Raw genomic sequence first — 72,089 nt, forward strand, 5'->3', positions numbered from 1 at the left:
CTAGACACCATCGTCGCTTCGTTGGCACACTTCACGGTTAAGCAGTATGAGCGCCCATTAAGAGATTGGTGGAATTTTTGTAAGACGCACAGAGTGTCCCCTTTTCTGCCGAAGGTGGAACATGTCCTACGGTTCCTGTCTCAAGAGCTCCAGCGCGTCGGAACCTATTCCTCGCTTAACACTATTTGCTCTGCGATATCTTTTATTTCTTCTTCGGGCATCGGCAGTAATATTTTAGTTAAGCGTTTTTGTAAAGGTGCTAGCGTAATTAAACCGCAAACACCTCGCTACGATTTCGTATGGGATCCGGAATCTGTATTAGATAAGCTAGTATCTTTTTTCCCTCACGACAATTTATCTTTATCTATTGTTTCTAAAAAACTTATATTACTCTTAGCTTTAGGTTCGGGACACCGTGCCCAGACACTTGCGTCGATAAAATTGTCTTAAATAGTTTTTTCCAGCAATAAAATTATTATTCGTATTATAGACCGTCTTAAAACGTCTGCTCCTAACCGCGCTCAACCGCTTCTTTCTTTTGCCTATTTTGCAATTCCAGCGCTTTGTATCCCTTCGTTGTTAATTCATTATATTGAACGGACCAAAGAATTGCGTGTAAGAAATTGCGATTCGCTATTTATTTCCGATGTTAAACAGTATAAATCGGTTGGCGTACAGTCGCTATGTCTTTAGATACGCTCAGGACTTAGCGATTGCGGAATTCGTTCGGATTTTTTCTCCGCGCATAGTACTCGCCACGCATCCACCTCTCTAGCGGCTCAGAGAGGCGTCGCCCTTGACGTTATCAAGCGAGCGGCGGGTTGAACATGCAAGTCCAGGATATTTGCCGAATTTTACAATCGGCCGATTATTAATCCAAACAAGTTTGCTAATGCGGTTCTTCAATCTTAAATTTTTGTTTTAAAATTTTGCTTTGCTTAGACATCTTTTTGTTTTTCTGTCTATTTTTAGTTTGGATGTCTCTAAGCCAATCTTTTCTTTTTTTTGGTTTTTCATCGTTAAGTTATATTGCTTTATATAGCGGCTGTGATAATTATTCTTTATTGTATTTCTATAGGCCGTCTTGTGATTTTTTGTTGTGTAGAATGTATTACTAATAATAACATTCTTTTTTGTACAAATTGCGCTTTGAACATTGTTGTAACCCGCCAGCGCACGCTGGTCATTGTCCACCGCGTGCGCTACATTTTTATACACTACTCAGCAGATTGCCAAACCGTTGGAATTTGTTGAGCCTATGAAGCAGTCTTGTCAGCTTTTCGTCATCGCGCGCTATCAGCAGAAGGCAGTAGGACACGCGGCCACTTCCTTCTGCTATTTCGCTGACAAGACCAAAAATAATAATATAAAATGCACGAGCTCCGAAGCTCGTGCAAGTCAGTACGAGAGTACGAGCTAGCGACTCGTAACTCAATCACCGATACACGAAGTCTTCAAGGAGAAATAAAGACAACACACAGTATTCAATTAAAAGGAAACGATAAGTAACTATATTTATTCCGCCACCATACATCTTGTACGTGTAATATTCGGAGTACGGACCCCGTGCACCGCTCCGGTGCAACAAATTGGTGGCAACGGTGGGATCCGCCCCCCAAAGAAGAGGTACCGTGCAGTCGCTCTTACACCGACCGGTGTTGCTGGTAGAAGACGGCTGAAACAAAAAATAATAACGGTGAGGACAACGTCAACGATAAAGACAGCCAAGCAGCTCACGTTGCAGTACCCGCCAAAGCACAAGCCTAAGCAGAAAGCAACATGCATTATTTGCTATTTATGTAAGTGAACGAAACTTTACTTACAAAAAAACTCGGTACGACTGACTTCCTGCTTTAGGGCAGACGCTATAGAAAAAACGCGACCTCGTATAACGCAAAATACAAATTTTTGAAATTTAAAATGTCGCGAAAACACGACTCTGCGAAACCTACTGCCACATGGCATGCGGACGTTTTTAATGACTCAAGCGATGAATGTGATGATGAACCGACAGAAGCAACGTACGAAAATATCGAGAGACCTGACAGACGAACGCGTCCCTCCGCACAAACAACTATTCACACAGCTAACGGAAAAAATTTCATGCTGACAATTACTGACCAAGGACACGATACTGAAAATCCTGTACCTTCGGGTAGTGCAAATCCTCCGCAGGAGAATAGAGAGGAAGAACAGCAGTCCGAACACGCTCATTCCTCGCCTATCGCGAAACCGAAACCTGAGACCTCGCAAAACGATACTACTCTTATGCTATTAGAAGCCATGCAAGAATTGAATAAAAGAATGGATCGCATAGAATCCGATTGTAACACGTCAAGAGACCGACTACAACTTACGCGAATAACCGATCAGATACCGCAAGAGGACAACGAGGAGGACGCCAGATTTACTCTCAATCATTTGGAAGAATATATATCTTTAAAAGAGGCGGTAAAAATAGTTCCGACCTTTTACGGAGATGCTAGAGACGTCCGCGATTTTACAAAATCATGCGAGTTCGCCGCACGAAGAGTCAAACCAGCTTTTGAAAAATTATTGTTGGCCGAAATTTTATATACGAAACTAAGGGGACGCGCCCTATCGCGTTTTGAAACCAAGAGAATAACGAATTTCAGGCAGTTCATAAAAGAAATTGAAGAAGCATACATGTAAAAGCAAGGTATTATACATTTACAAGTAGATTTCCTCAAATTAAAGCAACGAGCGGGCGAAAGCATTTAAGCTTTCGGAGCAAAAGCAGATCGTCTAACTACGGATTTATACGACGCGTTAAGCGATGATTCCGCATATTCGCACGAGCAAAAGTTAGGAATCTGGAACTCTTTGCAAAAGCAGTTGCTGCTCACATATCAGAACGGGCTACATCCTTATCTTCAAACAATTATACGCTCCCGAAATTATACGATTCTCTCTGAAGCAGTCGCAGGAGCTACCATTAAAGAGAGGCAACGCGGCACCCCCGCACGGGTTTATACAGAACACGAAAAATCGTACCCGTCATATAATTCGCGCAATAATACAAATTGTCAAAAATGCGGAAAAATAGGACACACGGAACTCGAATGTAAAAATAGCCGTTACGCAAACCGATTCTCCTTACCGCGAGCCGATGCAAACGAAAAAGTAAATGCGACCGCAAAATATTGCCCGCACTGCAAGATTAACGGGCACATACGTGAGGATTGCTGGCAGCACCACGGACGACCAACGGCCTCACGAAACCCGACTCGCGCCACGCGCAAAGCATCAAATAGCCGAAGGAAACGTGAAATTAACAACACGACCCAAGCATATACAAAAGATGCCGATAGCAGCGATGCAGATAATTACTCATCAAAATGGGTGTTGCACCGCAGGGGTGCTGTGGGGTCCGTTCTCCGGAAATTGTAGACGAGTTACCGAAGAATAAAATCGTATCTCGTAAAGTTGCTGTATTTCTTTATTTTTCCTTGTTTAGTTTTACAGCCTTCGACGCCACGCGTATATTCTAACTCGATTCTTAATTGCGACTGCCCGTCCGGGCCGCGGCTGCCTCTATATATCTCCTGCTGTTGCTATGTCAAAATTCATAGCAATCAGCAGAATCGCGGGTGGCAACCGCGACTGTCCTCGAACGTCGCGTCCCGGCTGGAAATGCCGGGTTACCTTGATCGGCGGTATTCTGTCGATCAAGCTAAACGGTCGCGCGCGTGCGACATTCTAGCGTTATTCCCGAGCTTCTGTTGCCAAGGGCTCGGGATATAACATTCCTCCCCCCTAGGGAAAAGAAAAAGGGTTGAGGGTTTTAATTTACTCAAGCCTTTTGCTTTTACAAAACCCCTCTCGCGCTACCCTCGCGAAGAGACAACGTCCCCCAGTAGATAGGGACAGAACATGTCCTATTTGTTTAACGTGTAGTACCTGCTCCGAGAGCCTGACCCACACGGCCCCCTTGGGCAAAGAGAACTGGGATACGCCCGAGTTAGCGCGTGCTCGCCCTGAGGTCTGCACTACCAGTGTTTCCTCCGGATCATAGGCTCGTTCGGCCCTCACTGGTGGAGAGAAGCGACTATCCAACGCTCTTCCGGCTAAGGAGGCCGGCGCCCGAGCCGTTAACCGCCGCTCACACGTCGGGGCTAAGATAAAAGCCCCTAGCCAGCATGCGGCTCTCAACCACTGCCCCCGCGATTGCACCACCTTCCGTGGGCCGACCCTACCGGGACGGAACTGAGTTCCATGGGCTCCCGGTCCCGCGGTACCGGCTTAGATCACCGGTGGGATCTTTCGTGACTTACGCCACTACCAGTACGGAGCCCCATGTGTCCAGGCACTGGTGAGCCTACCCCCCATCCCCAGGTTTATCGCTCATTCGTTCTAATCCTTCTTCTCTCGAACACTCTTTTCGCATACTCACTGATTCGTTCGTACCATTCTCTCCTGTCCAGAACGTGGCTCACATCCACGCGTCCATCATCATTCATTTCTATTCCCCATTCTCGCAGATCTCTTTCTCTCAGGTCTTCATATAACATGCACTCTATCATTACATGTTCCCAGTTCTCTTTCGCAGCTCCACAATCACACATCTCATTTTCTGCCAATTCTCGTGCACTTAGGAAAGCATTCATGCTGCCATGCCCTGTGAGTAGGAAGCCCAAACTCAGGCATGGCTCAAAGTATGCGGTCTTTTCCGCATATCGCACATCCTTTATAAACTCATATGTGATCCTCTTTTTCACACATGTATTCCACCTGTTTTGCCAGGCTTCATACATCCTTTCTCTCGCTATTACTATGCACTCTTTTATATCTTTTCCTCTCACTTCGTCATCATTCATAGGATCATCCTCATCCATTCTCAAGCCATGCTTGATTCTGTACCTGACTGAGAGAAATAAAAAAAAAATATAAGTTAGATTGATACGATAAAATTTATTTATGCAAAACTTGTACAGGTCGTGGATAAGACATTATTTCATACACATTTTCTCATTACGATTAATTGAAGAGTTAAACTGGCGCGATACCTAGAAAGTCGTCGGGTAAAATTCTTAATTAGATTAATTACCTCCCACCCCTCGAAAGTTAGAATGATTAATGACGCTTTCTTTAGTTTCGAATTATATGGAGTTATCTTGCTCGGTGACTAACGCGAGAGTTATCGGGGATAACGATTGGTATTCCTAGACAGAATCGCGGAGTTAAATTTGAAGTTTCGACGCTCGGCATGATGCGATTAACAATATGCGGATTACTAGGGATTGCATTGTCGTTCGTATAATTCTCGTCGTTAGCTCGGGCACACATTCTATCCGCCGCAACGAATGTGCTTTTTGCTCGGTGATACGGCAGCCGTTTAATTACACCGCCACCCCTTTCCCGTGTAACGAGGGATCAATCATTTTAATTTCCGCCCGCGCGTCACGAATATTTGTCCCGCGGGATTAACTCGGCGACGGTACTGTCTCAACCGTAACTTCGTTTACTTTTAAGAAACCGACTACACGTGCGATCAGTATCAGCCGTACATGCACTTAAGTTTTACGTTAGCAGCGCCGTGCAACTTAATCGTATGCTTCTCATGCGGAATATGCGCGGGGCAATTTACTTTTTCTCACTCGTCGCTTCAACTTACCGGTACCGCTGCTCGCCGCGGTGGAGGTATTCATGCCGGAGTTCTTCAGTATCTCGATAAGCTCGCAGCGAAATGCACTGATGTCCTGCTTGATTTCGTTCACGTCGTCTTCCGTGACACCCTCGCCTTCGGCCTTACGTTGCTCAACGGTAACGTATCGTCTTACCAAATTTCTCATGATACTTTGATACCTGAAGTCCTGCTCGGAAGCCTGCTTCACTTTTCGCTGTAACAAGAATCAGAGATCGAGACCCTTTAAAAGTTTACGTTGGAAAGTGCAGGCCAAAACGCGCTTTATATATCACGCTCCAGATTCGTCGGGCACATTGCGTCGCGTATTCGCGTACCAGATTCTTCAAGTGGTAACAAATATCGAAACGCCGGAATTTATGCCCAATGTCAAGCATTATCGTATTCATAAATTTATAAATGAGCATGATCGAGAATAATTGCCGAGAAATATTTTTGCATTCAAAAGCGAAGACCAGAAGAAGCCCCAGAGAAATTTGCAGGAAGCATCCATCACGATAGAATAAATATTTCAATATCCTCCGGCATTCTCGAATCCCCTGTGACATGTTAGCATTGACATTTTATTCTACAGTTCTCGCTTCGCGTTTGCGCGGCCAATAAAAATTTGAGAGGTACGAAAATTGAAGAGCGTACACAGAAAAAAAAATTTCTATGATCAAGTAATATTCACTTCTGTAAAGTAAATAAATTACTTCAATAGTCCTTAGTAAATTTTTTCTTATTATTAATATAATATTTTACTAAAAGCAAAGAAATATAATAAGTAAATAAGAATAAAATTATTTTTAGTAAGCGTAAATTACTTTGTAATAAAAAAATAAAATCTTAAAGTAAATTACTGTTAACAAAATTTGAAAAAATATTTACAGGTTTTTAGTAATCGCTTATTTTCTTGAAGTAATTTTATTCTAGTTATAGGTAAAATTTACTTACAATAAGAAAATATTTTACTGATGTTAAACATTTTTTTCTTGTATTAAGTTATTTGTATGTTATTGTAAAAGAATATTTTTTTACAATAACATACGAATAACTTAATACAAGATAAAAATGTTTAACATCAGTAAAATATTTTCTTATTGTAAGTAAATATTACCTATAACTAGAATAAAATTACTTCAAGAAAATAAGCGATTACTAAAAACCTGTAAATATTTTTTCAAATTTTGTTAACAGTAATTTACTTATATAAGGTGTTTATTTTCTCCTCAGAGGTACACCGGGACTTTCGCTTCCCCAATTTTCTGCTTACAGTTTCATAAAATACATCTTCAAACTTCATTCTTATCTCTAAACTATTTCTACTTTTATAATCTTCTTTCTTCTTACAGCCGTTTCCTGAAAGTAAAAACTTATATCTACGCCTTTTTCCTATTCTATTATCTACGCGTCGAGAGAGAGAGAGATCACACCTCCATTCATTCTTTACATTGTTTTGCCTTAATTCTACCTTAAATTCTATCTTTGGACCCCCGCTTCCGACGCTTTTTCTTTCATACTTTCAATCACTCCTATTTTTTTCCCTTGTTCTTTCCAAATTTTCCAACCAATCAATCCCCCTTCCTTCCCCTCCCAGAATTTCCTCCACCATTTCCTCCCAACTATTCTCGTTTCCCCAATCTATACATTCCTCCCATATATGTTCCCACGTTTCTTCCTTCTCCAAACATATTCTACATTTTCTTTTCTCCTCTTCCTCCCAATATTGATTTCCTCTCATTTCCTCCCCTAATCTAAATTTTGCCATTCTTTGCCATTTTTCTTCTTTCAACCCCAATTTCAAATATCCTGGTATCCCTTCCTCTTTCACTTTTTTATAATACTTATTAAATCTTGACTCTCTTATTTTTTTCCATCTTTCCTCTCTTTGCCATTCTTTATCCTTTTCCACCAAATATTCCCCCCTTATTTCCCCTCTTTCTCTTAGATCTTCCACCTCTTTTCCCGACCACCCAAATTTTTCAAAAAATTCCTGTCTTTCTTTTTTCCATTTTCCTTTGCTTCTTCCCTCCCTTGCTCTTCCCTTCATTTCTTCTCAGCACCATTTTGCTAGAACCCCTCCTTTCCCTTCTTCTAACCGTTTTTCATATTTCCATGCTCTCATCCTTGCTCTACCTTTCAATTTATCCCTCTGTAGTTCTTCTCTCACCATATATCCTGGTACATATCTTCTTACTCCCAGCACCCATCTCAAGTATTTTTCCTGTAATATCTCCACCTCTTCTCTTTCCTTTCATCCCCATATTTCCACGCCGTAATTAATAACCGACCATACCAGTTTATCAAATAGCCATATTCTTTTACTCCAGTCTTTTCCGAATTTTCTTTTACCTATACTCCACACCTGCCCCATTATTCTTGCCGCTCTTTTTACTCTGTCCTTTACATGCTCTTTCTGCTCTCCATTTCTCATAATTATGTATCCCAAATACTTGAAACTTTTTACTTCCTCTATTTCTTCCCCTTTCCATACCCATTTAGTTTTTTTCCATCTTCCTCCCCACTTTCTACACCTCATTATCTTTGTTTTCTTTACATTCACTTCCAATCCCTTTTCCGTTACATATTCTTCCATGCTTTTAATCATTCCTTTCATGCCTGCCTCATTTTCTGCCAGTAGCGCAATGTCATCCGCGTACGCCAGCGAGTAAACTTTCCTGTCTTTTATTCTTATACCCCCCCATCCTCCTTTTTCTACTTCTTCATCTATGTCTGCCAACAGGAGCGTGAACAGGCTAGGACTAAGCGGACAACCCTGTCTTACTCCTTTTGTCGTCCAGAAACTTTTCCCTTCTTTATCCTTCACCTTTACTTTATTCACCGTTTCCTCTAATATTTCTTTACACCTTCTTATCAATCCCTCCCTTACCCCTCTTTTCTTCATTGTTTCCACCAATTTTCTTCTGTCTACAGAGTCAAACGCCGCTCTCATATCTATAAACACAATTACCATTTTTCCTTCCTTTTCTTCTATCTTCTTATTTAGCAAATAATTTAACACATATATTTGATCCACTGTCCCCATGTCTCTTCTAAAACCGGCTTGACTCTGCGGTAATATTCCTTTTTCTTCAATTTCCTTTCTTAATCTTTCTGCTAACACAGATGCATACACTTTGTACGCAGTCTGTGTCAGCGTTATCCCTCTATACTCTTCTACTTTTTTACCTTTTCCTCTTTTTAACACCGGAACTATCACACCTTCTCTCCATTCCTCCGGCATCCCCTCCCCCCTCCATACCCTTTTGCACATTTCCCATAATTTCTCTTTTACTTCCCCCCCTCCCCATTTCCATATTTCATTTTCTAAACCATCACTTCCTGCTGCTTTTCCTTTTTTCAGCTTTCTTATTACATTTTCAAATTCTTCTCTATTTATATCTTCCTCATTGTCTTCTATTCTTTCTCCTCCTATTTCTTCTCTTACTCTCCATTCCACTCCTCCTAACATTTCCTTAAAATATCCATCTCATTCTTCAATTTTTATTTTTTCCTCCACTTCCTTCCTTTTCTTTCTTCCCTTGTTTACTACTTTCCATACTTCTCCCTCTGTTCTAATCTTTTCTATTTCTTTCTCCCATCTCACCTTTTCTTGCAATTTTTTCTCCTCACATATCTTTTTATATTCTCTTCTTTTCTTTTTGTAATTCTCCTCACTCCCTTCCCCCTTCCTCCATTTTAACATTTCTTCTTTTACTTCACCTTTTTTCCTTTTACAATCCTCATTCCACCATCTTTCTTTTGGTTTTTCCCCCTCCTCTTTTTTCATTTCCTTTTTAACTACTTTCTTTGTTTTCTCCAGTTCCTTACTAAAACTTCTCCAATTTTCCTCCGTATTGTTTTCTTTCTCTCTTTTTTCTTTATATTTTTCCCTGAACATTTTCCTCTCCTTCTCACTCCAAGCCAGTCTCGTGCTCTTTTTTATACCATATTTACATCTTCTCCTCTTTTCTCTTTCCCTTTTTATCGTCACTATTAAAGGTAAGTGGTCTGAGTCCACTTTTTCCCCCACCTTTATTTCTACTATTTCTCCTTTTGATTCCACATTACTGATCACATAATCTATCACTGTTTTTCCTCTTCCCCCTACATATGTCCATTCACCCTCTTCATCTCCTCTTGTACAACCGTTAACTATTCCCCATCCTGCTTCTTCCAAAGCTTTACAAAATTTTTTTCCTTTTCCTGTAATTTTTTTATCCTTTGTTTTCCTTTTTCTCTCTTCCTTGTCTTCTTCTTCTTTTTCCTCATCCCATAGCCCGCCCTCTTCTCCCGTCCTCACATTAAAGTTTCCTCCTATCAGATATCTCGCTCCTTCCTCTTTTTCATCCATCCAATTTCTCATGTTCTCTGTTATGTCTTCTAAATCCTCATTTACATATACCCCTGCTATTTTCCACCATACCTTTCCACTTTTTATCTTTATTCCTATCATTCCTTTCCTATCTTTAAATTCTAATTCTTCCTCTCCTTCCAATTCCTCCCTCCATCCCATCACCATTCCCCATTGCCCTCCCCTTTTATTTTTCTTTTCTGCCCCCTTATTTATCCATTTATAGCACTTTGGCAGTTTACTTCTTAACCCCTTCCATTTTTTTTCTTCCAACCAAGTTTCACACATATATATCACCTCCCATTTCTCCATGTTCTTCCAAAAATCTTCATCCTTGTTTTCTATTCCTGCCACATTCCAAAAAACTATTCTCACGTTTCTGTCTTTTATCTCCGCCTTTTCCTTTCCTCTCTCCTTTTTCTCCTTTTCTTTTTCTTTTTGTCTTTTATCTTTCCTTTTTCATTTTTTTCTTCATCCTTTTCTTTTTCTCCTTCCTCCTCTTTTCTCTCCACTTTTTCCAGCTCATTTCGTTCTCTTCTTCCGCCTCTTTTCAAAAACTTGCATTTAGTCTATCTGCTATCACCTTCTTCCTTTTATTTCCTTCTTTTTCAAACTCTTTTGCACCATCCCATTTTCTCAATTCTTCCTTCAGATCATCCTATATCCACATTTCTTTATTTACCCATATCTTCTTGTATCCTATTTTCACCTGTTTTCCTTCTCTTTTCAATCTATCCGCTTCTCTCTTTATGAGCCATTCCACTTTCCTTTCGTATTCTGTCAGATCGTCTCCTATCCATTCCGTCCTGTCCTTTAATTTTCCCTTGCATCTTAATATTTCCAATTTTTCTTTAAAATTTTCCATCTTTACCCACACCATACCATAACCTCCTTTATTTACTCCTCCTATCTTATTTACATCCTCTATCTTTGCTTTCATTCCTGTTGCTTCTATTATTTCTCCCACTTGTTCTTTCAGCGTCTTTTTTTCCTCACTCTTTATCTTTATACCTCTTATTATTAAATTGTTTTTTCTCCATTCTTTCTTTTCTCTTTCTTTTGCCATTTCCAACATTCTCGTTCTTTCTTCTAAACTCAAAACCTTTCCCTGTATCTCTTCTGGTATTTCCAGTTTACCTCCCTCATATTTTTTTTCCCTTTTTTTTTTTCCATCCCGTCTATTCTTTTCTCTAAATCTATCTTCTCTTTTTTCCATATTTTCTTCAAATCTTCTATTTCTTTTCTTATTTGTACCTTTATTTCCCTTACTTCCTCCATTTGCGCTTGAATCCTTGCGAATCCACTTCTCATTTTCTTTATCACCTCTTCAAAACCTTCCTTACTTATTCCCCCTTCACCTTTCTCTCCTGTTGCTTTCACCGGTGATCTGTACACTTTTACACTTTTCCTAAATCCTTCCAAACCCTCTATTTCGCCTTTTTCTTCCTGCCTTTCCTTCCATTTCTCCTCTTGCTTCCACGCTTTTAAAATTGGCAAGCTGTTGGCCCTTTCCCTTCTTAGCAGCTCTACCTTTGCAGGTCTTCCCATTTTCTTTTTTATTTTCTTTTCTCCTTTTTCCTCTTTTCTTTCCTCATTTCCACTCTCCACAATTTCTTTTTCCTGTTCACTCATTTTCCAATCTTCCTTATCTCTTTTCCCTTTGTCTTTGATACCTCTAACTCTCTCCTTTACCCCCTTGCCTTCCTCCTTTCCTTTGTCTCACCCACGGTTTTTTCCCGTCACCGCCAACCTAACCTCAAAGTGAACTCCTCTTTATACCTTCCCCGATTTTTCCCTTTATTCTTACCTTTACTCTTTACCCTCACTTGCCCTCCTTAAAAACCCTTCCCTCTTTTCCTCAAACCAACCCTTTACCTTTGAAAAACTATTTTACTCCCACAAAACCTTTTTCTACATGCACTCGCTCAGACACACAACCGTTCGCTCTGCAATCGGAAACGAAAGTCCAACAGTAATTTACTTTAAGATTTTATTTTTTTATATTAAGTTAGCAGTGATAGACTTTGAAATGTTACTTTTTTATATTAAGATAACAGTAACTCTCTTTAAGACTTAATTTTTTTATAGTAAATAAATAGTAGTTAACTTTAAGATTTTATTTTTTTATATTAAGATAACAGTAATTCACTTTAAGGTTTAATTGTTTTATATTAAATTAATAGTAATTACCTTTGAGATTTTACTTTTTTATATTAAGATAACAGCAATTAACTTTGAGACTTTATTTTTTTATTACAAAGTAATTTACGGTTACTTTAAATAATTTTACTACTTTTGTTAAATATAACATTATTTGGATTGCAGTAAAATATTTTTTTAATAAGAAAAAATTTACTAACAAGTATGTAGGATTTACTAAGGAGTTCATTTACTTGCCGGAAGTAATTAAAATTATTTTTAATATATTATAATTTTAATTTATTTAATCACTTTAAGCAATTATACAAAACATTGTTATTATTAATAATAAAATATACTTATATATTTTACATATACATATAAACTTTATATAAACTTATAATACTAATCAATAATTTTAATTAGAACTATTTTATATTAATAACTATAATTTAATAATTATACAAAACGTAATACCTTTTATCCGATATAATTTTCACAACACAAGTTTCAAAATGTGTAATATCTTTTTGACATATAAAAGATAAACTTAAAGTTTCTACAACTTCTATGGCACTTAAGTGTTCAGAAAAAATAATATTCTTTAATCCAATATATAAAAAAAATACTGCGTTTGTCTCTGCATTAATTAAAATATACTTAATTTTTCCATATAAAATAGAAGAAATATTAACGGTGCTGCTTATCACTAAAAAATCCCCAATGTTATAATATGTTCCATTGACTTCCACTGACTTTACACAATCGAAATTAGAAATATCATAAGGTACATCTTTCTTTAATTGTTCGTAATTTGATAAAAAAGGAACTTTACAAATTATATTTAAAAAAAAAACTCGATTTTCAAATCCTTTTTTACATACGAATCTATAGCAAAGACGTAACTGTTCTCTAAAAGCTAACGTAAATGAACTATTCTGACGAGAACTCGTAATTTTTGCATTAAATTTAGCAATTTTATGTTTTGCTTCAAAGCGGATACACGATAAATTTCGTAAAGGTCCATATTTTTTTATTATACGAGGATAGTGTAACAAATTATGATGTTTTACTTTAAGCGTTGTATGAAACAATTTTAAATAATTTTGAAGATATTCTGTAATTAAATTTTTTAAAGTATCTACTCTTTCCAAAGTCATAAACCGAAACATGATAATGCAAATAATTTTACGTACTGTTAAAAATAATTTCCATATTTTATTATTGTTCGGAATAAGATCTCCAATAAAAAAAGGAAAGTTATAAACCAAATATTTCATTTCAGATGCACTTAAAATGATTAATTCGTTCTTTATGGATTCTGGCTGTATGCGGAAATTAATGGTTTTGCTGGATATGCAGTCAAAATTTCTAATACGTTCATTTAATATACTTAAAGAGAACAGTTTTTCTTCATAAATAAAGTTTTTTAATATCTTAGCTATATTGTAACGACAAATACCTTCATATAAATCGTGCATAGGATCAACTGAACAATTATTAATTACGTGAAAGTTGGGAATGACATTAAAAATACAATTCTCTTGAACACCAAAATTTCGTTCAGTTACATGAATATTATAATTGTCTATTGTTCTGAGTAGTTCTATGTTTTCATTTACTTGAGTTTTAGATTCTGTTTTTGAAATAGTACACATTCTACAACAATGAGAACTGTTAAAGCTTTTTGAAAACCCTAAAATAGTATTTAATCCAAGATTGTCACCAGCTATGTAACACAAAGAAAAAAATATTAATTTTTTTTCTTTGTTTACTTCAACAACAATTCCATTATTACAGAGAAATAATATTTCATCAATAATAAGAGAAAATATTTTTTTGTTGCCTAGTTTTTTGTGATCTTCATATTTGTGAAATTGAAATAAAAAAATATTTTCTAATAGACTGGCATATTCTTCAGGTATGCAAGCTAAAGAACAATAGACTGCTCCTAATTTGTTAAAATTCTTATGTGTACCAAGTGGATTATTAATTTCCACGTCGTCAAAAAATAATACTAACGGAAGAATAATTTTATCGTTATATATATTTATGCTTGCATCCCAGATTTTACCAGTATAAATTGATATTAAATCAAAATTATTGATCATGTTTTGTACATTTAAAGTAATTGAATCATAGACTTTAGGAAGTTCTAGAAACTGTTTAAATACTTGTTTCATAGGTATAACAGACAATTTTCCGCGATAAATTTTTAACTTTTTTACATTTTTAATGTTTTCCAACTTAATATATGTATCCACAGTTGTTTGAAGTGGCATTATTAAATAATTATTCTTTTGAAAATATTCTAGTGTCATATATTCAGATTTAAAATTATCAAACACGTGCTCAACTATTTGAAACATGTTAGTAATTTCTGAGTTGGTACATTTTTTACGTAATGCTTCAAAACAAATAGTATTATAAAAACTTTTTATGTTATTAATGAATTTAATAATTAATTTTCGACTCATATTACTAGTAGCATATAATTTAGCAATAAGTAAAACAGCACCATGTTCAACTAAACTTTTAAATTTCTCTAGTGTAAATTTATCCTCAGGAATTGGTTGTAGGTACGAAGCACACATAGATAACATATTGTGGACATTTAAAGATTTATCCACAATATTTTCCAATACGTCGATTTGTTTTGTAGCATTACATGTAGAATTTTTTAACGGAAAACTTAAATCTAAATTTAAATGTTTTAACTTTATATGTCTTATTAACGCATGAACATTATGAAAACTTTTTTTGCAATTTTTGAAATTGCAAGTTACTTCACTATTTAAAAGAATTTTATGTTTAATTTTTAAATGATACATTAATTTTTGTATCGTATAATAGGAAGTAGAACAAAAAAAACAGGAAAACATTTTTAATATTTTAAAGAAAACGTTAATATTTAAAATGTAACTTTAAACAACTTTATCCTATATAATATATTTTTACTTAAAGATATAAATTTTGAATTTAAAGTGTCGCTTTTTCTTCTAATTTTTTAATTACATGTTCAATATTCGGAAACACAGTGTCCCATTTCGTAGTAAAATTATAGATACCTCGTTGAATAATAATCCATAAATGTTCACTAAAAATCGGGTAGTTCATATGAAAAACTTGGAAAACCTTGAAGCAAAGGTCAACAGCTTCTAATGTAAAGTTGACAGAATACAACACATCATCAATAGATATGAAATGGTTGCGAATGTCATCCAACGTTGTTCCAACAATTAATATATATGGCTGCACCGTAATATTAAGCTCTTCTGCTTTTTTTTTCAATGATTCCTGATTTATTGTTACATCTCCACAAGTCTAAAAAAAAACATATTAAAATTAAAAAAATATTTCAATTATTGTTAAAATCATTGTAAAAAATATTAAAATCATTATTAGTTAAAATTTACTCTAAAAATTATTAATAATTATTGTTAGTATACTAACATGTATGCGTTTAATAATACTTTCTTTCGCATCAGCAATAGATGGTTTATAAAATTGTTTATTATGTCTTATTATTTTTTTGGATGGAAATAAATGAGCAAGTAACATCAAACTTGCTGCAACTTTAGTATCTAAAATTTTAAGATTTTAACTATAAAATATAAAATACAATAAATAAAATATATATATATATATATATATATATAAAATTATTAACAAATAAATACCCTTACTACTGTTCGAGTTATATTGTTCAATTAAAATAGTAGCAGTATTATCTTTTTTATTAATTGCAGTATGTTCTAAAATATGTTCAATAAATTGTTTCCAAATTTCAATATTTAAAGATTGTTTTGTTAAATTCATTTTATTGAAATCAAATTCAATGAGCTCATGTCCTAATGGGTGTTTAAAAAGCTGCCATTTTTCAAATATATTGCTTAGAATTTTGTCTTTGCATTGTTGCAAATCAGAACGACGTATATCATATGTTATATTCCAATGTATTAAAACTGTTTCCCATGGAGCTTGGTGTTTTCCTAGCCATTCTAAACTATCCCGGACAGTATGGTCAAAATTATCACTTTCAGATTCTATTATACAAAATTAAAATAACATTAATTTTTTAATAATTATTTGAGATTTTCAATTATACATATATTTATAAATAAAAAAATGTACCAATAATGTTGTCGGTTTCATCTACATCTTGTAATCTATATTTTTTTATATTATAATCGCGGTTTCGCCATAAATTTACTAATTTCCCACGTGCTGGAATAGGTTTCTTATTAGGAGCACTTTTTTTCTTTACTGGTGAAACATAGTATGTCTTTAAATGTTCGTTAGGAAAAGCTTCTACGATTTTATTAGCAATTTCTCTAATCGTGTCGTTATTTCTTCTGTAAATTAAAAAAGTACATGTAGATAGTTATACATTTAATATAAAGTTGATTTTAACTAATTGTAAGTATAAAATAATTTACTTCATTTTATTATCTTGTAAATATGTAATTATAATATCACAAAGTTTGCTTCTGCAACTGCAACTCAGTTCTGATTTGCTCTCATATTGTTTGATAATTAACTCTCCAACTGCGGTATTTTTTAAAATATCTCTTATGGATGACATTGTTTGTAAATTCGGTACATTTGAAGAAAATGTGTTTACTCTAAGATTATCTTTTTTATCAAACGTTAAAATATTCGAATTGTCCGTTTCCTATTCCGTGTAAAATTTTATTAGATATTAATATAAATGAAATCATACGTAAATAAAATAAATATTTTAAGTAGAATTAAAATTGCTAAAAAAAACAGATTACTTTTTCTGACATTTCAGATTCATTATCTTTTGACCATCCTTCTGAAGAGTTAGAAGCATTTGAGCTACAATACTTATTTCTCCAGTAATTTAAAAAAATTACTCTGTGTCCTATTAACGGTATTAAATCCTTAATATTATCCTCGGTCATATATTTTAATAAATCAATAGTAACTTGGTGATCTATAAAATCAATATAAATAGAATTTAATATTTAAAATTACTAATAATTTATCCAATACACTTACTTTCGAAAATTACGATGTATTTTTCCAAACCCAGGTTTTTTAATAAATCTGCAATTTCTTGAGACATCTTTTTATCATAATCATAACGCGTCTAGCGCGCTATACGTACTTCACGCCGATCACGTATCTCGTATAGAAAGTTTGTTGATCCTAAAACAAAAGGAAAAAAAACATTTTTTTTATGTCCGTACATATCGAAGATAGCCTTGTACGTTATTTGGCGGCAGCAGCCACGCGGCTCTTGACAGAGATACGCATGCATATGCAAGCATTGTCTGTGAGCGTTTTACGCGTGACGAACAGAACGAACAAATAAGACTTGAACATGTATGTGTACCCACACCAAGAAGCGAGTAGCTGCTGCCGCCAAATAACGCACAAGGCTGTCTCCGACATACATGGGCATCGAAGAAATAATTGATATATCACCATTTTTTAACACTCACTGTTTCTAGTTCAAGAAGCACGGTCAAATACACCACAAAAATGTGACGAGCGTGTCGTCGCACCGTCGCGTCCACGAAAGTATCACGAACAACTGAATCGTACTAATCGCAGCGTGCCTAGCGCGCCACCACCATCTACATTTCGCGTCGATCACGTGTCACGTTGATCACGTGTCTTGTATAGAAAGCTCGTTAAGCCTACAACAAAATAAAAAAAATCCTTATTTCTTCGATGTCCGTACATGTTGAAGACAGCCTTGTGCGTTATTTGGCGGCAGCAGCCACTCGGATCTTGGCAAAAACACGCATGCACGTGCAAGAATTGTCCATGAGCATTCCGCGCGAAACGAATACAGCACATGGATAAGACTTGCACATGTGTGTGTACTCACATCAAGAGGCGAGTGGCTGTTGCCGCCAAATAACGCACAAAACTCTTCGATATGTATACAGAAAAAAAATTACATAAATCAAGTAAATTTTTTTACTTATTCACAAATGTTTTAGTTCAAATAATTTTTTTCTTTATTTTAAAATACTGTTATTATTTTAAGTAAATATTTTTTTATAATCTTATTTCTAAAATATTTACTTCAAATAAGAAAAGTCATTTCTAATTTGAAAAGATTATTTACTAAATTTGTGTAATTTATTTTTGTTATAGAGAAAGCATAGTTTCTTAAATTTAAATTTGTCTTTTTAGTAAATATTTTTTAAATATTGAAGTACACATATCTTACTTGTAGTAATTTTTTTTTTAATATAATAACAATTTAATTCCAAAACCAATTTCTAACTTGAAACAATAATTTACTGAATTTTAATCCATATTTACTAACATAAAGAATATTAAAATATACATCTTAAGAAATATATTTACTACAAACTACTAAAGACAAATTTTAAGTTAAGAAACTGTGCTTTGTCTACAGCAAAAATAAATTACACAAATCTAGTAATTACCTCTTTTGAATTGGAAGTTGTTTTTCTTACCTAAAGTAAATAGTTTTGAAATAAAATATTACAGTGTTTGTAAATAAATATTCTTTACAACACTGTAATATTTTATTTCATAACTATTTACTTTAGGTAAGAAAAGCAACTTCTAATTCAAAAGAGGTAATTACTAGATTTGTGTAATTTATTTTTGCTGTAGACAAAGCACAGTTTCTTAACTTAAAATTTGTCTTTAGTAGTTTGTAGTAAATATATTTCTTAAGATGTATATTTTAATATTCTTTATGTTAGTAAATATGGATTAAAATTCAGTAAATTATTGTTTCAAGTTAGAAATTGGTTTTGGAATTAAATTGTTATTATATTAAAAAAAAAATTACTACAAGTAAGATATGTGTACTTCAATATTTAAAAAATATTTACTAAAAAGACAAATTTAAATTTAAGAAACTATGCTTTCTCTATAACAAAAATAAATTACACAAATTTAGTAAATAATCTTTTCAAATTAGAAATGACTTTTCTTATTTGAAGTAAATATTTTAGAAATAAGATTATAAAAAAATATTTACTTAAAATAATAACAGTATTTTAAAATAAAGAAAAAAATTATTTGAACTAAAACATTTGTGAATAAGTAAAAAAATTTACTTGATTTATGTAATTTTTTTTTTCTGTGTACGACCCCGCCGGGGACTTTTTCTATAAAAGTACCGGCGGCCCGTGCCATTTTGGCTCCGCGAAAACGTACGCGGGCTGTCTTTCTTACCCTGATTGTTCGCATGTGCTCCTCCTTGGCCGCCCTGCTGTGTCCGCAGAGCTTCCGATACACCCATCGTGCGACGTACCAGGCGCTTTTCGGGGTCGGTATGATGTTGAACGGCGGCGGAGCGGTGCCGCCCTCCTCGAAATAGCTGATCTAGAGTTTGCTCCTCGCGAACTTCCACTCGATGTCGGCGCGTTCCTAATTACGAGCACCAAGAGTTACCTCGCTAATTAGTTTCGACTAATTATAGATGCGAAAAGTACGGCGAGGTACGATCCGCCGCCGTATTTTCCGTATGACGTCGCTCCGGTGTTTCAAGATATCTCGCGCGTACTTTTGTTAATTATCGCGGAGAATGAACGTCGCCTTTATCTCGCGATTAATCCATTTAATGCGACATTTAACGCAAGTAATGTTTATTTTATCGTTTTCTTCGCTTTAAGTTAAATTAGTCAACGATCTCGCGTACACGACGGTACGCGTAGTTTTTTTTTTCTTTTTTTTTTCGCTAAAGATACGGCACTTACCGAGATTAGTTGATAGGAATGATTCATCATAGCGATCAGGAGATTTAGAAGAACGACGATGTTAATAACCGAGTAAGTACCGAACATCAGCATGCCCCAGAATCTGGTGAACACCTTGATGCCGTCCAGTTCGAAACTGTCGAGGTCCACCAGGCCGAAAACCGCCCAGAAGAGCGTTTGTATAGTCTCGAACAAACTGCTCACAAAATTTACATTGTTACATTGTCGAAAATAAATAACGCGGAGTAACAAATTCTGAATAATTATCAAATGTAAAATTTTAACATTTAAAATAGAACATGTATCTTTAAAAACATCGTTTCTAAAACAATAGAAATTTTAATATTCTCTCCTTTTACTTCGACAGATTTTTGAATTAATTCGTCCTATGTATTTTTGTTTTATAAAATGACAATATTTATGTAACGAGACAGGAATTGCGTACTTTGCGAATCGCCGCCAAACGGTGCACGCATTCGGGTCAGCATTAGTGGTGCTAACATTGGCCGAAAACGGCATCGCCGATGGACATTGCTTTTTCTCCATGTCCGCGTAATACCAGAGAAGTTGGTTGAGTCCTGTAAGAAAAATTAATTTTTTTTCTTTTACATTAATTTTTATCCCCGCGCGGTACATTGTATTGCGCGACGTTTATTTCATTTACCGCACGAGAAGGCGAAGAGTACCAGCACGTAGAGGAAGAAGAATTTCATAATGTCCATGACCATCCTCGACAGGGAAACTTGCAGCGGGCCGAGATGAGGATTCACCGAGAATATGTAGACGAGCTTTAGCGAACTGTAACGCAATATTATTCCCCGCTTTTAATCCGGATGATACCTAAGTGTTAGTAATTTCCTATGTTAACTTTGCCGAGGTGGCTTTTACGTTTTGTACCGCTCGGCTGCATCGGCTCACGGTAATCAAAGATTCATTTGCACTTTAAGCGACGCCCTGGCCATTCACATTCAAAGCTGACGCCAATGGTAATCCCAGAGTACGGATTGTAGTGGATTTTCGGAAATTAAATGAGATCGCGATTGGAGACTTATTTCCGATTCCTAATATTACGGATGTCCTAGACCAAATAGTATTCGTACGGAGATTACGTACAAGAGCTCCGGGAACGACTACGGGCATCAAATTTCTTAGCGTGAGAACACGCCAAGGAAGAAAAATTAAAAGCGAAAATAAATTTCGACACACAAGCAAATCCTAAATCGTTTAAAGTCGAAGACTCCGTACTATTACACGACAAATCTGTACGGCGAGGGCGATCAAAGAAACTCGACGCGCAATGGGTAGGACCATATATAATAATAGAAAGACACGGCGAGGTAAACTATACAATAAAAAAGGGAAGAAAAACAACTCGCGTTCACGCAAATCGATTTAAATTATTCATTGAGCATTAATAAGGAAGAAAGATGGTAATGGTGAGTCGGTAAAACAGGCAGAGAGAGAGTATGCAAAAGAAGAATCATGCCAAAGAACAAAACAGAAAATTGACACCGAGAAGCATTGGTTGAAGGGACGACGGATCAGCAGCCTAAAGGAACGGAGTTCGAAGCTCAAAGCAGCAAGTAAGAATAAAAAGTTACTCACCAGACTGCAGGACATCTACAGAGCGGGAGTCGTCATCAGCGAGCCGCACACAAAGATCCCGGTTCTCCACCCGGGTGATGACTTCCCATAGGCCGTACTCCGACGCCGTCGAGGGTCCCAGATCCTAGGCCGCAGACACCCCCGAGCGATAAGCCACTGGAGAATATGGTGGCGGAGGCGATTCGGAGAGCGGCGAACGATAAGGAGGATCCAAGGACGGAGGATTCGTATCCGGCGTCATAGGCTCCACCGGCGAAAAAGCTCGTGAAAATGCCCTCGGTGATGACAGGGGGCTGGATGTAGAATTTGCCGGGGAGAAGGGAAGAAGATGCGAAAATTCGGGGATCTCTTCCACTAATACCTCCCCGGTAAAAAGCCCCCTGCAGACCATCGGGGGAAAGTTGCCGATAAACGGGAAGTACAGGGGGGGCGACAACCCCGCAGATTTTCCCCCGGCCGATGTTGAAGGGCCCGCTAAGTCTTCCGGCACCGTTGTCGCCGCGGAACTAGGCGACAACGTTGCCGCAGAACAAGGCCTGCAGTAGCGCGGGCTATAGATGCTTCGGCACCGCGGGCAAAAATGCAGACGCGCCATGCTGTGCCCCAAACACAAGGGGGCAAAGCGCGGCTTGTCGCATCGATAGCAACCAGAAGACACGTTTTCACTCACTAGAAACAAGAGGAAAAAATTAAAAACACCGACCACCATTTATCACATCACATAGTTGTAATTAAAAAAAAAAAAAAAAGAACACAATAAATAAAAAATTTTTTTTTATTTGATATTAACGGTACGCTCGTAAAGACTGCACGAAACAGACTAAAGAGCTCTGAAGTTAGAAGGCAGCAGTAAAGAAAAAAAGAACTTGAGCCGTGTAAAAAAAAAAAAAAAAGTTTAGATAAGTGAAATTTTAATCGGAATATGCACTCACCTCATCAAAAAAGACGTTCGCACTGTAGACGTTGGGCACCACAACACTGACAGACATTTCCACATAAAAATACGAAATCCAAAGTACTAACACACAAACTAAAAAGGCTACTCATTTTTCAGACTTGCGTTCACGGTAACGCAAGCCAGGAGCATAGGCGAAAACACGGATACACATACACCACCGTATTCGATCACCCGGTTTATACATACACCCGGATTATATTATGAGAGTCAGGGATTTCTACAAATGGCAACGTCTACATGGAAGTTCGTAATTATAACAGATGTCTCAACCATCGAAGAACGATACAGGAAGATACAACATTATACAGAAAAGGCAGAAAAACTCTGCGATTATTTCCATGAGGCACACGAAGAAAACATAGGTGGAAAGTGCAACAAGCTATTATATACGGCGCTCGCTGAAAACGATAAATTAACAGCCGCAATAAATCGGTTACAAGTCATATATGGGTCCTCAACACAGAAAAGAGGATTAATTGATTTTGTCGGGAAAGCAGGGAAAGCACTATTTGGTCTGATGGACGTAGACGATGAAAGCAAATCGCGGAACAACTAGAAATACTACACTCGCAACAGCAAACTCTGCAACATATCGCAAAAAATCAAATAAAAATTCTGAACACAACAATAGGTCACATCAGAGAGACAGAAAATAAGATGGACCAACATATTAAAAATCTAGCAAACGCGACAGCGGCAGTGAGCTGGAAACGTGACCAGATAACACGCCGACTGTACGCATTAGATTTTGTGTCCATAGTGAGAACGTTAATCACTGACACGTTAAATGATGTACATGACATCACGGATTTCCTGACACATTCGAAGTTAGACATGCTGAATCTACGGTTATTTCCGTTAGAAAAAATACTAGCGGAATTAAAAGAAGCCGCCGGAAAATTAAGAAGGGGAAATCACTTCCCATTTCGTATCAACGAACAAAGTTGGTACAATATTCACGAATACACTGAAATCAGCGCATATTATAAAGAGAATGCGATAATAACAATTATAAAATTCCCGATAGTGGGATATGAAATCTTTGAAATAATGCGAGTCACGGCAATACCCGTCTATAGTGGCGAAAACATATTTAATGTCGTAAATAACGATAATGAAATAATCGCCTTTGACTGTTACGTCAAGAATGGAAATATTTTTTAAGAAGGAGATTACCGCTTCTCGGTAGCTAAGGAAATGGCTCAAGAGCAGGAAAGAAGGAGGAAAAGATTTTGGAAAAAGACGCATCTACCGATCCTTGCGTGACGCGTGCGATACGTCACGCGTATATAGCGCTAGGAATAAGTTTAAGCAACAAAAGATTTGAGTTAGCGCGATTTTTGGTTCTTTTAAGGGAAGGAATTTTAATTCTTGTTCTCAGGGAAAGAACCGGAGGTGGTTTCGCAACAAATGGGTTCCAGAATTAATTTTTCAAGGAAAATAAAGAAAATGATAATTTTTTAAAGAAAATAGATAAAACAATTTAATTGATTAGACAAATTCTTACAAAAAATTAACAAATAGATTTCTTTAATTTTCATCGTAATTAAACAATTTTTGGTTACGACTATATATGTATATATACAGTGACTGGACTATTTGATCAAATGTTTGATTATTGATCAAAATCGCATCAAATTTTTTAAAATAAACAGTGAAGAAAGAAAACTGTTAATTTTTTATTAAAATTAGTTAGTTTTATACAAAATTAAACGGATGAAATTAAAAAATAATGGTTCCATTTGTACTGCATCCTAAAAGAATGAAAAATGGCATTTGATCAAATAGTTCACTTTAAATAGTTTACTTAAACTAAAGCCATTTTTTTCTTACATTTTAATATTTGGTGTAGCTTCCTTTTGCATTAATAACTGCTTTAATTCTACGAGGCATTGATTGTATCAAATTGATACAAGTGGACGCTGGAATTGAATTCCACGCAGCAACTACACAACGACGTTATCTTTCAACACGATAACGATCCGAAACACACTGCTCGGATCACCACCCAATGGCTCCAAAGTCAACGATTCCTAGTGTTGGGTTGGCCTCCACAGTCTCCAGATCTGAACCCGATTGAACATCTCTGGGGTGAGCTCAAGAAATCTTTGACTTTGGAGCCTCGTTGTACGACGTTGGACGAACTATGGAATCGCACAAAAGCTGCGTGGAATTCAATTCCAGCGTCCACTTGTATCAATTTGATACAATCAATGCCTCGTAGAATTAAAGCAGTTATTAATGCAAAAGGAAGCTACACCAAATATTAAAATGTAAGAAAAAAATGGCTTTAGTTTAAGGAAACTATTTAAAGTGAACTATTTGATCAAATGCCATTTTTCATTCTTTTAGGATGCAGTACAAATGGAACCATTATTTTTTAATTTCATCCGTTTAATTTTGTATAAAACTAACTAATTTTAATAAAAAATTAACAGTTTTCTTTCTTCACTGTTTATTTTAAAAAATTTGATGCGATTTTGATCAATAATCAAACATTTGATCAAATAGTTCAGTCACTGTATATATATATATATATATATATATATATATATATATATATATATATATGTATATATATATATATATATACATACAGAGAAATGAACAAACTAAAAATAAAAGGAAAAGAATTAAAAATATATGTATGAAATGATAGCCTAAAAAGAAAATAAAAAATGTAAGTTCTTAGAACTAAGTATGGAACTACGAAAAAAAGAGAAATCCTTATTCTATGCAAATGTTGTGAATTAAAGCCCCAACATTTGTCTAAATCGGGGGGTGTTACGTCTCCGATTTCGCGTCTCTTTTTTTCGACGTATATTAAAATTTTAGTTAAGGGGAAGGTAGACCGTGGTCCATTGTAACATAAAAAAAAGGAACTTCAGAACCTTTCAGAAGAAAATTCAACAGACGTCAACATATTCCGGGACAATTTGTTGCGTGAAAGCATAAAAAACATGCAACAAATTGCAAACGGGCGCCAACGAACGTCAGACAAAGAATTTGTCTAGACATAACACAAAAAATCAAAATTTAAGAGCTCATAAATATTTCAACTTTGATAACCTGTCTGTCACAGGAAAAGGAAAAATAACTTTTTTCTTAAAAATGTAATTGCGAACAGATCCTGAGCTTTAGAAAAACCAAGGGCGCGAGAGGCCCGAAATTACCGGAGTATGTGGCGCAGGCAAAGGCAATAAAGCCAGGTAACCATATGTCGTATGGAAAGTAAAAGTACCCTACCATCTCTCGATGGAAATGATAGAAAAATTCTGGAAGGCTCGGAAGGGGTAACTCGTTGAAGCGGGGGTGCCTCGTAGGCATATTACTTCCTTAAAACCAATGGATTTCGGGAACTCCTCACCAAAATTTAGAAACTAAGGGCGAAAACTTAAAAGTTTAAGAAATAGAGAAGGGATGAAGTGCGAATGCCCAATAATTTTGAGATAGGAAAAGTGGAGGAATAAGCTCTGCAAATGAGAGATTAGAATTTCAGAAAAATGAAAATTCGGGAAGAGTCCTCCCCTTTTCCGAGCTTATAAAATCTTGTGCTCAGGCTGAGCACGCTCTCTTGCATCTCAGCTACAAACCGAATTAGTTTGCTTAAAACCTAACGTGAGTGTTTTGAGTGTGCAAGTCGATCCAGAAGCTATCGAAGAAGCCGATTGAAGATCTCCTACAAAGTAAGTTCCAACGTTTTAATATGTATCCCTGCGAAAACACGATTCCACTAAATATATTTCTCAATTAATTGTTTCCAAAGTGTTATCTAAGAGAGAAAGAAATGTCCGAGTCGAGGTTCCGCGGTTTTGATTCTGTTCTGATTGTTCCCGTGATCCGTTAAATGTGTGAGAATACCTGCTTCCGAACATCGGTCGGGACATGCTGTCGAATAACTAGCGATTTTCTGTGGTTAACGCCGCGAAATATTGCTGGAACTTTGGCGACTGTCCACGGCTAAAGAATCGGCAAGCGATTCTCGCCAAAGACAGATTACGCGGAATCTCTCATGGGCGGGTCGAGGCCTTCGGAATTCGTCGGTGACGAATCTCCTTCACTCCATTGTTATTAAACTTCCCAAAATTCTGTTCAAATTAAATTAAAATCAATTAATAATTTTAGTAGAATCTCTAAATAAGAAAACCCTGAAGAAAAGTCGGGCGCGACGGAATAAGCAAATCAAAAACTTGAGGGAGCTGGTCCGCCGCTTCTTCATTCAATACCTGCTCGCGGCGGCACCGAGCGAAGAGGTATTCGTCTCTCCCGCGCGCCACGAAGAGAGACTTTGGTCTCCTCGTCCGGGCCCTCCGCCACCATCACCTATCCACGGCGATCCGGAGCCGTTACACGGATATTTCCCGGAAGAAGAGGAGAGCCCGAACAATTCCATTGCAAATCCTACCAGTGAAGTCAATTTTTCAAGCCAGTCCGCGGAGCCGGGATCGGAACAATTCCGCCCCACGACTCCTTCTTATACCCCGAATTCTTCCCTCATCTCCGAGCCACGGTTTCCCGGAGGTGAGCCAAGAGCCTGCTCCTCTCCTCTCTCACCACCTCCTTTTCCTTTCGAACCTGAGGAAGCCGACTCTCTGGGCGAAGATGAATCTATCTCTCTCCCAGGAGTAGACTTCCCCGATCAACCTCCATCTCCGGTCCCGAGTATAGAGATCCTCGAGGAGCGTCCAGAACCAAGAGACGTTATAGATCCTCTCCTGGAGCTCCTCCCCAGGGCCTGTACTCCGTGGACAGATCCTGTCCCGGAAAGGGCCTTCTCTATCGGCCCTGACCATTTTGAACCAGAGGAGATCAGGATTCAGGCAGCTCGGTCTGATCCTGATTCTCACTTTTTCATCTATTATCCCGGGGTGGAATTTCCTTTCCTGGCCCCGATGCGACTGATAGATTTGGTCTTCCCGAGATCCACAGCTAGGGTGGTGGAGATCGAGGAAGTCACATTGGACTAATTATTAAAACAGATACACACACACACACACACACACTCATGTATATAATGTAAATACTCAACTCCGTTATGTGTAATTTATATTTGTTCATTCGCCTTCAACCTTTTTCTTATTATTTAATTTTTTCCGTAAAAACTTTCGTATTATTCTTATATCTCAGACGAACTGATTGAATTTTTCTAAATTGTTTATTTGTCATTCTATGGATCATTTTATTTGTAATTAGAGTCATCTATTTAGTATTAAATTGTTAATTTTGCGTTATTCAAATCGTGACTTAATTATTTTATTATTACCCTAAATTATCCTGCCTAAGCGAACAATCACGCCTGGTTCTATCCCAGAGAATAAGGATTTATTTCCTTTCTCTAAAAAGAACCATTTACGCGCTCAATTGAAATCCGAAAATAATCTGCGCGTAAAATTGTGTAGATTCAAATTTCGAATCACACATAAATTCGGTGGTACGTCACTTTTCTACCCTACCGGCAAAGTCCATTCCAAAGAATTCCTTCCAACTAATTAATTAAACAAAATTAACTTTCCTGACGTAACATTACGTTATTAACAAAAAAATATTGTAAAAGCGAAAAATCCGCTCTTCCGCCACGGGTTCTAAAACCTACAATCTAATACTCCAACGATAAAATTGGGTTACAATAATTAATGTAAAAGAAAAAAGAAATGAGCTGTAAAAATCAACTCAATCTTTTTTTTCCTCTAGGGGGGAAGGATGTTGTAACCCAAGCCTGCACACAGACGATTGACACACCATGTGCAATAAAAATTATTATAAAGACTCAGCAGATTACCTAACCATTGGAATCTGTTAAGCCTACGATACAGTTCGTCAACAATAACAAAAAGACTCAGCAGATTACCTAACCATTGGAATCTGCTGAGCCTACGATACAGTTCGTCAACAATAACAATTACACTCAGCAGATTACCTTGTAACGACCCTGCTTTCGCGTATACCGAATCGTCGGCTCGATACGGGACGCGCCCGTGCGCTCGTCGGTATTCCGGAATTCGTATAGATAGGGTCCGTAAATGCAGCGAGACTGGAACATAACGCGTATTTACAATATGTACACGAAGCGTGAAACGGCCGCGCGAGCGGCGATCAAGGTTCGACAATAGCGAGCGAAGCACGCGGTGTCGGCGTGTCCGCGACGCGCGAAAGTCCTACGGCCACGTGCCGTTCGGCGGCACGTGCGAATGCGGTATGCTGACGCGGGAATAGATCGCAGGTGTTCGCGCGTTTTCGCCGAAATCCTTAGCTATTTTGCGGTATCGCTGGCGGTTCGCGGAGACAGGAGGTGAAGCACCGGCTTGGTGTCGCGTACCCGAGAGCACTCGAGCGAGACAGAGATCTCTCTACCCCGTGGTCGGCGACGGTGCGATAGGAAATGTTAATTCGTGTGTTCGATGATTCCACGCGCCCGGTGGTCGAGGTCCGAGATGACTCGGAGGAGGCAGAGTTCGCTCTACCCCTCGAGCTGACCGTGCCGGTGCGTTGGAAGTCGTGAACACAAGATTAGGAACGAACCCCAGGATCACCTGGTGGAGACAGAGAGCGCTCTACCCCCGGATCGGCTCTAGGTGGTCGGAGATGCTGCTCGCAAGCGAGCGGATCGAGGACGGTCCCGCTGAGCTCCGTCATCGCGGTTTTATACAAAAAAAACGAGGGCGCCGGGCTTGCGGGGCTCAGCGGGGTTACGGATGATCCTGCCGTGGCGCCGAGAATCTTGTTACGGCGCGATCGCGAAACGGCGGTCCTTGCCGTCGTTGGCGCGTTCGGTGGCGTTCGGCGGAATTCGGCTAAGCCCGTGCGGGGACTTAGCCGCGAGACGATAGCGTAGCGCGTGCTATCGCCTATTCGACGTATATATAATATAAGTTTGGGGCGCACCGCGCCCCGGGTCCCCGCCAGCGGAGTTTTGCCGACGCCCGGCCGTTGTTCTGGCCGGAACGGTGCATTTCCTGGGTGCACCGTTACAACCTAACCATTGGAATCTGCTGAGCCTACGATACAGTTCATCAACAATAACAGTAGGGAATAAACACGGGTTCTAATCCAGGAGCGTTGAGGGAGGCGAGGGGACGGGGAAAAAAATCCACGATGAGAGGAGCGCGGGGAGAGGTAGCCGTAGGTGGGAAGAGAGACCAGGGGGGTATCCGTCACCCATTCAACCCTCCCCCCCGGTCTCTTCCCACCTACGGCTACCTCTCCCCGCGCTCCTCTCATGGATTTCCCCCTCCCTCGCCTCCTCAACGCTCGTGTTCTTCCCCCATCTAACACCCCGCGCTAGCAGCCACCGTCAATATATATATTATAAATAAATAAATAAATAAAACTTACGTTTTAATTTGAATGAAATTTTTTGACAGCCGGCAATTCGCTGTCCACGAAAGCGAATCGTTTCCCGTGGGTGCACAAGTTTATTCGCTTATCAATTACGTATCCACACTCGTCACCCACGGGATTTTCAAGAACTGAACGAGGAGTTCTATCAAATGTCAATGTTTCTTCTTGTTCGCACTCATCGCGAATATGATTGTCAAAATATAAGCTCAATTGAGCTGTACAGTTTTTTCGGTGTGTGCCACACCACACACCGCCTGCACTAAACGGGGTGCGATCCCCCAACTCGCGACGCGCAAGAATATGTAGTAGCGACGAACACTTTTTTTTATCCATTAAGAAGGCTCTTAATTAGACGTGTTACACTTGAAAAAATCAGCATACGACTGGCAGGCGACAGCTACGAGCTCACTGCAGACAGTCAGAAAGTAAAAACGAAAGCATTTTTTTATCAACAGCAGTCCCGAAGGTGTGACATATACTCATGAGAATCTTTTTACAGCGTTTAGCACGTTTGAAACTTAAGATGCATTCTATCACGCAATGAGAGATTAAGAAATTATTTCATTTAAAAGATGTATCCCGAAAATGTGACATATACTTACGCAAATCTTTTTACATTTAATTCTGAGTTTTTTAAAGAAATATGTATGAGATCAATCAGTAGTTCATGGATATTGGGGAAAAAAAATGCAACAATAAAAAATTTTTTAATATAAACATTTAAATTATATATATTTATTATAAAATATAACATTATTTGTATATTTTGATGGCAATAAAAAAATGTTTTTAATATAATATAATACAATATAATATAATATAATATAATATAATATAATATAATATAATATAATATTACTTTCGCGCTCCGAATACTAGAGCTAGCAGCTCACAATCAATAATTTGATTCCCATCATAGCAATCGCTAGCATGTATCGCGCTTACAACCTCGTCACGAGTTTTAGCAGTGGAAGCGATGCTAGCAAATCGTACAAATTTCGAATCAATTATTTTAAGAAAAGATGTTAATTTATTAAATGCTAATGTAATACACTCATCAAGATCAATCATTTTAAGAAATGTTGATTCCATCATCATTAAGCATTTGCCAGCTGATTCAAACCGCAGGACATCCATGCCATTAAAGTTGCGTAGTCTGGCTGTCAACGCACCGAGGTACACGAAGTCTTGAAGATTTTTAAAATCATTGTGGAGCAAACTTAAAATGTTTGCGCGATACTCGCAGAGTGATTTCCAAACCTCGAGAGATAGCAACATTTCCAATCCTCGATTATCGCCAATAATAATTTCCACAAAACTAGGTGTTCCAACATTAACACCAATTTCTAAATATTTATAACTCGTGGCTGTCAATACATATCGCTTACATAGAATACGGATTGCATGATCTTTAGATGAGCTAGTGTAAAAACAAAAAAAATGACCATATAAAGTTTTTATTAAAAAAATTTTTTAGTTAGAAAAAAAATTAATACTCACTCATTATTCACACACGATGTGCTAGATGCATTAGCTGGCGTGTAATAATTCATATTACTCGCATATGATGTATTAGCTGGCACATTAAATTCCATATTTGTATCAGTTGGCACGTAAAAATCCATCACATTAAGAACGGTAATAACAGATCAGTTTGATGCGCGTGTTACATTTAATGTGATATAATTGTTCCGAGATTTTTTTTATATATATATCCCCACCACTAATAAGAAATGCATCAATTAAGTGGGGGGATTAAATCTTCAAATTGTGTAAGTTTTATTCCTAGGCAACACACACAGGACACATGTTGCATGGAATTATCATATACATTGGAAGTCCACAATTACCACATGATCTACCACATAATGCGTTTTGACTATCAATTTCATGTTTGCGAATGGCAATCATTGGCCCACCCACATCAGCTAAATTAATCATACATGGTGCACATACTGCAATAGCTTCACTAGGTGTGCAATAATAAAAAGACAACATACAATGTTTAGTACGTCCATTAAGCGCGAAAAGTTGTGGTGAATCTATTTTTCGAGAAATACAATCTTCAAGATCTTCACTTTGATAACTCATATAATCACTATCGTTGGGCAATCCAATATCGTCCTCATCAGATAAATCCATTAATTCTCCATTGTCATTTACAGCATTTAAATCAGCCATATTCTCTTAACACAAAATATAAATTTAGTGAACTGTCACCCGATGGTATATATATAGATCACATTTGTAGGTAATAGTGGGGATCACAAGCATTAGTCTTAAAATAAAAAATGATATCATAAAGATTGCATCAGAAATGTAAGATTTGCGGGCACCACACGTGCTACCGCACTGCATTGAAAATGCAAGATTTGCAGACGCCGCACGTGCCAGTTATCTCAGGCAATGGTGTGGATTACAAGCGTTTAGTCTTAAATGAAAAAAACAGTGATTTTATATAGGCGATAATGTTATGAAGATTGCATCAGAAGCGCAAATTTGTAGGCGCCGCTATTAAAATGTAATAAAAATAATATCATATAAAGATTGCAAGATTTGCGGACACCACACGTGCTACCGCACTGCATTAGAAATGCAAGATTTGCAGACGCCACACGTGCCAGTTATCTCAGGCAATGGTGTGGATTACAAGCGTTTAGTCTAAAATGAAAAAAACAGTGATTTTATATAGGCGATAATGTTATGAAGATTGCATCAGAAGCGCAAATTTGTAGGCGCCGCTATTAAAATGTAATAAAAATAATATCATATAAAGATTGCAAGATTTGCGGACACCACACGTGCTACCGCACTGCATTAGAAATGCAAGATTTGCAGACGCCACACGTGCCAGTTATCTCAGGCAATGGTGTGGATTACAAGCGTTTAGTCTAAAATGAAAAAAACAGTGATTTTATATAGGCGATAATGTTATGAAGATTGCATCAGAAGCGCAAATTTGTAGGCGCAGCTATACACATGTGCTGAAAAAAATACTAAGCAAAAATTTGTAGACGCCACATGTATGTCACTTATCACAATATGCACGTGCAAAACTGCTAACATTAAAAAAATATAAAATTATCAGGCGGCTTCCAGTGTTTCATCTGTTCTCCATCGTTATGAAGGTTAATACTTAAAATGCTGACATAATCGCTATGAATTCATTGAACTTACTTAAAAATGTAAACGTAGCAGTTTGTCATATACCACATATAAAACTGTGGAGCATACATCACATTTTATCATTTAACATATTGAAATCTCGAGAATAAAATGGATCGACGAGAGCAACAGTTGACAGCGCAAGCAGATCGATTGACTTTAGAAGAATTTAATGCATGGAATCAGCAATGTGAAGAATATATCGAATTATTGGAGGACCAGGGGCGAAATAAACGTGCAAGATTATCAATCGGTGCGAAGCAATCACTAGTTGCATGTATTGCACGTATCGAAAGTTTAAGAGATTTAACAAAACAACGTTTCATTCATGTGGGTGCTGGACATAATACAAAAAATAAAGGACTTCGATGGCGTGAAATTGACACAGCTTTTGAAAGCCGCATATTAACTGGTGTGGTAATTAATTCAAACTATATCGAGCCTCGCAAATTTCTGGAAGATGCGCAAGACATTGTATTAAAACATGTGCAAAATGTTATGCATAAACATAACAATATAAAAATTAATGTTGTATTTAATGGTGAATTTGTAGCTAACAATAAAACTGCAAATAAAAGTGTGTGCACAAAAAACTGTGAACTCTTTCGTTCAAGTGATCTACAAGAGTGGTACGAGTCACGCATTATCGAGCCTATTCTCACATCCTTGGATGAATTTCAAGAACGTGACAGCGGGTGGGCACTGTCGCGTATACATAATTTGATGATAAATGTAAATAAACACAATCCATTACATGCTGGGTGCCATGTGATATTACCACAGGAAATTAAAATGAAAAGAGCTGTGATAAATATACAATCTGCTGACAATGCATGTTTCGCATGGTCAGTGGTAGCCGCTCTATACCCAGCCGAGAAACATGTGGATCGAATATCATATCCACATTATGCAACAGTGTTAAATCTTGAAGGTATTGAGTTTCCAATAACTATGAAACATGTTAAAAAATTTGAAAATCTTAATAATATTTCCATCAACATATATACGATTGAGAAGAAAAAAATTCTACCAATACAACTCACAGATAAAGTACGAGAGAGACACATTCATTTGTTGTACACACAGCGAGATAATGATGTTGGACATTTTTCATTGATAAAAAATTTATCACGTCTTATAAGTTCACAGCTTAGTAAAACAAAGAGTAAGAAATATTTTTGTGATCGGTAAGTATAAAATGTAAGTAAAAAATGTTTTTTTCTTTTATACAATAAAAAATTTTTAATGCATTTATATTCTTTATTCCAGATGCTTACATTACTTTAGTTCAAGTGAAAGATTAATGGTACACAGCGTAGATTGTGGAAAAATTAATGAGTGCGCAATTATATTACCATGTGATGAAAAAAATGGTTAAGTTTTGACAACTATACTAGAAAGGAACGAGTTCCATTTGTGGTATATGCCGATTTGGAATGTACCCTAGAAAAAACGAATGCTGACTCTACCACATCTACATGCGCACACCAACATCATAAGGTTTTTAGCATAGGGTATTATGTATGCTGTTCATACAACAAGTCGCTATCAATGTATCGGTTTCATCGCGGTAATAACTGTGTCGCATGGTTCGCCGAGGAACTTAAAAATTTAGCGCATAATGTAAAAACAATTTTATCAGCTAATGTACCCATGGCTGATTTTACACGAGACGAGTTGGAAAATTTTAACAAAGCTACACATTGTCACATATGTGAAAAACCATTTGTATCAGATGACATACGAGTCCGCGATCACTGTCACTTAACCGGTCGATATAGAGGACCAGCACATTCAAATTGTAATATAAATTATATGGATTCGAATTGTATTCCCATAGTTTTTCATAATTTATCGGGTTACGATGCACATTTTATTATCAAAGAAATTGCAACTGCCTATGAAGGAACTATAGAACTGCTTCCCATAACGAAAGAGAAATATATATCATTTACAAAAAATGTTAAAAGCACCACCGATAATAGAAATAATTGTATAAAATTAAGGTTTATTGATTCATTTAAATTTCTAAATACAAGTCTTGAGAAGTTAGCATCATTTCTAAGTAAAGATAAATTGCGAGTGTCGCGATATGAATTTTCTAATCTAACTAATGAAAATTTTGATTTATTAACACGTAAAGGAGTCTTTCCATATGAATATGTTGACAGTATTGAAAAATTGGAAGATGTATGTTTGCCTCCACGTGAATCATTTTACAGCTCATTGACTGATGATACAGTATCCGAAAATGATTATGCACACGCTATAGATATCTGGCAACGATTCTCAATTCAAACGCTCGGAGAATACAGTGATCTGTATTTAAAAACTGATGTCTTGTTATTAGCTGACATATTTGAAAACTTTAGAGACAGCTGTATAGTGAGTTACAAACTTGATCCCGCATATTATTACACCTTACCAGGTTTTACGTGGGACGCGATGTTAAAACACACGGGTGTAAAATTTGAACTTCTTACTGACATTGATATGGTTATGTTTATTGAACGTGGTATACGCGGCGGTTTAAGTCAATGCTCAAGCAGATATGCATGTGCCAATAATAAATATATGCAGTCATATGATTCATCAAAATCATCAACATATTTAATGTATTTTGATGTTAATAATTTGTATGGATGGGCGATGTGTCAACCGCTACCATATGCCGATTTTCAATGGGTTGACAATGTTTCTAATTTCGATGTGATGAGTGTGCCACTAGACTCACCCAATGGTTATATTTTCGAGGTTGATTTAGAGTATTCACAACGTTTACATGATGCGCATGCCGACCTGCCATTCTGTCCAACGCGCGATAAGCCACCCGGTAAGCGGCAGGACAAGCTTCTCGCAACCTTATATGATAAGAAGCGTTACATCATTCATTATCGCAATTTACAGCAATGTATTAATCATGGACTGCATCTTACAAAAATACATCGCATATTACAATTTAAACAATCCCCATGGCTACGTGTTTATATAGAACTTAATACTAAATTTAGAACGCTTGCAAAAAATGATTTTGAAAAAAACTTGTATAAATTAATGAATAATGCAGTATTTGGAAAAACTATGGAGAACGTGCGTAATCATGTTGATGTAAGGCTCGTAACACATTGGGAGGGCAGATTTGGTGCTGAGGCATTGATCTCGAAACCGAATTTTCATAGTCGTAGCATTTTCGCCGAAAATCTGGTAGCGATTGAAATGCGTAAACTTGAAGTGAAATTTAATAAACCGATCTATGTTGGAATGTGCATTCTGGACATATCTAAAACATGTTTATATGAATTTCATCATGAGTACATGCAACCTCTTTATCAAAATAAATGTAAAATTATGTATACTGACACAGACAGTCTTATATATCATATAGAGTGCGAAGACGTTTATGAGATTATGAAACGTGATATTAATAGATTTGATACAAGTGATTACGCTTGTGACAATGTGTATGGTATTCCACAAGTCAATAAAAAAGTACCAGGTTTGATGAAAGATGAAAACAATGGAGCGATCATGACTGAATTTATTGGACTTCGAGCAAAAATGTATGCATTACGAGTAGATGGTAAAAAGATACAAAAAGATTAAAGGTGTTAAGAGTAATGTTGTCGCCAAGAAGATAACGTTTGATGATTACACACGATGCTTGAAGGAGGAAATAGAAATGACGCGTCAGCAAACATGTATAAGATCTAAGCTGCACGAAGTGTATACTATACGTGAGGAAAAAACTGCTTTAAGTCCATATGATGATAAACGATATATTATACAGGATTCTATTGAAACATTACCATGGGGGCATTATAAAATACCGTTGTAAAAAATTTTTATATATATTATACATTATACATTATACATTATACATTATATATTGTAAATAAAAAAATTTTTTTAATTATATAAAATTCTTATAAAACGTTATTCTTGCATATCCATGAGTTATGTGAATTATTAAATCCCAGCCACTTTACATAAACATTATTTCCTTGTTTTCGTAACACTTTTTCAACAAGATATACATCAGGATTATTTACGTGAAGCAATTCCTGTTCATAGAATCCTCCAGCGATAGGTTTTCCACAAGAATCCTCCAACAAGTATGTCACAGGATTAGTTTTTTGCACTTTGACGATTGTAAATACTTCCGTAGTCCAATTTGGTGTATAGCCTTTTTCAAATATTGTTTTGAATTTGCTAACACGTACTGAATCACCAGTTTTAAACCGTGCTGGAGCAGCAATCTTTATGCGGCTGTAGACCGTTGCCAAGAGTTTGCCTGCGTTTGCAGGGGTAACATCGACAGGTCGCATACCAATAGTTCGATGTTTTCGCATATTATAATCCAAAACGAGCTGCTGCAGTGAATCAAGCCATTTATAATTTCCATTGAGTGTAAACATTTTCCACATAGCGTTTTTAAGCGTTCGATTAAATCGTTCGACAACTGACGCTTTCATTACAGTGTATGTAGAATAATGGTTAATATTATGTTTTTTTAAGAGTTTTTGTACGTTTGCGTTGTAAAATTCTTTTCCTTTATCAGTTTGAAGATTATTCGGACATCTTTTATTATTGCGAAAGATCTTTGCAATCGCTGTTGCAACTTCGATACCGCTTTTTGTCTTTAATGGTACAGCCCATGCATGCTTGCTCAGCACATCGATAACGGTGAATATGTAGTGGTAACCTTGGTTGACACGTGTGTATGGGCGCATCTCGACTACATCAGCTTGCCACAAGTCATCATACCCGCGCACTATGACACGCCTTCGAGAAAAATTTCTTCTCGCCGGTGTATGCAATTCGTTTACCAATTGTAGTTTTTCTGAGCTTATTTTCTTTGACATTTTTAAAGCTATGAGATTTACCGCACTATTAAAAATTTTTTTTCATAAATATGAACAATAGCAACACCGAAAACGATAACAAAACGGTATTAACAATAGAAACAGCAACGGCAACGGCAACGGCAGCGGCAACGGCAACGGCAACGGGAACAGCAAACGGCAACGGCAGCTGTTTAATTCTGTTCACCGCGAATAAATTTATTGCGAAGCGTGTTTACCACAACCTGTAGACTACTCTGTAGTATTTCCATTTTCTTATTCAGTTCATTTAGTTGATCTTTTAAATTCTGCACATTCTGTTGAACATTATTATTAAGTTCCACAATTTCATTCTTTAAAATCTGTAAATTTTGTTGAACATATTGTTTGTTGACAGCATCATCATCGTCCAAAGGTTCAGCTACATGCTTAATTTTGCGTGATCGCGCGTCGTAATCGGTGGATGTTACACAAAGAGCGTTATCGCGCACGTAATTTCTAACTAACGCATTATATCGATAATGTTGATTAGTATTACTTCCTCCACCATCTTTAAGCAATGTTCCAAACTTGTTAATCGGCATTTCGATATCAAATGATTAAATTGTGTATGCATACTTCAATTTATAATAAGCCCCACTTCGCGAAGTTCCTCAATAATTGATAAAATCTCATTGTCGTGAGCGTTATGACCTGCATAGCGTGAGGCTTCGAGCAATCGAAGACGATCTACGAGCTCGTTTGGATCATCCCAATGAACATAATCGATTTTATTATTGTTTAATGTTACAGCGTATGGTATACCTTGTCCAATTTTTTTACTCAGCACAGGAGCGATTATATTCTTATATTTGTGACCTTTGTTACTCTTTACTTGATTTTGAGAATTGTAGTCACGTTTATGTGCATTCGTTGCCATGAGTATACTTTTATAATTTTCTTTATCGGTATCAGTATAACTGCTCTCATCGGGAAATCTCATAAAAATCAATTCGTAAAGTCCCACTGTTCCAGGATACTTTTTACCATCTATCAATATATTATCATTTTTATCTAAATCAACACGCTTGTTGCCAATCATCGTTCCATTGTCGTTGAAATAAACTCCGTAAACGCTATCGATGTTAATAGATTTTTTCCGCTCAAAACAGCGCCTAGATACTTTTGTCCCAACGGTCCATAATGAGTTTGAAGAGTCTTCCAACCTTCTGATGTTTGCAACTTTTGTCGAATAGATGTTACCAGCGGTTCGTCTGCGGTATCGAAAACGTCTTCAATGGAATGTGAGTGTGAACGTTCCCTTGATAAAAAATTTCGTTGTTGCACGAACTTAGGCGTCTCGTTTAATGTGGACGGTATGGTGTGTGATCGTTTTAACGCTGATTTAATTGGAGTCGATGTTGTTATCGGTGACGTTGCATTTGATCGTTTCCGTTTTGGTGTCAATCTACTTTCATCTTTTCTTCCCAATAAAGATATCAACGATGTATTTATTAATCGATTCCGTTTTGGTGTCGATCTACTTTCTTCTTTTTCTTCAGGTAATGATATTGGAGATGCTGTAATTAATCGTTTTTGTTTTGGCGTTAACACATCTTTTTTCCGGAAAATACGATTCGTTCTTTGATATGGCTGATTCAACTTCGTTGTTTCCAACGGTGTTTTCTACAATCTGTTTAAGAGGCTCAACGATGGGTTTAAAATGTCGCTCCAACGCGATATCTTCTTCCATTTTTCCCGTCTTCATAGCATGATACTTTTTGCGAATCGAATCGCTCGTTTGAGCAATTTTCTTCGCAATTATCTCTCGATTTTTAAGTTCACTGTTGTTATTCATATTGAGCTTGACAGTTATCAATCGGTGTATCGACAACAACTGATCACATTATGATACCACGAAGTCGTTAAATCCCTTTCTATAGCGACCGTTTGAAATAGCACTGTCCTTATCAATCACCACAAATCCATACTTTTGTTGCCAACATATTCGACACAATTTATCAAAATCTTCGAATGACATATCAGTGTTAACATGATCATTATATATATGTTTCATATTTGTAACATCCTGTTTAAATAGAATTAAAAAATTCGTATTGTCACGTATAAGATGCTTCGGTATTTTCGCATACGTTTGACAAAGATAAAAACTGTCAACGTTCGCGTGTCGCCCCATTGCAAAGTATTCTCTTACCGCATCCTGCTTATCACATGCTATGTCATCAAAAATAAATATAGAATTCGGAAGTGCTTCGCTCGGTGGAACAACATCAATATTATTTGAAAATGTGAAATAATTAATTTCTTCTATTGGTGCCAATATCTTTTTCAAATACTGATATTTTGGTTGTTGCAACGATTTCGAGTATACATAAACGTTTTCAAATCGTATACCATGCGGACTTTCCAACAGACTTATTAATACATTAGTTTTGCCGCAATTTGATGGACCACAAATGATAGCGCGAATAGAACTCGGTAACATGTTTCCATGTCTATGTAACACACACTCGGATAATAACTTGTCATCGAAATTCACCACCTTGATTGGTGGCGCTTGCTGTATGAACCGCATTCTACCTTCTAAATGAGATCAATATCATCCATGCTGATATATTTATAGTTGTGTGCATAAAAATTAAACGCTCAGTATTCAATATGTTTTTGTTGCTGTCGGACGATTGTAATATTTGTGATTTAACCGCTAAACAACTACAACATATTCCAAAAATATTCTTATTGCAACGATTATCGCAACATATTGACTATTTGTGGAATAAGCTTCCTGAACACTTAAAGGCTGATTTAGATGTTCAGCAATACCGTCGATGTTTAAAACATTATAATTTATTGAGTTATGAAACACATGTTGACGGTGCGCCATCCTGCGCCATTAATAAAAAACTATTGAATGTCTGAGAAAATTGGGCGAGGCTTGTTAAACAGAGCGATTAACGCACTTTCGTTTGAATTGCACATACCCGGGTACCAGTTTTGTGGCCCAGAGACTCGATTAAACGAACGATTTGCCAGAGGAGATCGTGGAATTAATCCGTTAGATGCGGCTTGTCGTGATCACGATATAGCTTACTTACGTAGCAACAATCTCGCAGAGCGCCACGTGGCTGACAATATTCTCGCCAATAAAGCGCTGCAACGTATTAACGCAGAAGATTCAAGTTTTGGTGAAAAGCCGCAGCCACAACCGTATGGGCAGCTATGAAAGCAAAAACGAAACTTGGTATGGGCTTATGTGCAGCGAGGAAGAATACGCTGAAGAAGAAAACGGTGAAGAAACGAACACTTCCGATAGCAAAACGTGGTGGCGTTATACCGCTTCTGCCCTTACTGGGTGCTATCGGTTCGCTCGCTGGTGGAGCCGCAGGAATCGCAAAAGCTGTAAATGATAAAAAAGCCTCACAACGCCAACTTGAAGAAATGAAACGTCACAATTACGCCATGGAAGGTCGCGGTGTTTATCTCGCTCCATACAAACGTGGTGGTGGAGTTCGAAAAATAATGGAAATAAGAAAGGAAAAAAACGCCGATGAGACGTTGAAACTTCCCAAAGGTGCTACTACCGATATACAGTTGCGACAATTAGCGAAACACATGCGCATTCCATATTTTAGAGGCGTTTTTATGCGTGACACTTTACCGATTGGGGGAATACATCAAAACGAGAGCGGTATTGTGAATTTAGATAAAGTTGAAGGATTAGGTACCCACTGGGTGGCATATGCGAAAAGAGGAAATCGCGCTATGTATTTTGATAGTTTCGGTAATCTTCGACCGCCACAAGAACTTGCTCGATATCTGGGGAATGATGCAACACGAATTGAATATAATCGCTTACCATATCAACGATATAATCAAAACAACTGTGGGCAATTGTGTCTACAGTTTCTACAGACGATTGATACACAATTTAAGAACAAACATTATGCGCTGTAAACTCAGTATCAAACATGTCGCTGACGCTCACGTTATCGGGCAAAAGTAGTATCCTCGCGGTGAGCTACTTTCCCGCTATAGATTTAAGCGATGGAGAATATGAACTCGGGCTGGCTGATTTTGAAACGTATTTTACAATTCCTAATGTAAACTCATCAAATAATACATTCTATTTCGATAATGCTGATGATGATGATGATGATGATGATGATGATGATGATGATGATGACCATTCCCGACGGCTCGTATGAACTGTGCGATATTGCCGAATATCTAAAACGTACGCTCGACGAGCTTCATATCAATGATGTTACAAAGAACATGATTTCATATGGCGATGATGAAAAAGATTATCCTTTAACGATTAGAGCTAATAACAATACGATGAAAAGCAAGATTAAGTGTATTTATCAAATAAATTTCACCAAACCATGCAACATTGAATCGTTGTTAGGATTTTCATCAGATCGCATACTCGAGCCGTTACGTTGGCATGAATCGGATGCACCGATACAAATTATCAATGTAAATGTTATTCGCATTGAATGCAGTGTAACGGGGGGTGCATACAGTAATGGAAAACGTGTACATACAATACATGAATTTTCACCTAAGGTTCCACCTGGATATAAGATATCTGAAACTCCAACACAGATCATTTACCTTCCAGTCGTCGTACGAAGCGTTACTGATTTGACGATTCGCATTGTAGATCAGAACGGACGATTGCTTGATTTTCGTGGCGAAGAAATTACCGTGAGACTGCATGTGCGGAGACGACTTTAGTGTGAGATGCTCGTTTTGAATAAAACGTCGAACGTGAGACAAACTAAATACACAGCTTCCACCAAAGGGGTTCAATTATTGAAGAAAAAACTTACTACATCAAACGTAAAATTTTTTAAATCACTGGGTTTCATTGTGTGTAACATCTAAAAATGGCTGATATATTGATTATTGATGATAAGCCGATCTTTGATAATAGTATTGTTAAAATTGAAACTCATACGTACAACCCATATGCTAACACAACGTTTGGATATAGTGATGAAATACGGATACCAATACAACAACAGGATTTGTATACGTTGCCATGTGACAGTTTTCTCCATATTGAGGGAAAATAAAAATAAAAAAACTGACGATAAGTTAACAGCTGCGCTAGGAAATAATTGTGTAGCGTTTATGTTCGATGAAATCCGTTATGAACTTAATGGTGTAGAAATTGATAGCAACAGAAACGTTGAAATAACTAGCACTCTTAAAAATTATATATCGCTAACATCTGATAATGCTGTGATGCTGCAAAATGCTGGATGGAGTGAAACATCAACTACGTCAGAAGGATTCTTTAATTTTTGTGTACCCCTCAGTATATTGTTAGGTTTCTGTGAAGATTATAAACGAGTGGTTGTCAACGCTCGCCATGAATTAATTTTAATACGCGCTCGCAATGATAATAATTCCATTATAGGAGATTCGAAATTAGAGCCAGAAATTGAATTGCATAAAATACAGTGGCGAATGTCTCATGTCATATTAAATGAGGTCAATAAATTATCCATGCTGCGAACTTTGGATAGTGGGCGATATTTAAGCATGACTTTTCGCTCATGGGATTTGTATGAATATCCTCTTTTGCAAAGTACTACAAAACATTCTTGGGCCGTCAAGGCTGCAACGCAACTTGAAAAACCTCGATACGTTATCTTTGCTCTGCAAACCGATCGCAAAAACGTTATGTCTAAAAAATCAACCATTTTTGATGATTGTAAATTAACGAATGTGAAACTTTTTCTCAACTCTGAATATTATCCATATGATGATCTGAATTTAGATTTTGACAAAAAAAGATACGCCATTCTTTATGATATGTATATACGTTTTCGTAAAGCTTATTATGGCAACAGTTCTTATGAGGCTTTTTGCAATGTAGCAGCATTTCTATCATATGGACCATTTGTTGTTATCGATTGCTCTCGACAGAACGAGTCAATCAAAAGCGCCACTGTAGACGTGCGATTAGAATTTGATTGCAAGGAAAATGTTCCTGCAAATACAACCGCATATTGTCTTATTTTACACGATCGCATAGTTGAATATAGTCCACTGTCTAACGTTGTGCGCAAGGTCTTATAAAAATTGCTATATCAGCAGTTTTTATCATATATAAAGAAACAATTTTATCTACACATCATTATTGTTTCAAACACGCGTTCATCATGATTGTGCCAACGTTTGTTGATCTTCAAGGTTTTAATATTGGGCGACGATTTATTGTAAAAGAAGTTGCAGTGCTAAGAAAGGGTACTGTTCTAACTCATTACATCTTTAAAAATCCAGTGCCATGGAATTTTTTGACACAATCTGAAAAATCATGCATTTCTTGGACAATAAAATATCATCACGCATTGTCATGGGAAGAAGGAACTGTGCCATACAACATGGCAAAACAATTAATTACAACAGCTGTAACAGGTGTAGACGGTGATGAAGTGTCACGTCTTATATACGTCAAAGGATATGAGAAATGTGCATGGTTGGCTGATATGCTCGACGATGATGTTAGAGAAGATTACACCATTGAAACCTTAGACGCTGATTATGAAGATATTGAATCTTTAAATATTTTAGATACTATTAATACCATGCGATGCGGAAATTATCTTACGCATTGCGCTTTACAGAATGTATTTAAAATATTCAACTGGTGGTCGCAGCGCCAAAAGGAATTATAAAGATAAAAATTATGTTAACGAGGATGGCGATGAAGTGTAGCATCTTATATCAAAGGATACGAGAAACGTACATGGCTGATATGCTCGACGGCGATGTTAGAGAAGACCACATCATTGAAACCTTAGACGCAGATAATGAAGATGCCGAATCTTACAAAATATTTTAGATCCTATTAATAATCATCTTATGCATTGCGCTTTACAAAATGTATTTAAAAATATTTAACTGGAGCATCAAAAGTTGTAAAAAAATTTTTAATAAAAAATTTATGTTAGCGGATGGTGATGAAGTGTAGCACCTTAAAATATTTAATTAGTGGTTGTGTCAGGAAGAGTTATAAAAATTAAAATAAAAATTATTTTTTATGTAAAATTATGTTTTTATTTTTAACAAATATATAAAATATATAAAATATAATTATTAAAATATATATTTTAATCTAAATCTAAATCTTAATCTAAATCTTAATCTTAATCTTAATCTTAATCTTAATTAAAATCAGGTTTTTTTTTGGCGGCTGAAAAAATATATATAATTATAAATTAAAAAATACAATTATAATATATTAAAAATACAATATATATTAAAGAATATATATTAAAGAATATATATTTATTTTTACCTAACTCCAACTTTCCGGCGCAAAGGCGATGTCCTCCTCCATATCAAATAAGCGGCGCAGCCCGAAGACATCGCCACCTTCATGAGGGCCCATCCATATATATATATATTATATTGTCTATCACGATAGCGTTCATTTTTAATTGAGTATTTTTTTTTATATTTATAAATCCTTTTATATGTATTTCTTCTGGATCAATCCATTCCTAAAAATTAAAAAAATTAAATTATTTTTATTTCTATATTCTTTTATTATTCAAATATATTTTTGTGTAAAGATGACTTATGGGCTGTATGCGTGGAATTTTTATTTTTACAACATGTCTTATTTGCACCTCGTCAAATGGCTCGCTGTCTATGTATATGCGCTGAAAAAAAGTATTATAATACATTTTTTTTTCATTAAAATAATTTGTATTTTTTACGTGATAATACTTACCCCAATGGCTGGATATACCACATTAATATGATTCTCTATACAATCATTGTAAAATGAGTCACTCATTTTTTCTTTTTTAACAAAAAAAAATCTTTACAGTTAAATGCTTCTCAAAACTACGATGTTGCACAACTAGATAGATTTTCATCTCACGGCCTCTCTTTATATATACATTTTTGCATATTGATGCATTTTTTAACACGTGTCGATTTGACAGCATTTTTTTCTTAAAGTGATTCGCAGGGGTATATGTCACACACCTTAGGATAGTAGATGATAAAAAAAATTTCAAAAGAAAGATTCGCATGAGTATATGTTTTAAATGTTTATAATATATTTCAAATGTTTATATTAAATATATTGTTTATAAGAAAAAAAAATATTTGCAAATTTATATTTTTAATATAAAATAATTTCACATTATGTGCAAGAATGCATCTTGAGTTTCAAACGTGTAGCTATAAGAAAAAATTTGCATAAGTATATGTCGCATTTTTTTTCGAGATACATCTTTTCAAATGAAATAATTTCTTAATCTCTTATTGCATGATAAAAATGCATCTTAAGTTTCAAACGTGCTAAACGCTGTAAAAAGATTCGCATGAGTATATGTCACACCTTCGGGACTGCTGTTGATAAAAAAATGCTTTCGTTTTACTTTCTGACTATCTGCAGTGAGTTCACAGCTGTAGCCTGTCAGTCGTATGCTGATTTTTTCAAGTGTAACGTCTAATTTCTCTCAAATGGAAAAGTGTTCGTCGCTACTGCATATTCTTGCGCGTCGTGAGTGGGGGATCGTACCCCATTCAGTACAGGCGGTGTGTGGTGTGGTACACACCAAAAAAACAGTATAGCTCAATTTAGCATATATATGGACAATCGTTTACGTGGTGAAATCGAACGTGGTGAAACATTAACAGTTGTTAGAACATCTCGTTCTATTCCCAAAAATCCCGTGGGTAACGATTGTGAATACATTATAGACAAGCGAATGAACTTGTGCACCCACGGGAAACGATTCGTCTTCATAAACAGCGAATTGCCGCCGGTGAAAAAAATGCGGCAAAATTAAAAAACGTAAGTTTTTATTTTATTTGTAATATATATATATATATTAACGGTGGTTGCTAGCGCGGGGTGTTGTAAGGGGGAATAAACACGGGTTCTAACTCAGGAGCGTTGAGGGAGGCGAGGGGACGGGGAAAAAACCGCGATGAGAGGAGCGCGGGGAGAGGTAGCCGTAGGTGGGAAGAACGAGACGGGGTATGAATGGGTGACGGATCCCCCACCCCCGGTCTCTCTTCTCACCTACGGCTACCTCTCCCCGCGCTCCCTCATCGGTTTCCTCGTAACACTAATAACAATTACACTCAGCAGATTACCTAACCATTAGAATCTGCTGAGCCTACGATACAATTTCGACAGCAGTTACATAAGATATCAACAAAGGCAGTGAGGCACACGGTCACCTCTTTCTGCTGACAAGACGATAAGTAATTGTTGGAGATATAAGTAAACGCGACACAGGCGTATGAAATTATAACTAGTGAACGTGCCATCCTTCAAGTGTGCCGTCTATATATGTGGATGTATACATAATCTATGGAATAAAAAGCCGGTTACCGAAGTCGCGAATATAGCGGTTCGCAGAACGTACTAAGCCTAGCAAAGTGAAAGCAACCGCGTCGTTATTCAATAACCTACCCAAAAGCGCATTTTTATCAGTAATATTATATAAAAAGCCCGAGCCCCGAACCTCGGACAAGTCAGTTCGGTACGAGCTAGCAACTCGTACCGTTACAAGTATTCTACTGTGTAAAACGAAGGGAAGAGAATAAAGAATAGAACGTTATTGTTATAAATGGTTTATTTATTGCTCTACTCATCTACCGCTAAGCAACGGTCCCGGAGGACGGATTCCTTGCACCGCTCGGGTACAACAAAATGAAAGAAGAAGTTTAACGATTGAATCAGAGTCTTTATTGAGAACTCCCGTACACCTCTGCGGATTTAATCTACAGTCCGGGAGGACGGACCCCTTGCACCGACCACGGTGCAACAAATGGATACGTGTGAAGCCCGAGGATTCGAGACCGCGTACACATTCGCGTACCGTGGCGAGACCAAGAGAAAGGAAATAAAAGTAAATTTATACTAGGATAGAAACAAAATACGTCGATAAACAGTTCTAAGAATAATATTAAGAGTACGTGACTTTAGTTTAATTAGATAAGAATGTTCTAGAAGAAAGATAAGGCCTTGGTAAAGTCCCTACGTAGTCCCAATAAGATCAGAACAATTGAACGAGTTAATTGCTCCTGAGTCGCGTCCGAATGCAGACATGATCTGCTTGCTTTAAGTCGTATTGAATAAATTGATTTTGTAATTATATTTGTGTGGTGTAATATGTAATAAATAATAAAGATTCAGTGATTCTATGTGTAATAAAGGAATACTTTAATCAACGCACCTTTATTTTAACACATATTTATACAAAAAAAAATGTGGACGTTATTTTTATAATTATGTATTTGTAGACTAGGTAATAAATTTTATATCTTTCACATTTTGTTAAAAAAAAAATTAACGCATTATTATTTCACTTACTCAAAAACCCGCTCGGCATATATCTAACAAGTTAAATTTACAAAAAAAAAAACCCACGACGTAACAATATTTTGATAGGCCTCCTAATACCCCTGCTTAGGCCAAAACCGACTCAATATTACTTCTAATCTTTAAACAAAAGATTCTACTTGTTTTGGTTAAATTTTGAGAGGAGGGGGCAAAAACAATCTTCATTAACTCTCTTTCTTTTTTGTAAATGTACCCTTGCATAAATGTTAAAGGTTTTTAATTATACAATCTTACAGATCATGCAATTTATATTCCAAATATTAAAAAAACCATTAAAAATTTCTGGGCTTGGACTATTTTATTTTGGTTTTAAATTTCTCTTTGAGGTTTGTACTTACTTTCTGATACATATTAAATAAAAAAAAAAATTTAATTTTATTTTAATTTGTACATATCAAAAGTGACACTTTTTATTAAATAAATATACTTTACAATTGGAAAATAAAAAGTGAAACTTTTCTATTACATAGAAATATAATACTATTGAAATATAGAAATATAAAACTAAAATTATAAATTTTTCAGTGTGTAAACTATATTGCAATGATTGTAGTATTTGTGATACAATCACCTCCAAAAAAAAGCATTTTTATAGGTTATGAGGCATAATTACACTTGTAAATATTGTTTTTCTTAACTAATTAAACATTTATTAACTTTAGTTTTTGGTCAGATTTTAAATTAATACTGATTATGCATGTATATCTTATATGTAATTCAATAATAATTTTTAATGTATGGTATTGGGAGTACAAATTAGTTCGGACCGTTTTTTTGTGGTAAAAATGCATTTATTTCAAAACTTTCAGAATAGATCAGATTAATCAAAGTATTGTCCATCATTGTATACTACTTTTTCCTATCTCTCAGGTAATTTTCGAATCCATCGTAATAAAATTTCTCTTTTTTTGAGGCGATCCAAGTTAAAAGCTAATGTTAAATTTCTTCGAAAGAAGTGAATCGGTGGCGAGCCAAATCATGTTGCATCCTTCGGAACAACCAGTAATCAGAAGGAGCGATGTCTGGAGAATACAGCGGGTGCGTTAAAATATCCCACTTGAGCGTTTCTAAATATCTTTTTACACTTTTTGCGACATGAGGCCAATCGTTGTCATGCAAAAAAATAATCTTGTCATGTTGTTGCTCGTATTCCGGCCGTTTTTCTCGCAGTGCACGGCTCAAACGAATTAATTGTAGTCTATACCGATCGCCCGTAATGGAATTCCACAATCATTCAATGCGCTTTCGCTGCACTTTTTTTCCAATTAAAGCAGAAAACTAAAATTTCCCGCAAATGCTGCTTAGTTAGTACAAAATTCGCCATGTTTAATAGAGTAAGAAACAAGGTTTTTGACGGAAACTCTAAGCGAACTGTATTGAACATTGTTGACAGATGTCTAATCTCTCTGAAGTTTACCGAAATTAGCTGTTACTATATTCATTCGTAACAGCCAGGGTCGTCTAGTAAAACGAACCGAATTAATTTGTACTCTCAATATAATATTTTAATTTTAATTAATATTTATCCGTCGATTACAGACTCGTAATACATTAAAGTAAATATTCGATATAATATTTAGTATAATATTGTTACGCCTGCTTCAAAATTCGGCGCGTACGGAATCGTCGTTCGGCGCAAAGTGCGTTGCGCCTGCAAAAGAAGATTTTACACGTTGTTTCTCTCGATCCCTGTTGTCATGGGGAATTATAATATTGATTTGACATGTTCAGTTAGTTTTCTTCAATACTTCTGACTGGAACTAACGTGCCGAGGTTATTGTTACAAATAAAGTTTTTTGGTTTTTTTATAACAACTGAGTTGGTTTCTTTGGCAGCATGAAAGAGTGTCGAAAATGTGTTAGAGTGTGTGAAGCAGCACGAGGGTGACGGGACGTTCGCTTTTAAACCGATCCGGCGTAACATTTTGGGGGCTCGTCCGGGATGTCATCGCAACGTAGAAAGCGGACGCGTCAGGGAAATTCTTTGGAGGAAAGGACTCAGTGGGAAGTTGTTCTGCAGGAGATTCGATAGCTGCGGGTAAAGCAGGTCCAAAGGAAGAAAGGCCTGAGGAAGGAGATAAGCTTTCGAGATGATGCATTGCATCGGATGCAACAACAGATATCGCAGCTAAGTGCTTAAAATTGTTTTGGTTCTCGTGGGACGGCGAATGGAAACGCGGTTTTAAGCATTGCGACGAGCGTTCAAGGCGAGGTTCGTGTACAGCCTGGGCCGGTTTTGTATAATTTTGAGGATGTCTAGGAAGACAGAGCCGTACTGAGAGAGAAGGTTTCGTTCGCGGGGCTAGGATATAAATTCAAGCCCGATACTTATGATTGAGTTGCTCGACTTAAGGAGTTTCTGGCTCAGTTTGAGCTAATTTCGCGCGCGAACGGTTGGGGAGATTCTGTGAAATCTCTTGTGCTCGCGTCATGCCTCTGCAGAAAAGCACGAGCCGTGTTGGAGTCTCTTCTAGATCTTTCAAATTTTAATTTTGAGGATCTGAAGAGTAAGCTTGAGTGGCGTTTTGAGGAAAGTCGTTTCTCTCAAAATTCTTACGCGGTTTTCACTAATCAGAAACAAAAGTATGGAAAGAATTTTGCTTCGCTAGACGCTGATTTAAAAAAGATAACTCGTCGTATTTATTTCGAGGGCTCTGAGGAAATTCGTGATAAGTTCGTTTGTTCGCAGTACGTCGCGACAATCATAGATGTTAGGGTTAAAAGAGTTCTGCAGATAGAAGCGGTAGATTGTTTAAAAGACGCAGTAGAGAGAGCTAGGTGTCGAGGCCTCTCGTTAGTTTCCGACGGTAGGATATATTTCTCCGGATGGTGTTGGAATGAATAAAGAGTGGCACTCGAAAGTATATTAAAGTATAATATTGTAACGGTAGCGACTTTCCCGCGTCGCGTAGTCCTTGCCGGATTAAGGCTCGCCGGAGCCAGGGTTCGCGCGGATTCGATTGACCGCGATAGGTCGGGCTTAGATGCGGCCTAGGCCGACGGAAGCGCCCGTCAGGGAAGCCGAGGTTGCTCGGGATAACCCGAGGAGCAGCGGTCGGAAGCGCCCAACAGCGGCGATGCCGGCGACTAGCTGTCGCGCGGCGGACCCGGTGCCGGACGGGAGCGCCCGTCCGGAGGATCGTGTGAGCACGAAATACCCTGGATGTCTGCGGCCGTCGAGAACGCCCGACTGCGGCGGTGTCGTCGGCTGACAGCCGTACGATAGATCTAAAGCCTAGACGGGAGCGCCCGTCTAGGGGATCTCGGTAGCCCGGAGTATCCGGGGGCGCCGGCGGTATCTGGTCGCCTTGGTGGTGGAGCCTCGGAAGCGTCCGAGGTTTCCAGGAACCTGAATTTATACTCTGCCTTGGGAGCACCCAAGGCAGCGGAAACTCTCACCGGGAGCGCCCAGGTTCGACTCGGGAGTGCCTGAGTCGGAGAGTATGCGAGAGGCTTCGGGAGCGCCCGAAGCCTTAGGGTCTGGAGGCTGTGCTCTGGTCAAGGATCGGAACTGGAGAGGTGCCTGCTCTGCCGCGAGCTCGGCTTATATAACCGCATAGATGAGAGTGGGAAAACTCCCACTCTCAACTCGGCGGAGCGCGCCGTCGTCGGACCGATGGTTGTCCGACGAACCTCGTGTAGCGCGTCCGGCGTTGTCCGGGCCGGTGTTCGTCCGGATCTCCTCAGAGACGGCGTCGGCCGTCGAGGGCGGATGTTTGCCCTTTAGTGGCGAGGTTGTAAGCCTCGCCACAATATAAGATTATTTTTCTTTTCAAATACAAGAAATCAATGCGAGTCCCGGAACGGACAATTCGCTGGTTGAAACTTACAACTTCGGAAATTGACGATGGTCGGCGCTCGTCATGAGATTTTTTGTGACTCTCTTTTGCGAGATTAAAAGTTTCCTTTTTATACGGGTCGAGAAAAAGAAAATTGCTACTAACCTTGCCGCTTAGATAAACCGTATCGTTCATTAAAACACCGTTCGAATTTTTATTTAACATTTAATATTTTTATTATCTCATTGTTCTCGCAATGTAACGTCTTCATTGTTTATACCCGCGTTCTACAGGGTGTCCCATCGTAAAGTATCGTGATTGCAAGAGTAGGTAGGGCTTGTCAAGACAAATTGAAAAGTCTTATACCATTTTGTAAAATTCTCAATCGTTATTGAGAAAAAAATTAATTTGTCTAGCGCAAGAGCAACAAGGAAGCTACGCGTGAATGAGCGCGACAAGCGACGGCACCATTTTTAGCTACTCGTCTGAATCAGAATTAGAGCAGAATGCGAAAATCAGAATATGAGACAATACCCCCTCCCTTTTATTTTTTTGACTATATAAGCCTCAAGCTTTTAGGCCGAAAGCACTACCGAATTTAGAAGCACAGTATTAACATCGTCATTCTGCCTGATTTCCTCGCAAACGAACAAGTGGAAGGAAGAAATTTCATAGAAGAACTCCATGCAACATCTGTGGATCAGAGATTCAACGCCTTCACCAACGTACTTAAACAGAACATACGAAACTATCGTCTAGCCTACCCTGCTCACCCCTGAGGAAGCAGTAACAAAGGCCACCAGAATCCAAGCCGCAACCAGCAGAAGTGTGTTAGAACATAAATCTCGATTATTCTTTTTAAAAAAAGAACGAAGACATCACAACATTTAATAAAACCCCCTGAAAATTATAGTGTCATATCCCATAATATTAACGTGTCAACAACCTACCGAGAATTTGCGACCTGTTCCATCTGGACCATCAACACATCTTAATTTAACTAATTCGACCCTTTCGCGCTTATTAACGAATACAATTACTTATACTACACCGGATATCACTCAAACAGCGCCGCGCTGTGAATCTATTCCTACGGTTGCTCAATCTAATGACAGAAGTTTAATTTATCCCCCATTCGATATTGATTCGCACCTATTCCCTTCTAATTCTCAACTTTCTTCAAAATCTGAAAATTATCACCCTGTTACACCGCAAGGGTGCCGTGGGGTTCGTTCTTCGGAGGAAATTGTAGTCTTTTGGGAATAAAGTCGTCTTCTTCGTTATATTGATTAATTTCTTTTATTTCCTTCTTCTTTTTACAGACTTACACTTGCACTAAATATTCGATATTAAATATTCCACGCGAGATACTTGTTAGCGACTAACTGTCCGGGCCGCGGCTGCCCCTATATATCTCCTACTGTTGCTATGCCAAAATTCATAGCAATCAGCGGAATCGCGGGTGGCAACCGCGACTGTCCTCGGACTTCGCGTCCCGGCTGGAAATGCTGGGTTACCTTGATCGGCGGTATTCTGCCGATCAAGCTAAACGGTCGCGCGCGTGCGACATTCCGGCGTTATTCCCGAGCCTCTGTTGCTAAGGGCTCGGGATATAACATCCCTCCCCTCTAGGGAGAAGAAAAAGGGTTGAGTGTTTAATTTTTTGTTCAAGCCTTTTTCTTTTACAAGTTCCCTTTCTCTCGGGGAAAAAAAAGAAAGACGTTGAGTTTGTGATACGTCTTTCTTTTTTTTTGTGGTTAGTTATGGTTTATTTTTATTAAAATATTTTTTTCTTATTATAGTAATAGTTATAATAATGACCGTAAGTACGGTTAATGTTGTACTTAATCCTACGGAATGTTATTATTGTTTTTGTTCTGGACGCAACATTATTATTATCTAGTTCGGAACGCAGTTTGTTTAAATCTAAGCTTAGTTGTAGTAGTTCATTTTTATTTCGTACAATCGGTTCCCTTTGTATATTTTTTAATTGTGACGTAATTTTAGCAATGTTGGTTCTATCTTTAATTGGTATCATAGTAATATTATACGTTGGTATATAAATATTGATGTCGCTTTCTCCTAGGAGGGTTTTCGATTGTATCGTGAGGTCGTTCGTACTTAATTGGCACGCGTCTCTTAGTATTATTTTACCTGATCTGATTATATTTATTTTTTTACTTGGCTTACGTTTACATCGTAGTTCAATGGTCTGTGACGCGGTCGAGTATAGCCACGCTTGGGGCTCGTTTAGTGCCGTCCATATGCTAACATTGGATATGATATGGCGGGTTTCGCATTTCTCGGGTTGATGTCCCGGCTCGGCGAGTGCTAAGACTTCGCAAGGTGCGTTATCTGATATGTGGTACGTCGCGAAATTGTTTTCGCATATAAGTTTTTTATTTCCGCAGATACAATTATTAATTTTATCGCGGGTTAAGGTTATGTATTTGTTGTTTTCTTTGTCTAACGCGATATATTCGTGCGCGGTTTCAATTGTTTTGAAAATGTTAGCATGGTCATACACGGGGAACGGTATGACCGCTTTTAATTCGTATGTTGTATCGGTGACGACTGGAAATTTAATAATTATCATAAGAGCATTGTGATCGCGGTAATGCGCTGTAATCGATATATATTTTTCGATTTGATTCCAGTTCTTAGGATTGGCATAGAACGGGAATTGTGACCCTTCGGGTAATTGAATCGTTGCATGTAGTAGCTCTGTTATGATCTTGTCAATCGGTAATAGCCGTGTGTTAATGATACCTTTTTTAGTCCAGGAGATAAAGTCGATGGTGTCTTGTATGTCAGTCAGTAGGTCAGTCACGAGTATTCTTAGTATGTTAAGATGTTCCGTCATCTCCATTTGCCGCGTTACTCTATCTATCTGCTGACTTAGGAGGATGGTCGCGTTCGTTAAGACGCGGTCGTGTTGCTTGAGTTTAATCTCTAATTCTTGTATATGGCTTAGTGTACCGTTTAATATTTTAAGTTGATTTTTCGCTACGTGTTGAGTCGTTTGCTGGCTTGCAATTAGCAGTTGTAACTGCTCTTGAATAATTTTTTCGTCATTGGCGTCCATTATGCCGAATAAAGTTTTCCCTACTGTGCCTACTAAGTCTATGAGACCTCTTTTAACGTGTTGAATTTCATAGGTCGCGGTTAACCTGTCTAATGCGGTTATTAGTTTATTATTTTGCATTGTAACCAACATTGCTAAATTATGACATTTATCTTTTAATAATTCGCCGTTATATGCTTCATGTAGTTTATTACAGGCATTTTCCGCGTCGTCGACTTGGTTTTGTAATTTCTTAAATCTAATTTCAAAATCGGCGATGTTTATTATTAATACTAATTTCCATGTAGTGTCGGATAGATGGAGAAGTCCGTGGTCTTCATAATATAATCCGGGTTCGTGGGTGAACTGTGTAATTGTGTAAGGTGCGGTTTCGATTGCGCCCTTCGCGGTGGTGAACGTTAATCTGAAATGTTCACTGGTTAAGTATGTGTGTGTAAAGGTGTTAGCATATCGTGCTGGATAGGTGTGTGAGTTTCGCGGGTCGTCTTCATCGTGGGAATGAAGATGCAGCGTCGGCTAAAGGTACGTACTTTTTATCTTTGGTATAGAATTCTATGCGCGGATAACAATTACTTTCTTGGAGCTTTGGTTTATCAAAATTCGCTCTCGGCTTTAGCGTCAAAGTTTTTTCGCTCGTCTCATTAGTAAGCCTTTGACACTTGCCAGAGCTACGTCGAGGTTATAATTTTGAGGAAAGAAAAAAAGGAAAAAGAAAACGAAAAAGTAATTGTTAATTTGTACGCGAAATATGAATATGTTATGTGTGTGTTCGTGTGATTTATTTATTTTTTGTGTTTTTCAGTGGAGTCTCAGTCCTTTTACTATGTGTGTGAAGAGTGCTACCTGGCCTTTCGGCCAAGGGTTTGTTCGGAGTGCGTGGGGTTGCGGGTCCGTCACAGGGTCCGTTACCTGTGGCACAAATTGGAGCCGCGTCTAGCCATAAGGACGACGCGGGACTTGGAACAGCGTCAGGTGGCTATCGTCCCTGGGGCTTATATTGGTAAGTAGAAGTATATATACATTTTTTTTTTTTTGCTTATTGTCTAATTTGTTGTTTTTTTTTTTTTTTTGCTTATGCTATTTGCATGTACTTTTATTATTTTTTATTTGCTTTGCTATTTGCATGTACTTTTATTATTTTTCTACCTTTTCTTATGCTAAAGTTAACATCGCTGTGCTTTTGTACTACTATGTACGGTCCTATCCACAGCGCATCTAATTTCTTGGACCGGCCGCGTCGAACCGTTTCGTCGTAAAGAAGAACGGAATCTCCGACTCTGAACTCGCGTTTTCGGGAATCTTTGTCGTAATTTTCTTTCGCCTTTTCTTTTTCGGTTTTCGCGTGATCGTGTGCGAGAGAGTTGGAGGCCCGTAATCGTTCGCGTAATTCATTCGCATAGTCGTCATATGAATACGTTTCTTTCGGCGCGGTCTTCAGTGCTGTCGGTAATGTAGCACGATGTCCGTAGATAAGTTCGAAGGGGGTTAATCCGGTTGCCGTATGCGGGGTTGTGTTATATGTAAACATTGCATATGGCAACCATTCATCCCAATCGGATTGATCTTCGTCGATGTAATGTCGTAGGTACTCGGCCAGTGTTCGATGCGATCGTTCGAGTGCGCCGTTAGTTTGCGGATGATATGCAGTTGTTTGTATTTTTTCCATCCGTAGTAGTTTACAAATGTTTTTGAAAATGTTGCTCGTAAAATTCGTTCCTTGATCGGAAAGAACGTATTCCGGTATCCCGTGTTCGAAAATTATTTGAGTCACGAACGCTTTCGCTACGGTCGCGGCTTCTTGGTTCGGCATAGGAATCGCTTTACTAAATTTCGTGAGATTGTCTTGAAACGTTAGAATGTATTTATTATTTTTGTTCTTTATCGGTAGCGGTCCTACTATGTCTAGGGCGCATTTTTCGAACGGTCTAGTCGGCGTGTCTGTGATTATTAGCGGCATTTTTGTCTTCCTTGATAACTTATTTTTCTGGCACTGTTCGCATTTCTTTATGTATTCCTCTATGTCTCTTCGCATGCCTGGCCACTCATGCTGTAATCTGATGCGGTGTAGTGTACGTGTGATGCCTTGGTGTCCGTCTATTGGTGTGTCGTGGTATTCATGTAAGAGCTTCGCTTTTTCTTCTGTTGAATATGTGTTCTTTTCTTTTAGTACGTATATTGGGAGCTTTTCTTCTTGCTGCGGGGGGTTTCTGCTAAGCGCGTCCGCGTTCGTGTTCTTTTTTCCGTCTTTATGGACTATTTTGTAATTATACTCTTCGAGTTTCAATCTCCACCTTATCAGGCGGGACCCAGGATCATTTACGTTGAACAGCCAGATCAATGGTTTGTGGTCTGTTACAATCGTAAATGTTGTTCCATAGATATAGGGTCGGAAATGTTTCACCGCCCATACTATGGCGAGTAGCTCCTTCTCTGTCGTGCTGTAATTTCTTTCGGCCTTGTTTAATATACGGCTTGCATATGCAATCGGATGATCCCTTCCTATCTCCCCTTGCGAGAGGATGGCTCCGATTGCATGATCCGAGGCGTCCGTTGTGACGATAAACGGGCGCGTGAAATCGGGGTATTTAAGTATCGGTGCGGTGGTTAAATTCTCTTTTAATATTTCGAACGCGTTCTGTTGGTCCATTTCCCATTGAAATTTTTCGTCCTTTTTCGTGAGCGTTGTTAAGGGTTTCGCGATTTTTGAGAAGTCTTTTATAAATTTTCGATAGTATCCGGCTAGTCCGATAAATGATTGTACGTCTTTTAACTTCTTTGGTACCGGAAAATTTTTTACCGCGAAAATTTTGGAAGGATCGGGTCGAATTCCATTTTCGGTTATCAGATGTCCGAGATATAGTACTTCTTTTCGTAAAAACTCGCACTTGTCCGGTTGCAATTTTAAATTATTTTCTCGTAAACGTTTGAAGACGGCTTCGAGTCTCTTATTGTTTTCCTTTAGCGTTGATCCGTAGATGACTATATCGTCTAGATACACGAGACACTTGATACCGTGTAGGCCCGATAAGACCGAGTTCATCATGCGCTGAAATGTTGCCGGTGCATTTTTAAGTCCGAAAGGCATCCTGTTAAATTCATAATGTCCCTCGGGTGTAGAAAACGCGGTTTTCTGTTTATGCTCTTCCTTCATCTGGATTTGGTGATATCCTGATGCCAAATCCAGGGTCGTAAAGTACTTCGCGTGCCCGAGTTGATCGAGTATATCGGTCATATTTAGAATAGGGAAAGAATCGCCTATTGTAATATCGTTTAGTTTTCTAAAATCGACGACTATTCTTAGTTTTGATTTTCCGGATGCGTCGGCTTTTTGGGGGACAACTAGTATGGGTGCGTTTCATTGGCTGGCGCTGGTTCTTATAATTCCTTCGTCGAGCATCTTCTTTACCTGCTCCCTTACTTCTACCTTGTGTTTCTCGGGCAGTCGGTAAGGGCGGCAGCTAATTGGCCTACTTTCCTTTTCCGTGACAATTTCGTGCGCGACAGAGTCAGTAAAGGAAAGCGGGTCGCCTTGCAACTGGAAAATGTCGCAAAAGCTTTCGCAGATTTTTGTCAATTCACTTTTTTCCTCTTTATTTAAGTGGTCGATTATAAGCTGCTTCTTAACGTGTTCTCTTCGCTGCTGCACTGCGGCTATATTTGGCTTATCTTGTAACGCGAGCGCGCTGACCGTGCACAATTGTGGCTCCGCTTCTATGTGTACTGCGGGTGTAAGGAATGGCACGGCTGTGTCTCGTGTGTTTAATACGCTTATGGCACAAGTATTATTTTCAGGAGCAACTAGACAATTGCCTATGAACACGCCGGGTTTAAGTTCATCGGCATATATTATTCCGATTTGGTTGCTATCGGTGACGGCTTGTATTATCGTTTCGCTTCTCGGTGGTAGCGTCGTGCGTACGTATGGTTGTAACGGGATCGCGGCGCGATTAATTATCAAAAGTCTGTTCTCGACGTCGTATACGGTGCGTTGCGCTTTAAGAAAATCCATCCCGAGTATCCCGTCGTACGCAATGGGAAATTCGTCGGGCACTACGTGCATAATGTGCGAGATCGTACTGTCTCGCAAGTAAATTAACACGCGCGTTGTCCCTATCGTTTGCGCCTTATGTCCGGTCACGCCAGTTAGGGCCATCGATTCAGTGTAAATCGGCGTATCGCCCTTCAGCTTCCTTACCTTAACGAGGGTGATAGCTGCTCCGGTGTCCAGCAAGAACGTCATTTTCCCGCCCGTGGCTTGTAATACGGGCAGGGTGACTAGATCCAAGTGACGATTCTTGTTGTCGTCCGAGATGTGTGACACCTGATAATCTCGCGCGGGCCGTGTCTCGTAACGGCGTGCTTCGTTATCTCCGCGCGTGTCGTCGTGTGTCGGGTGTCTCGTTGGCGCTCTCGCTCTCTCTTCCGGTAAGGTTGAATGCACCGTGGTCGTACGTCGGGGTGTTCGCGGGGGAACTCGGTTATCGCGTCGTGCTCCTTGCGGTGTCTCGCTGTCCCTTTTTAACTTACGGCATTCTTCGCGCGTATGATAAGGCTTGTTGCAGTAATTGCAAAATTTGTCCGTAGTACTAACGCGCGGTATAATTTCGGCTCTGGGCAAGCCGTACCTGGGCGCGTATCTGCCGGTGCGGCACAGAAATCCCGGGTGCCCCTGTCTCCCGCATCTATTGCATGTTGGCACGGGGGGGCGGTTTGCCGGGGTGCGCGGGAAGTTTCGCTCGATGTACGCTCGCTCGTTGTATGTGCGTACGGGTGCGCTACGCTGTCTTTCTTCCGCTGCAGCTCCTACTACCGCTTCTTGTAATGTCCTGTAGTTCCGCGACCGGACGATTGTCTGTAGATGCGGCAACAGACCCGTCTGATAATTATTCAATACTTGTTTCTGGAGCGAGTTCCATATCCCGCGTTTCTCGTCCGCCGAGTAGTTGGAGTCTTCGCTCAACGCGTCATATAGCTCGGTTACTAACGTGTCGGCTCGGGTTCCATATGTTTGCGCGCTTTCTCCCGTGCGCTGACGTAGCTGGTTGAATTCCAGCTGGAGGTGTGCTGTACCTCGTCGCTGCACGTAGCTTTCTTCGATTTCGCGTATGAATTGCGCGAAGTTTAGAATTTGTTTTGATTCAAATCGCGAGAGTGCTCGTCCCGTGAGTTTTGTGTAGAGTATAGCCGCCAGTAACTCATCCACGTCTTCCGGGTCTACTTTTCGCGCTGCATATTCGCATGCTTTAACGAACTTTTTTACGTTGTTTTCGCTCCCGTCGAATGTGGGTATAAATCCGATTGCGTTTTGCAGCGTTAAGTATTGCCGCGGGTTGTTGAGAGAATGTCGTACATCTCTTTGGGGCCGTCGCGGGGGTGGCACGGGGTGTTGCAAAGAGTCCGCCGTTCTGTTGAGCCTGCTGCCGTATCTTTGCGCGAGGTATTCGTTCTCTAATCTTTCTACTCTCGTTGCGGTAAGTGATATCGCATCGAGTATCGTCAGCATCGCGTCGTCGCGCGTCGTGCCGGCTGGTCGCGAGATCGGTGAGGAGTGTCGACACTGCGGTTGTGTTGTATTTGTGTTAGCGCCGGGTTCCGTGTTGCCGATAGAGTTTTCGCCGTGTGAGGTTTGCGCTCTCGCGCCTTCCCCGCCTGTAAGCGAGGGCTCGTTCTTTTCGCCGTTGTCGGTCATCATGAATACAAATCGTTGGTCTTCGGGTGCAAATATTTCGCTCACTATCGATCCTATTGACGATCGGCAACTTTGATTACCGGGTTCTTCAACTTCCCGGTGATTCACGAAACTCGCGTTACCCGAATACATGGGTACAGGGAGGGAGATTCCGTTCGTAAATTCGTGTATCGCGCTATCGCGGTCCAAGATTTCGTCGTCTACCGTTATTTTGCGGATAAAACTTCGCGTTTGATTCGTTAGCCTGTACGGAATTCTTTTAAAGATAGGTTGTAGGTTTTCGGGCTCGGTAATGCCGTTCAACCACGATAGGCGCGACGTGTGGCAGTGTAGTAGGAATTCGCCGCGGTACATATAATCTTATTCGCTTTTTCGCCCTGTATGTATATATATAACAAACTTATAATAGCGCCGGTAACAGCATACTGCTTAATAGCTGATGAGTCGCGATGTTCTCAGCTTGGCTGCTCGTACGCTTCTCTATCTCGTATTCGGTCTGCTTGGCTGCTTATCTGCGTGGCTGCTGCTTTGTAGTTACGCTGGTCAGGGGATGCTCAGGTTTCACGTCCGGCTCTCCCTTGCTTATGGTATTCTTCTATCTTCTCATTCATAAATGAGTTCTCACAAATTATTTATTTGTTTGTTGCAGAGATCCCGCACTATCAGTCGGACGCCCAGGAGGAGGAAGAGCGACGACACAAGGGCGACTAAACTCCGGGGGGCGAATCCCACCGTTGCCACCAGTGTTACACCGCAAGGGTGCCGTGAGGTTCGTTCTCCGGAGGAAATTGTAGTCTTTTGGGATGTTGTAACCCAAACCCCGTTACAACACGATACATGACGCAGGGCATTTCGGAATAAGTCTCTCGTAATTAAATAACCTCGGAGGATGCAAGATCAGCAACCTCCTTAAGAAATTAAATAATAAAAGAAACACGTGCGAGAACTTATTGCCGAAATCGCTGAGGTTGCATTCGCCGAACTACCGAAGTTCGGCATTGCAACCCGAGGAGGCCAAGGCCCTGCGTCACTATTAAATAACCGCGGCCCGTCACGGACGGGCAGTCGCATTATAGTCCGTACCGTAAACTGAGAGCGGTGATAACGAAAGTTCGGTCGCGTGCCTAGTAATAAGAAACCTCGCGGAGACGAGAACGCGTGACAACGCGAGGACGTGTGCCGAACCGACAAAGGGAGAACATAGGAAGATAAAATAGAAACAGTGTAACTAAATAAAAATCTAATCTTTTATTACAATATATTAATTATTCGCCCTCATCTCTCGCGGATCCCGAAGGACGGACCCCGTGCACCGGCCCCGGTGCAACAAAAGTGGTGGCAACGGTGGGATCCGCCCTCCGGGAGGCGCAGTCGCCTACTCTGCGACGGCGAGGACGATTTCTGGAACAAAGATAAAATCAAAGATTAGTACAAAAAATTATTGACGAGACAAGACGGACACAACAGTGAAAAAAGTATTGAGTCAGCAGTAGACTCAGTACCTGAAACCGTGATAAAAGAAAGGAAGGAAGAAGCGGCCAGGCAGTGCGACGAAGAAAGCAGCATAGCGGCCAAGCAGTGCGACGAAGAAAGCAGCATAGCGGCCAAGCAGTGCGACGAGGAAAGCAACATAGCGGCCAAGCAGTGCAACGAGGAAAACTACATAGCGGCCAAGCAGTGCGACGAGGAAGCAACATAGCGGCCAAGCAGTACAACGAGGAAAGCAACATCGCAGCCAAGCAGTGCGACAAGGAGAGCAGTATAGCAGCCAGCAGCAAAGCAGATCAAGCATGCGAATCACAGCGTTAATGTAAGTCCGAAAAATTTTGTAACCGACCGACCCATGTCGGATAGCGAATTAGAATTACAACGCCGCGTTGCAAACAATTCGTGGCTACACAGCCAAGCGGCTAGACGAGCGTTACAGCCGACACCGGTGCGACCATTGCGAGTCGCCATAAACGCATTAAACGACATTAGAAACAGGGTACGCCGCGTGTTAGAATACGAAGACGATCCCGCAACAGAAAGCGAGGAATCCGTGAATGTTATCACGCCGCGCGAATTTGATTTTGGCGAAATAGACGACGCGTTATTAAACCGCGGAGACGGAAATATTGCGCGCCGTACACATAATCAAATACTCGCAGACACCCCGAGCGACATTACCGGTATTTCGGACAGGGGAGAATTCTCGTTAACGTCATACGATAGTAGCGTGTTTGATCCCGCGGAAATTTTCGCAAACAATTTAAACACTACCCGCGAAAAAATGACACATAATTACTCATTGCTGGACGGAGCGGTTGGGGGAGTACCGGAGATACTCATCGACAGAGAGGTAAACGCGTTGCGAGAGTTACATACCGCGACGCCACACCCGACACAACGACAAGAACGATTATTAGAACAAGTACTCGAAAACCTGCGGGAAATGAATTCCCGAATTGTTCGCCTCGAACGTCGACCAAACGAAAACCGAGAAACGCGGGGAAATCAAGAACTCATCGAAGGCAACGAACGCCCGCACGGAGAAGTACAAAATAGACCGACAGATCCGATATCTACATTTAAACTTAAGGACGCACGAGCAATGATTCCGACGGTAGACGGAACAAATCATGCTCAAACGAAAGAATTTTTAAAGGCATGCGCGTACGCCGCGAGACATGTCGCACGCGAAGATACCGAAACGCTGTTAGAAGCAGTACTCTGCACGAAATTGAAAGGCGCCGCGCTATTAGATTTCGACGCAAGAGACATCACGACGTTTGACCAATTCCTAAAAGAATTCGAAAAAACATATTTGAGGAAAAAGGGAACTTCGCGTTTACAAACAGAAATGAGCTCGTTGAAACAAAAATACGGAGAAAGCGCGACTACATACGGACTACGCGTACAAAAAACCGCGATGGAATTATACGAAGCGATGACGGATGAAGAAGAAATGAACAGCGAACAGAAACGGACGGTTTTAAAATTAATACAGCGACAAGCGTTACATTATTTCCACATGGGACTAACAGACGACATTAAAACAATGGTCCGCTCGCAACATTTCGAGACGTTAAAAGACGCGATAGAAGGCGCAGTGGAAGAAGAAAAAATAAGGATAACGAAATATAAAGGCACGTATGAGAAAACGCGAACAAACGAAACGCACGAAAAACCGCGATCGTCAAGCATTACATGCAACAAATGCGGGAAAGCAGGGCATATAGCACGCGAATGCCGAAGCAGCAAACACATAAACGGATTCAACTTGCCGCGAGCCGAAACACGTGCGAGAATTAATAACACAGAGAAATTCTGCACACACTGCAGAAAGCCAGGACACACTCGAGACGAATGCTGGTCAATGAACGGACGGCCAGACACGCGATGGCAAAGAAAAGACAACAGACAAACAATACGCACAAGACAATCACCCGCGATAAACATAGCTCGCACAAGTAGGAATAGAAAAGAAACCAGCCGAAGCAAGGAAAGCGGAAGCGAGAGCGAAGAAGAAAGACAGAGACCAAGAGTGATAAGAGCGGCAAGAGAGTATCAAGTTGCGAACATAGCGACGAAAGAAGTGAGCAACGGATTAAAACTCATCACGCTAGACGTCGAACAAGCAAAAAAGGGAAGATTAAATTTATTGGTAGATTCAGGAGCAACAATCACACTAATAAAAGTAGGAAATTTAAAGGAAGACACACCGATAATAGAAGAAAAAATGGCATTAACGGGTGTCACAGGACATAAAATCAATACGATAGGAAAAATAAGAGCAACAATTAAAATAGGCAGGAAAAATATAAAACAGAAAATGTACGTAGTAAGAGACGATTTCCCGATCGAGTACGAAGGAATACTAGGGATAGATTTTCTGACAAAACAACGAGCATCTTGCTTGCACGGAAAGGAGCAGATAGTAATAGACGGAGTAAAATTTAAATTACATCCGTACGAAAAATATATACTACCCCCGCGCAGCGAAACAATACTCCGGGCAATTACAAGTCAGAATCAAGTAGGAGTAATTAATGCGGAAGAAACAAAACCAGGAGTATTCATAGGAAACTGCCTGGTAGCACCAAAAGATAACGAGTGCCCAGTAAGTGTGCTCAACATGACAGAGGAACCGATGGAAATACATACACCGCAAGTGGAGATAGAAGAACTGAGAACCATCAACTCCGCAAAAGTGCTGACGCTGAATAAAAGAACCGACAACGAAACGATACAGGAGCGCAGCGAAAAACTAATGAGGCAGCTAAGAACGAATCATCTAAACAAAGAAGAAAAAAGGGAACTCGAAAAAATATGCCTACACTACTGTGACATATTTTATTTAGAAGGGGACGCACTAACATACACAGCAGCTGTCAAACACGAGGTAAATACACCAAACGAAAATCCGCCAATAAATAGTCGCCCGTATAGACTACCAGAAAAACATAAAGAAGAAGTAAATAGACAAATAGACAAAATGTTGAAAGAAGACATAATTCGCCAGAGTAGCAGCCAATGGAACGCGCCTATACTGGTAGTACCTAAGAAAGTAGACGCGTCAGGAAAAGCGAAATTGAGAATAGTGGTAGATTTCCGAAAAATCAACGAAATTACAATAGGTGATTCATTTCCAATACCAAATATCACCGAAATACTAGATCAGCTAGGAAACGCGAAATATTTTACCACATTAGACCTTGCATCTGGGTATCACCAAATACAAATGAAAGAAGAACATAAATGCAAAACAGCATTCTCAACACCACATGGGCATTACGAATTTAATAGAATGCCGTTCGGGCTAAAAAACGCCCCCGCAACGTTCCAAAGACTAATGAACTCAGTACTAGCAGGATTACAAGGTATCAAGTGTCTAGTTTATCTGGACGACGTAGTGATATACGGACCGACACTTGAAGAACATAACAAAAGGCTGACGAGCGTATTTAGCAGACTAAGAGAAAATAATCTGAAACTCCAACCAGACAAGTGCGAATTCCTACGGAAGGAAGTATTATTCCTAGGACACATAATTACAGAAAACGGAATACAACCAGATCCAGCAAAAATAAACGCAGTAAAAAACTACCCGACGCCGAAAAAAGTGAAAGACATACAAGCGTTTATAGGTCTGGCAGGATATTACCGGAAATTCATAGAAAATTTTTCGAAAATCGCGAAACCACTAACAAAACTGACAAAAAAGGGAGAAAAATTCGAATGGGGAATAGAACAGCAGAACGCATTCGAAATATTAAAAGACAAGCTAACGACAGCTCCAGTGTTAAGTTACCCGGACTTCACGAGACAGTTCCTGGTAACAACGGATGCCTCAGATTATGCAATCGGAGCAATACTATCACAGGGAACGGTCGGAGAAGACAAGCCGATCGCTTATGCCAGCAGAATTCTAAATAAAGCAGAACGAAATTATAGCACAACGGAAAAAGAACTGCTAGCAATAGTATGGGCGGTAAAACATTTCCGACCATACGTATACGGAACAAAATTCATGATAATAACGGATCACAAACCATTAACATGGTTATTCAACGTAAATGATCCAGGCTCAAGACTGATACGCTGGAGATTAAAATTAGAAGAATACACATATCAGATAGTGCACAAAGATGGAAAGAAAAATACAAACGCGGATGCACTAAGTAGAAACCCGATCGAAGAAACCGAAATAAATAAAATAGAAAACGAAACAAAGAAATATTCTGAAGAAGAAAAAATGGAAATATTAAAAGAATATCATGACTGTCCATTGGGAGGACACCAGGGTGTGAAACGCACAATAAATAGAATAAAACTCAACCATAATTGGCCAGGCATGAACAAAGAAGTGGAAGAATACATCAGCAAATGCGAAAAATGCCAAAAGAACAAACTAAGCAGAAAAACGAAAATGCCGATGGTAATAACCGACACGCCGGAAAAGCCATTCGAAAAATGCGCACTCGACATCGTAGGACCATTAACAGTAACAAACGCAGGAAATAAATACATCCTAACATTTCAAGATGCCTTAACGAAATTTAGCAAGGCAATACCAGTACCAAATCAAGAAGCAGCAACCGTGGCGAAAGCATTCGCAACAAAAATAATTTTTGAAAATGGAATCCCAGAAAAAATACTAACAGATCAAGGAACAAACTTTGTAAGCGAAATGTTCAAAAACATATGTAAACTATTGAAAATCGAAAAAATACAGACAACGGCGTATCACCCGGAAAGCAATGGGGCACTAGAGAGATCACATCGAACTCTAGCGGAATACCTAAGACATTATATAAACGGGGACCAAACAGATTGGGACGAGTGGGTACCGTATGCGATGTTTGCATATAATACAACACCGCACACAGCAACAGGGTACACACCGTTTGAATTAGTGTACGGGCACCAAGCCACACTGCCGACGGCACTGGCAACGGCACCAAGGAAAACGTACACATACGACGACTACGCGCAAGAACTAAGGGAACGATTGCGCGCATCAAATACAATCGCGAAGGAACATTTAAAAGGAGAAAAAGAAAAATCGAAAACAAACTTCGATAAGAAAACAAGAGAAAGAAAATTTAAATTAGGAGACCAAGTTTTACTACACGATGAAACAGTGAGAAGAGGAAGATCAAAGAAATTAGAAGCACAATGGATAGGGCCATACACAGTAATAGAAAAGTGCGGAGAAGTAAATTACAAAATAAAAGGAGGCAGAAGAAGCATAAGAGTGCATGCAAATAGGCTAAAAGCATTTGTAGAGCATTAACAAAAAAAAAAAAAAAAAAAAAAAAAATTTTGTACTCACCAGAGTGCATAGGATAGACGGCACGGGTTTCGCCGTCCGGACGATCCTCCACAACCACCAACAAATTCGGCACGGGGGTAAGCCGGAAAACCCGTGACCGAATAGGAGGAATGGAATTCAACCTACACTCGAAGCACTGGAGTGCCATATACTCCCGCTGACAGGTGGTACATCGCACCCACCGACGGGAGGACTCAGCAGGATCAAAAACGATATCCACAGACGAACTAGATAAAAGAAAAAACAAATAACAAAAATACAAAAACAACGCCGGTAAAAAAAAAAAAAAAAAAAAAATTAAATTAAAACCGACACTTACGACATTATAAAAATGTATAAAGTATAGGGCACAGTAAGAAAGTTACTGACAGACTGACAGAACGGACAACGAGACTAAGAGACAAATCCGACGCGATATAAAAATGCACATAAAAATTTCGAGAAGTGCAACGCGAAACCGCACGAACACAGCAGAGAAAAGTTATAAAGACTTACCTCGTATCATAATACACAGTCACTCCCACGAAGAACACACACACATAACGGATAACACACACGAAAAGAAATAAAAAATTAAAACCGCGAAAAAAGTCAATCTGAAAGAAAATCATCTTTCAGAACAATAATCACCGTGACGCTGGGCGCAAGCGACAAACCGCCGGAGATAAGCTCACCGTACACGGTAACGCAGTTCGTACATGAACCCGGACTATACTACGAGAACGTGGGACAATTGCAGCTATCAGACGCGTCGTGGAAATTAGTAATAATAACAAAAACGCAGGAATTAAAAGCGCAATACGAAAAACTACAAGAACGGGTAAAAGACGGAGAAAAAGCGTGCGAAACATATAGCGGAGAATTACTTAAGGATAAATGTAAATACTTAGCAGAAACAGTACGATCCCAAAACGAAAAATTAATAACAGCAATAGAATTATTAACGACATACGAAGCACAAAAAACAAAACGAGGATTAGTAGACGTAATAGGTACGATAAGTAAAAAACTATTCGGAACAATGGACGCGGACGACGAAAAAGTAATAAGCGAACAGCTAGAAATACTAACGAGAAGACAACAAACATTACAACATGTAGCAAAGAATCAACTAAAAGTAATAAACAGTTCGATTGGTCACATACAGGAATTAGAGGAAACAATAAAATACCATGAAAAAGTTATAACAAACGCGACGAAGCTATTAAGCAAAAAAGTAGACGGGGTAACGGGACAAGTAGAAATGACGGAACATTTCTACATATTAAGAATGCTAATAACAGATTTACTAACAAACGTGCAAGAAACGATGGAATTCATAGCACAAACGAAATTAGGGATAAAAAACACGCGAATGTTACCGGTTAATAAAATAATAGAAGAATTGAAAGAAGCAACCGCGCACCTCGAAGAAGGGACGTATTTCCCCTTCAGAATAAATACAAAAAATTGGAACGCGATAGAACAATACGCGGAAATAAGCGCATATAGTGACGAGCAGATGATAGTCACGATAATAAGATTCCCGATAGTAGACGACGCAAGATATGAATTAAAAAGAGTAACACCGTTTCCTGTATTGGACAAATCGAACGAAAACATATTTAAAATAATAGAAATAGAAAATGAATACGTAGCAGTAGATAGAGAAAATAATAATTACCTAACATTAAAAAGAGAAGATATCAAGCAATGTGTAAACAACGATAATACATATATATGCGAACAAAGCATCCCGGTATACCATACCAGGGCAAGCGCACCGTGCGAGGTAAGAGCGATTACCGAGCCAGCAAAAAAGCCGGACACGTGCGTAACGCGAGAAGTTGCATCAAGAGCAACAGTATGGATAGCAGTAAGCGAACCACAAGAGTGGATATACTCCACAACAAAGGAGCAAACTATAGAAATTCAATGTAGACATAGACCGAGTAAAAAATTAGAAATAAATAGAACAGGAATAGTAAAATTAAGAACAGCCTGTAAACTCACAACAACAGAAATGACAATAAAAACAAAAAACACGATAGGAGAAAGTAAAATAGAACGACACGTACCGACGTATAATTTAACAAACATAGAAACAGAACAGGGCGAAAAAACCGACCCAATAATAAAGAAAATAGAAGAAATAAGCCGCGACAAGGTAATAAAAAACCCGAACGAATTAAATAAATTAGGGGTAGAATCAAGTAAAATGGACAAACAACTAGACGGAAATGTAATATTAACAAATAGAATAATCATGTATACAACGGGCACAAGCGCCACAATAATAGCTATAATAGCGACCATAGTACTAGCAATAGTAATAGTAAAATTGTACAAAAAGAAAAAGAATAAAGTAACCGAACAAATAATCCTACCCAACGAAATAAAAAGAAGAAAAAAGAAAGAAACGCCGAGTGTAAAAACACCACGACCGACGGTGATACAATTGTAAGTAGAATAAGAAAACATATTGTAAGGAAGAAAAGATTGAGGTGTATAAACACACTCAACCTTTTCTTCCCCTAGGGGAGGGATGTTGTAACCCAAACCCCGTTACAACACGATACATGACGCAGGGCATTTCGGAATAAGTCTCTCGTAATTAAATAACCTCGGAGGATGCAAGATCAGCAACCTCCTTAAGAAATTAAATAATAAAAGAAACACGTGCGAGAACTTATTGCCGAAATCGCTGAGGTTGCATTCGCCGAACTACCGAAGTTCGGCATTGCAACCCGAGGAGGCCAAGGCCCTGCGTCACTATTAAATAACCGCGGCCCGTCACGGACGGGCAGTCGCATTATAGTCCGTACCGTAAACTGAGAGCGGTGATAACGAAAGTTCGGTCGCGTGCCTAGTAATAAGAAACCTCGCGGAGACGAGAACGCGTGACAACGCGAGGACGTGTGCCGAACCGACAAAGGGAGAACATAGGGAGATAAAATAGAAACAGTGTAACTAAATAAAAACCTAATCTTTTATTACAATATATTAATTATTCGCCCTCATCTCTCGCGGATCCCGAAGGACGGACCCCGTGCACCGGCCCCGGTGCAACAGGGAATAAAGTCGTCTTCTTCGTTATATTGATTAATTTCTTTTATTTCCTTCTTCTTTTTACAGACTTACACTTGCACTAAATATTCGATATTAAATATTCCACGCGAGATACTTGTTAGCGACTAACTGTCCGGGCCGCGGCTGCCCCTATATATCTCCTACTGTTGCTATGCCAAAATTCATAGCAATCAGCGGAATCGCGGGTGGCAACCGCGACTGTCCTCGGACTTCGCGTCCCGGCTGGAAATGCTGGGTTACCTTGATCGGCGGTATTCTGCCGATCAAGCTAAACGGTCGCGCGCGTGCGACATTCCGGCGTTATTCCCGAGCCTCTGTTGCTAAGGGCTCGGGATATAACAACCCGTTTACAGATTTAGATTTCCCTACCTCAATATCCCGTCAACCTACCGTTGTTCCTCATCCCGAAGAGAACTCCTTTACCTACGTTCCCAATAATAATCCACCGCATTCCCGTTTTTGTAAATTATTCTCGAGTTTCTTTTAAGCCGAGAATTATCAATATCCTCCTAACCGAAAACCCTCAGGATGTTGCAATTGCGAATCTCAATTTCCACGCTGTGTCCTTCATATGTGTGGTTATCAAAGCGGAAGGAATTCCGAATTTCGTACACCGTTTCTTTGCTCGTCATGCTCATTTTCATACAAACAGCCTGAAAGAAATTGTATTTAGACAGGCTCTCACCATATTCATTATAACAACCAAGCAGAGATAAGCAATTGTCCCTTCGGGTCAACCTATCCTCCATCCTTTTTTCTTAGAACTTCTCATTTTCCTCATTTACCCCCGCCCTGCCGACACTCTCACGCACACTGCCATTCACACATTCATCAAGAAAACCATATATAAAGTCACTCATACCGAAAAATTGTACACTCGCAAACATACACAAACATCTACTATAATATTTTTATTTAAAGCAAGAGACAAATATAATTGTAAATCATATTCATCTATTAAAACAATAGTCTACCGTGAAAGTGTAAAACTTTTTCAATTTAAATAAAATCATTTATCATTCATTCATAAACTGGCTCTGGTTTTTATTTGCTCAAGACTTGCGCGGCCTTATCCCAATAAACAAGATTAAATTCTTTTTTTAAAAAAAGGCTATAGGCCGCACGCGTTTCGGAAAAGGCGTCAAAGCGCCTATTAAGGCGTTGACCCAAGATTCGAAACCTTGGCACGAGCGCCTTTGCCGCAACGATACGGACCCTTCTTTTGTATCAGCGGCAATAAAAGTTTTTGCCCTGTTGCATCGGTAATCATCCGATTTTCCTGAATTTTTCCTGACTTCGAGCATCAGACGTAACACAATTTAAGTTTATAATTATTGCCTTAACACTAGAACTCTCAGTAAAATTTTCAAAGAAATTTCGGAAAGGATGGAAGTGAATTTAGACTTTAGAAGGAATTTTGCTTAAAATCAGCATACAGCACAATTTTCTAAGAGAGGAAGTGTGCAAGAGGGAAATAGAATCTCGATTTTCGG

At 38.7% G+C, this 72,089-nt stretch overlaps 4 protein-coding genes and 1 pseudogene across 4 annotated transcripts; 2 read left to right on the forward strand and 3 right to left on the reverse strand.

Annotated features, from left to right (window-relative positions):
* Positions 1 to 10,551: 10,551 nt before the first annotated feature.
* LOC139110239 (uncharacterized protein PF3D7_1120000-like) lies at positions 10,552 to 11,633 on the reverse strand. Its single transcript, XM_070669870.1, has 3 exons — positions 11,256 to 11,633; positions 10,873 to 11,109; positions 10,552 to 10,659 (listed from the first exon to the last, which is right to left on the reverse strand). The coding sequence occupies exons 1-3, from the start codon at positions 11,631 to 11,633 to the stop codon at positions 10,552 to 10,554; spliced, it is 723 nt and encodes a 240-aa protein (XP_070525971.1).
* A 959-nt stretch (positions 11,634 to 12,592) lies between these two features.
* Positions 12,593 to 17,232, reverse strand: LOC139110240 (uncharacterized). The gene is made up of 8 exons (XM_070669871.1): positions 17,166 to 17,232; positions 16,919 to 17,100; positions 16,580 to 16,815; positions 16,275 to 16,495; positions 15,821 to 16,186; positions 15,594 to 15,724; positions 15,209 to 15,464; positions 12,593 to 14,838 (listed from the first exon to the last, which is right to left on the reverse strand). Exons 1-8 carry the CDS (start codon positions 17,230 to 17,232, stop codon positions 12,593 to 12,595), a joined length of 3,705 nt encoding a protein of 1,234 aa, XP_070525972.1.
* Positions 17,233 to 19,343: 2,111 nt separating this feature from the next.
* LOC139109939 (transient receptor potential-gamma protein-like) lies at positions 19,344 to 21,767 on the reverse strand. The gene is made up of 4 exons (XM_070669388.1): positions 20,526 to 21,767; positions 20,307 to 20,439; positions 19,862 to 20,057; positions 19,344 to 19,532 (listed from the first exon to the last, which is right to left on the reverse strand). The coding sequence occupies exons 1-4, from the start codon at positions 20,587 to 20,589 to the stop codon at positions 19,488 to 19,490; spliced, it is 438 nt and encodes a 145-aa protein (XP_070525489.1). The 5' UTR covers positions 20,590 to 21,767; the 3' UTR covers positions 19,344 to 19,487.
* Positions 21,768 to 32,806: 11,039 nt separating this feature from the next.
* On the forward strand, positions 32,807 to 34,118 carry LOC139109944 (uncharacterized). The gene has a single exon (XM_070669391.1). The coding sequence runs from the start codon at positions 33,039 to 33,041 to the stop codon at positions 34,116 to 34,118; it is 1,080 nt and encodes a 359-aa protein (XP_070525492.1). The 5' UTR covers positions 32,807 to 33,038.
* A 360-nt stretch (positions 34,119 to 34,478) lies between these two features.
* Positions 34,479 to 36,843, forward strand: LOC139109943 (uncharacterized; annotated as a pseudogene).
* The last annotated feature ends 35,246 nt before the right edge of the window (positions 36,844 to 72,089 follow it).

This window comes from Cardiocondyla obscurior, linkage group LG19, assembly GCF_019399895.1.
Source record: "Cardiocondyla obscurior isolate alpha-2009 linkage group LG19, Cobs3.1, whole genome shotgun sequence".
In the NCBI taxonomy this organism is placed as follows: domain Eukaryota; kingdom Metazoa; phylum Arthropoda; class Insecta; order Hymenoptera; family Formicidae; genus Cardiocondyla; species Cardiocondyla obscurior.

Coding starts and splice junctions, on each gene's coding strand:
- LOC139109939 (XM_070669388.1), bottom strand. CDS start 20,589: ATGGTCATGGACATTATGAAATTCTTCTTCCTCTACGTGCTGGTACTC. Junction 20,440..20,525: donor ACTCTTCGCCTTCTCGTGCG/GTAAATGAAATA, acceptor TTTTTCTTACAG/GACTCAACCAACTTCTCTGG. Junction 19,533..19,861: donor ATTCCTATCAACTAATCTCG/GTAAGTGCCGTA, acceptor GCTCGTAATTAG/GAACGCGCCGACATCGAGTG.
- LOC139110239 (XM_070669870.1), bottom strand. CDS start 11,633: ATGAGTGAACAGGAAAAAGAAATTGTGGAGAGTGGAAATGAGGAAAGA. Junction 11,110..11,255: donor AGGAAGTAAGGGAAATAAAG/GTACAAATAAGA, acceptor GAAGAGATACAG/GGAAAGGTTTTGAGTTTAGA. Junction 10,660..10,872: donor GAGGTTATGGTATGGTGTGG/GTAAAGATGGAA, acceptor ATGTGGATATAG/GATGATCTGAAGGAAGAATT.
- LOC139109944 (XM_070669391.1), top strand. CDS start 33,039: ATGGATCGACGAGAGCAACAGTTGACAGCGCAAGCAGATCGATTGACT.
- LOC139110240 (XM_070669871.1), bottom strand. CDS start 17,232: ATGTCTCAAGAAATTGCAGATTTATTAAAAAACCTGGGTTTGGAAAAA. Junction 17,101..17,165: donor ATACATCGTAATTTTCGAAA/GTAAGTGTATTG, acceptor TTGATTTTATAG/ATCACCAAGTTACTATTGAT. Junction 15,725..15,820: donor TAACTCGAACAGTAGTAAGG/GTATTTATTTGT, acceptor TTAAAATTTTAG/ATACTAAAGTTGCAGCAAGT.